This window comes from Hemiscyllium ocellatum, chromosome 22, assembly GCF_020745735.1.
Source record: "Hemiscyllium ocellatum isolate sHemOce1 chromosome 22, sHemOce1.pat.X.cur, whole genome shotgun sequence".
Classification (NCBI taxonomy): Eukaryota; Metazoa; Chordata; class Chondrichthyes; order Orectolobiformes; family Hemiscylliidae; genus Hemiscyllium; species Hemiscyllium ocellatum.
In genome coordinates this window covers 10,892,032-10,964,120 of record NC_083422.1, presented here as the reverse complement: position 1 = coordinate 10,964,120, position 72,089 = coordinate 10,892,032, and positions in this window count along the sequence as shown.

The following is a 72,089-nucleotide window of genomic DNA, read 5'->3' as shown; positions in this document are numbered from 1 at the left end:
CTGCTCTTACAGCTGTCGCTTCCTTGCTTTTGACACATATGACAGTGTATTTATCTATCTGCCTGCCTGTCTGTCTGTCAACCTATCTGTGTGTCTGTCTGTCTATCAGTCTATCTATCTATGTGGCTGTTTATCTATTTCTCTGTCAGTGTCTCTCTCTGCCTGTCTGTCTCATCTGTCTGTCCGTTTATCTGTCTATCTCTCTGGCTATCTGTCCATTCTGTCTGTCTGTCTATCTATCTATCTCTATAGCTGTCTATCAGGGTCTCCTGAATGTGTAAGTCTGCAAGAAACAAAAATAACTGTTTCTCTCTTTGTGTACAAGTATGAATGCTAACACATTAAACAGGGCTTGACCTGGTACCATTATCCCCATGGTAACCAAATCACATGGGCCTGTCATCAGACAGAGGTAATATGAGTCACATGCTACACTCTGCTACTCCAGTTTAAACCTTATCATCTAATAAAACCACACATATGTAACAATACACGAACCAAACATACGTCTGTGCTGTCCCTTGAGAAAAAAAACTCTTTTCTTCCCAAAAACTTCCGACTATACTTTCAAAAACCTAACTGCAATTTGATGTTCTTATTATGACAAAAGCCTTTTTCAGTCTGACCTTCTCTCGCTATAGCTTCTCAAATTATTTTGATGAGGAAAGTGAATATACCACAGCTACGTTTGTGGATGGCACAAAAATAGGTTGAAAGAAAGGCAAGTGGTGTGGATGACAGTGTCTACAGAGCAGTATGCATTTTGGCAGGAGGATTGCCAGCACTGAATATTATTTAAATGGAGAAAGACTGTAGAAAGCTTCAGAGGGTTTTCCACAGAAGGTGGTAGTGAGCTGCCAGTGGAAGTTGTTGAGGCAGGTACATTAACAACATTTAAAAAAAATATAAAGATGGCTGATTTCTTCCCGAAAGGACATTAGAGAACCAAATGGGGATTTTTCAATAATCGTCAACGGTTTTGTGGTCCTAGTGGAATGGTGGCTCAGTGGTTAGTACTGTTTCCTCACAGCGCCAGAGTCCCGGGTTTGATTCCAACCTCGGGTGACTGTCTGTGTGGAGTTTGCACATTCTCCCCGTGTCTGAGTGGGTTTCCTCTGGGTGCTCCGGTTTCCTCCCACAGTCCAAAGATGTGCAGGTTGGGTGAATTGGCCATGCTAAAATTGCTCATAGTGTTCAGGGATGTGTATTAGTCAGGGTTAGGTGCATTAGTCAGGGGTAAACATAGAGTACTAGGGTAGGGAAGGGGTTTGGGTGGGATACTTTTCGGAGGGTTGGTGTGTCTGTAGGGATTCTATGAGAAAAGGCAGTTGGAAAGATATATTGATAGGAAAGAATTGGAGGGATATGAGCCAAGTGCAGGGGGATGGGGTTAGCTTAGATGGACATTTTGGCTGGCATTGACCAGTTCGGGCCAAAGGGTCTATCTCCATGCTGTATGATTCTCTGACTCTATGTACAGAGAGATTTAGGAGTCCTCACACATGAATCACAAAACACTAGAATTCAAGTTCAGCAGGTAATAGAAAATTCAAATGGATTTATTTTAAACTGAACAGAGTATAAAAGTAGAAAGGTTTTGCTAAAACAATACAAAGCCCTAGTCAGATCACAGCTGAACAGTTTTGGGCCCCTTACCAAAGTGAAGATACACTGACATTGGAGAAAGTCCAAGGAAGATTCACTAAGCTTATAGCCAGGTATTGAGGCATTGTCTTAAAAAGAACAAAGAACAAAGAAAATCTACAGCTCAGGAACAGGCCCTTCGGCCCTCCAAGCCTGAGTCGATCCAAATCTACTGTCTAAACCTGTCGCCCAATTCCTAAGCATCTCTCCAGAGGCATCTTAAATGAATCTACTGTGCTTGCTTTAACCCCCTCTGCTGGCAATGCATTCCAAATGCCGACCACCCTCTGTGTAAAGTACTTGCCGCGTATATCCCCCTTAAACGTTTCATCTCTCTCCTTGAAAGCATGACCTCTCATTATTGAATCCTTTACCCTGGGACAAAATTTATCTCTATCTACCCTGTCTGTACCCTTCATGATTTTGTAGTCTTCAATCAGGTCCCCCCCTCAATCTCCTTTTTTCTAATGAAAACAAACCTAACCTACTCAAACACTCTTCATAGCTAGCACCTTCCATACCAGGCAACATCCTCGTAAACCTTCTCTGCACCCTCTCCAAAGCATCCACATCCTTTTGGTAATGTGGCGAACAGAACTGTACACAGAATTCTAAATGCAGCCAAACCAAAGTCTTGTACAATTTTAACATGACCTGCCAGCTCTTATACTCAATACCCCATCCGATGAAGACAAGCATACCATATGCCTTCTTGACCACTGTATCCACCTGTGCAGCAACCTTCAGAGTACAATGGACCTGCACTCCCAGATCTCTCTGCTCATTAACTTTTCCCAAGGCTCTTCCATTCAAAGTATAATTCGCTCTAGAATTAGACTTGTCAAAATGTATCACCTCACATTTGCCTGGATTGAACTCCATCTACCATCTCTGACCAACTCTCCAGTCGATCTATATTCTCCTGTATTCTTTGACAGTCCCTTATGCTTTCTGCGACTCCATGTCTTCTGCAAACTTACTGATCAGACCAACAGTGCCCTCTTCCAGATCATTTATGTATATCACAAACAACAGTGGTCCCAGTACTGATTCCTGTGGAACATCACTGGTCACCTTTCTCCATTTTGAGAAACTTCCTTCAACTACTACTCTCTGTCTCCTATTTTTCAACCAGTTCTTTATCCACCTCGCTAGAACACCCTGTACACCATGTGACTTCACTTTCTCCATTAGTTTACTATGGGGAACTTTATCAAATGTCTTACTAAAGTCCATGTATATGACATCAACAGTCCTTCCTTCATCTATCAACTTGGTCATCTCCTCAAAGAACTCGATTATGTTGGTAAGGCATGATTTCTGAGGCAAAAAGCCATGTTGCCTATCACTGATAAGTACATTCTCTTCCAAATATAAATAGACCCTTTCCCTCAGTACCTTCTCCTGCAACTTTCCCACTACCCTTCTTGGGGACAACATGAGCAACCCTCCAGTCCTCTGGCACCTCACCTGTATTTAAGGATGCCACAAAGATATCTGACAGGGCCCCAGCTGTTTCCTCAGCAACCTGGGATAGATCCCATCCAATCCTGGGGATTTGTCCACCTTAATAACCTCTCACCTACTCAACACATCTTCCCTACTTATGTCAATGTGATCCAGACTAATGAAACTTCTATCTCTAATCTCAACATTCATCATGTTCCTCCCCTCAGTGAACACTGATGCAAAGTGATCATTCAGAATCTCACCCATTTTCTCCGGTTCAACACACAGCCTTCCTTCATTATCCTTTAGTGGACCAATCCTTCCTCTAGTACACTAGGTAAAAACAATGACTGCAGATGCTGGAAACCAGAGTCTAGATGAGAGTTGTGCTGGAAAAACACAGCAGTTCAGGCAGCATCCGAGGAGCAGTAAAATCGACGTTTTGGGCAAAAGCCCTTCATCATGCTTGCTTCTTATATAAGAAAAAAAGGCTTTGGGATTTTACTTAACTCTGCTCACTAAAGCTATTTCATGACCCCTTTTAGCCTGCTTGATTCCTCATTTAAGACTGGTCCTACTCTTCCAATATTCCTCCAGGGCCCATTCTGTTATTAGCTGCATGGACGTTATGTACGCTTCCCTTTTCCTCTTGGCCAGTCATATAATTTCTCCTGTCATCCACGGTTCACGAATCTTGCCTTTCCTATCCCTTGCTTTCAACGGGGCATGCCTATCCTGCACTATCTTTAAACTATCTTAGAAAGTCTCCTACATATTAAACGTGGACTTCCCTTCAAATAGCTGTGTTCAATCCATGTTTCCCAGCTCCTGCCTAATTTTGGGAGAATTGGCCTTTGCCCAGTTTTAGTACTTTTCCCTTAGGACCACTCTCAATTTTGTCTACGAATATCCTAAAACTTGTAGGATTGTGGTCACTATTCCCAAACAAATACCCCACCACAACTTCTACCACCTGGCCTGGCTCATTCCCCAACACCAGGTCTAATATGGCCCTTCCCTCGTCGGACTATTGACGTGCTGCTCTAGAAAACTCTCCTGGATGCTTCTTACAAATTCTACCCCATCCAGATCTCTGACGCTAAGTGTATCCCAGTCAATGTTGGGAAAATTAAAATCTCCCATCACTACTACCCTATTGCCTCCACATCTTTCCATAATCTGTTTACCTATTTGTTCTTCTACCTCACACTCACTATTGGGAGGCCTGTAATACAGCCCCAACAATATAACTGTACCCTTTTTATTTCTCAGCTCCACCCATGAGAAGAGTTTGAGTAGTTTGGGTCTGTACTCAGTGGAACTCAGAAGAATATAAGGTGACCTTTTGAAACATACACAACTCTTAGGGGACTTGACAGGGTAGATCTGGAGAGGTTATTTTTCCTTGTGGGAGAGTCTAGGACCAGAGGGCATCATCTCAGAGTAAAAGTCTCACATTTAAACCGAAGAGAAGTAATTTCTTCACTGAGGGTGAAGAATCTGTGAAATTCTTTACCACAGACTGCTGTCAACATTGGGTCATTTAGTATACACAAGGCTGAGACAGACAGATTTTTAATGAGTAAGAGAATCTAGGATGTAGGGAAAGGCAGGAGAGTCAGGTTGAGGATAAACAGACTGTCGTGATCTTGAATGGTAGAGCAGACACAGCGTACCGAATGGTATAATTCTGCTTCTCCATCCTACAGTCTTACTTTCTATCGCCTGCTCTGGCCACTAAGTTTGAACCAGACTGCTCACAATCTTAAACCCTAGTCAAATCAGAACTGACCTCCCAACACAATGTGGGTCAATCTTAACACGGAAGGCAGAATCAAATGTACAGCCAAATACGTTTTTGTTGTGTTAGCAGTGGTTCAGTGATAGCACTCTCACATCTATGAGGAGGTGTGAATTCAAGCATCATTTCAGAGAGTAAAGCACAATTTAAAACAAGTCTTCTGTGCAGCATCAGTGCACAATCATGGATATTATCTTTCAGTTGAGCCAGCAATCCAAGGCTACACTTGGATGTTAATGAGTCCACATGACTTACCAAAGTAGAGCAGTTATCAGCCAATTTTACAAGCATTACTAAAAAACAAATTCTCCTGCACTTTGATGAACACAAATTAATTGTGTTTCTTATGTTGCAATAGTGACTGCATCAGAACTCAAAAATGTTCATTGTTTGTAAAATGCAGTCAGAGGTCTTAAGGCATTGGGCACAACTTTCTGTTGTTTCTTCAAGATGTAGGCCAAAATGAGTAGGATGCCCTCAGAGCTTCCACCAAGAACTGCCCCCTAATCTTGTACACCTAAATGGACACTGGGTAGGCTCTTTTGCATTTCATTATCCCATTACAGCAATGGCCCTCAAGCCCGAAAGCTGACAAGTTAATCAAGGGCCAGACGCCTCTGGGTGTATCAAGGGCACCTCAGGGTCCAAGGCCATTAGCTACACTGAGGCACAGTCGGTGACGTGTTGGTGCAGGTCAAGAGCAGAAGGAGGTCAAGGGGATCAGAGGCAAAGACATGTAGCTACCACTCCCCTGATCCCTAATCCGTGCCCTGATCACGCCGGTATAGTTGCGGTCAGGATGACTGCCACTTCTCTCACCTGCCAGCAACAGAGTCCGTCATGGTGATGGTATGAAATGATTATTAAATGATCATTAAATGGCCTTAATTGGCAGCAGGTCAGGAACATTGAATGTGGACGATCTTGCTCAGAGCTTAATTTCTGAGGAGACAAAAAGGCAATGGGTATCTCCCCAATGTCAATCCCCTGACTATCTGCCTTTCTTGCACTACTGCTTCTCAAGAGGGAATTATGTTCCTATAAGCCTTTCTTTCATCATTAGAGAGCCCAATATTGCATTACAACCCCTTTTTAAAGTGGATAGCTCATTGGCCGACATCACCCTAAATGATGGACAACTTTGTCAAGCAGTACTTCACTCTGAAACCACAGCAGTAGTTACAAAGCTTGTTCTTCACATTAGCTGTCAGATTTTCCAGCAATCCATGTACGTGATGCCTGTGGTCTGAGCTGTGCCACCTTTAAGCACATTGAGTGCTGTGTGAAAAACATTCATATAGTTTGTGTTAAAGAAGCAATCAGGAAGAGATAAAGCTTTGTCACTTATCAGCTCATGTTCTTGGTCAGAGGTGAAATCCCCTGTCAGTGCAACAGTGTTGACTTGCCTTTAAGAAATCATAGAATCCCTACAGTGTGGAAGCAAGCCATTCAGCCCATCAAGTCCATACCGACCCGTGGAGGAGCATTCCACCCCCTGCATTTCCCATGGCTAATCTGCCTAGCATGCATACATTTGGACTGTGAGAGGAAGCCAGAGCACTTTGAGGAAACCCACTCAGACACAAGGAGAATGTGAAAACTCCACACAGTTGGCCAAGACTAGAAATGATCCTGGGTTCCTGGTGCCATGAGGCAGCAATGCTAACCACTGAGCCACCATGCCACCTCTAATGGACAGTCAGCCAGTATACTGGAATAACCACAGAGGCTGCCTGTAACCTTCCTCCATGGACTCAAAACATTTCTTGTGTTTCATCACTTCCTTCGTACATATAATGATTGTTAAACTCTCTACATCAGTTTACAGTTATGCTTATACTGGACATGGGCTTTGCTGTTTGCTTACATCAAGTTAGATTTGATGCTTTCAGACTGTAAAATATGGAATACTTCCTACAAAGTAACCAATGTGACCATCACAAAGAACATTACAGGGATGGTACTATGGCCACGATATCAACTGGGAGTTAGCTCATGGGGTGGAATTTCACCATTTTGTTTCTAAGTGTGGGGTTGAGAGTGTTATGTAGTGATTAAGATGTCAACCTCACTGGCAAGATAACTCACCAGATCACCCACCAGTCATCTTGACATGTAAGTATCCTGCCCAATCACAGACACTGATGAGCTGGTTCACCAAAAGCTGTGAGCCAACCAGAGGCTAGCAGTTTCTGAGTCTGAAATTCTGCCAGTTGAGACCCGCTCCTTGGGGCATCCAGAAACAAGGAAATGGAATTTCTTTCACTTCTCGACGGTTAGGGGAAATGGAGAGCAGGCGTTCAGAGAGAAGGCAAATGTGGATTTTTGAAAGGTCATGCTCTGTCTCTCCCCCATCTGTGCTGTTTTTGCTTTTCTCAATGTCTTGTTGACAGATCAATTCATCTCATTAACGTTTAGGTTCCTATGTTACCAAACATTTCAAACAAACTGGACTTTGAGAATTTTCAATATGCAAATCTGAGCAGATACCTGGCAACTTCATCTCACCACTCGCTCTGAAGGACCATTATGTTGGACACCAGGCACTACTCGGGGCATGCTCCAGTGGACACCGTCCATATGCACCCTACATTCTAGGAAAAGAGGAAGGCAGGTATTTTTTTTTCTTCTTTTTTGCGACACTCCTATTTTTTTTATTTTTTTTATTTTTTTTCTTCTTTTTTTGTTTTTTTTTCTCTTAACCCCCACACTACCGCCTAACTGCGGTAGTGCTTATTATTTTTATCCCCAGCACCCATGGTGTATGTGTGCAGGTGTGAGACACAGTGAGAGACAAGGTGTACAAATCTTTATTCAATTTCCACCACCAGGAAAAGTAGGAAAACACCCGAGTGGCCTGTGACAAGCAGTGCCCTTCACATCAAAGGGCAATGCTGTGTGAACAAACAGTGAAGGGGAAGGCAGGGACTAAATCAAAATAGAGTTGGAGGGGGAAATGATGCACTCCACTCCCTGCGGCGCCCACCTCTCCCTGAACAACTCCAGGGTGTTGGTGGACACCGCGTGCTCCTTCTCCAAGGACACCCGGGCCCTAACGTAACCGCGGAAGAGGGGCAGGCAGTCGGCCCTAACGACCCCCTCCACGGCCAGCTGCCTGGACCTGTTTATGGCCAGTTTGGCCAGGCCCAGCAGCAGACCCACGAGGAGGTCTTCAGACCTGCCCTCCCTCCTCCACACCGGGTGCCCGAAGATCAGGAGCGTGGGACTGAAGTGCAACCAAAAGCAGAGGAGAAGGTTTTTCAGAAAATCAAAAAGGGAGTGCAAACGCCCACACCCAACATACACATGGTCCACGGACTCCACAGCGCCACAGAACAAGCAGTTGGGCTGGGAGTCCGTGAACCACCGCAATCTGCGGTTGCAGGGGACTGCTGCGTGCAGCACCCTCCACCCCAGATCCCCGAGAGAAAGGGGGAGGACTCCTGCGTAGAGGGCCCTCCACTGGGGATCCCCACCACCCGGTGGCAAATGGGCACGCCAGGGCGTGTCCGGGCGGTGGATAAGGGAGAAGAGGTGGACGGTGTGCAGCAGCAGTCGATACAGGGCCCGCCTTTTAACGTCCTTGAACGGGACAAAATTAAAATTTCGGAGGCGGCTCAGGTTGTGGGGCACAGGCTCCCGCGGGAAGTATGGGACCTTGGGGCCGATGTGAAATTCCGTCCGGGCAGGGGTGAGCGCGGACGGGATCCCACCGCACACCTGAGCGTCCTCCAACTGGTGCACTACGTCGGGTCCGAGCACCGCCATTTTAAGGCATCGGATGCCGGTGGCCACGTACCGGACGTCTACCGCTGCCCTGCTCGCTATGTCTTGCGGCAACGTCCAGCCCAGGCCCCCGGCACCCAGCACGTCCCCGACCCTGGTCACCCTCGCCGCCACGGCCCTCCCCTCCGACAGCCACTCGAACCCGCGAGCACGGAGGTGCGGATTCCTGAGCAACGGCTCCCTGACGACAGCCGCTACTCCTGCCGGAGGGTAGGCGCGACGCGATTCGACCATGTTCCAGATAGTGATCAGGTCCTGGTAAAAGACAGGCAGCACCTTGAGGGCGACCTCCAAACCGTCACGATCGACGAACAGGAGCTGCGTGTCGTAGTTGAGGTTACGCACCTGGCGGAAAAAATACGTCGCCAGGGCGCACCACCTAGGAGGAGGCTCGACGTAAAGGTATCGCTGCAAGGTCTGAAGGCGGAAGGTCGCGACCTGGGTGCGGACGCACACCAGCGACTGACCGCCCTCCTCAATAGGGAGACTCAGAACCTGCGCAGCGACCCAGTGCATCTTTTTGTCCCAGAAGAAGTCGACCAACGTTCTCTGGATGTCAGCGACAAAGCCAGGAGGAGGGACCAAAGTGACCAGCCGGTACCACAGCATGGCGGCCACCAGCTGGTTTATGACCAGCACTCGGCTCCTGTAAGATAGCACTCGGAGCAGTCCTGTCCAGCGGCCTAGGTGAGCCGAGACTTTGGCCTCCAGCTCCTGCCAGTTGGCCGGCCAGGATTCCTCGGTCGGGCTGAGGTAGACCCCCAGGTAGAGGAGATGGGTGGTACTCCAGCTGAACCCCCTAAACTCCTCCGGCAGGGAGTCCACCCGCCACGGACCCACCAGTAGCCCGGAACATTTGGCCCAGTTGATCCTGGCGGAAGACGCCGCCGAGTACACGGCCTGGCACTCGCGCATCCTCCCCAGGTCAGCCGGGTCGGTGAAAGTGAGGAGCACGTCGTTGGCGTAGGCCGAGAGGACCACCCCCGTGCCCGCGCCGCGCAGAACCAGCCCCGACAACCTCCTCCGCAAGAGGCGCAGGAAAGGCTCCACGCACAGGGAATACAGCTGGCCGGACAGGGGGCAGCCTTGACGCACTCCTCTCCCGAAGCGAAGGGGCGCCGTCAGGGACCCGTTAACTTTAACCAGACGCTCTGCGGCGGCGTACAAAAGTCGGATCCGGGCGACGAACTGCGTCCCGAACCCGAATGCCCGCAGAGTCCCGAGCAGGTACTCGTGATCGACCCTGTCGAACGCCTTCTCCTGGTCAAGAGACAGGAAGGCGCTCGGCAGACCAGCCCGTCGACAGAAATGGATCAGGTCCCGGACCAGATGAACGTTGTCTTGTATCCTCCGGCCCGGGACCGTGTAGGACTGGTCCGGGTGAATCATGTGGGCCAGCACGGAAGCCAGGCGAGAAGACAACACCCTGGCAAAGATTTTGTAGTCCGTGCTGAGGAGGGAGACCGGACGCCAGTTCTTCAACGAACGAAGGTCCCCCTTCTTTGGCAGCAGGACGATGACCGCCCTGCGCCAAGAAAGGGGCAGCTCTCCGGCATTTAGACACTCCCCCAGGACCTGTGCGTAGTCGCTCCCCAGGACGTCCCAGAACGCCCTGAAGAACTCCACAGTCAGCCCGTCCAGCCCCGGGGATTTGCCCCTCGAGAGCCGGTCGAGGGCGCCGGTCAGCTCCTCTAAGGTGACGGGAGCGTCGAGCCTTCTGGCGTCCTCCGGGCTGAGCTGCGGCAGGTCCTCCCACAGAACTCTGCGAGCATTCTCGCTGGACGGATCCGGAGAGAACAGGGCTGTGTAATAGGATCGGACGTGGGCCCAGGAAGGCAGGTATTAACGGAGATGAACGTGGGTAGCACAGCTGCTACTGGTTGTGCAGATGGGGAGGTGACCCAAGTGAGGGACTGGGCAGCACAGAAGTTATGCAGGGTTCATGATATTGGGTGTCAGAGTGAGTGAGTGGGGAATGCTACAGGCAATAGTGACAGTGGGAGAGTTTGAGCCTGGGGAGGAAGTGGGTGCAGTAGCAGAGATAGAGTGTGAAGTATCAAAGGAGAGATGGTGGCAAATGCACAAATAAAGTGGTGCAGATCATTAACTTTCTTCCCACAGCGGTGGGCCTTCCTCCAGATGGGTGTTCAAATTCAGGTGGCTAGCTCGGATCCGGCTGGCATTGAATAAGATCTTGGCTTCCAAGCTGGTCCTCAGAACAGAGGAAGTTTCACCTGTATGTCACTCTGCGCAGCAGGACCTCCAGATTGCTGCCCACACAGCAGGGTATGGACCACTTCCTGCCTACCATGTCCCAGGAATATGTCAGGACTATGCAGGCAGCTCTGGACTATTCGTATTTGTCCTGGTGTTTAAGGATGGCACCAGAGCAAGAGAAGCTGGTTAATTCTATGATATCCTAGCAGGGGTGAAGTGGCGAGTGGTGACTGGAGTTAGATGTGAGAATTTCTTTGGGACAGTATAGGTAGTTAATAAGGTGAGAACAGCAAGACATGGCAAGGACATTTGGCCTTGCAGTGAAAAGCCCTCAAAAAACAATGACGCAAATTGCATTTAGCCAATTAAAACATATGGTTCAGCACACAGTGAATTGGTAATCAATTTTCCAGTGGTCAATTTAGTTTTTTTTTTTGATTTTGGCAACTGTGTTCACAATTTTTAATTTCAAACTAGAAGAAACTGACAGTCTCCAAAAAATGTTTGTCACTGTCCTTTCGTGAAGGTCAGAAAGAAGATGGGATGTGAAACATCATGTCAGTTCATGAACCTTACGCAAACAGGCATGATCTGTGTGGACTTCAGTAAGGTGTTCGACTAGGTACCCCATGGGAGACTGATTAGCAAGATTAGATCTTACGGAAAACAGGGAGAACTAGCCATTTGGATACAGAACTGGCTCAAAGGTAGAAGACAAAGGGTGCTGGTGGAGGGTTGTTTTACTGACTGGAGGACTGTGATCAGTGGAGTGCCACAAGGATCGGTGGAGTTGTTTACAGTGAGGAAGGATGTGGCAGGTTACAGCGGGATATAGATAAGCTGCAGAGCTGGGCAGAAAGGTGGCAAATGGAGTTCAATGAAGCTAAGTGTGAAGAGTAACAAGAAGATGCAGTACTGGGCTAATGGTCGGATACTTGGTAGTGTGGATGAGCAGAGGGATCTTGATGTCCATGTACACAGATCTCTGAAAGTTGCCACCCAGGTAAATCGTGCTGTGAAGAAGGCATATGGTGTACTGGCTTTTATTGGTAGAGGAATTGAGTTCTGGAGTCCTGAGGTCATGTTGCAGTTGTATAAGACTCTGGTGCGGCCGCATCTGGAGTATTGTGTGCAGTTTTGGTCGCCATACTATAGGAAGGATGTGGAGGCACTGGAACGGGTGCAAAGGAGGTTTACCAGGATGTTGCCTGATATGGTAGGAAGATCGTATAAGGAAAGGCTGAGGCACTTGGGGCTGTTTTCATTGGAGAAAAGAAGGTTTAGGGGTGACTTGATAGAGGTGTACAAGATGATTAGGGGTTTAGATAAGGTTGACCATGAGAACCTTTTTCCACATATGGAGTCAGATATTGCGAGGGGGCATAGCTTTAAATTAAGGGGTGGTAGGTATAGGACTGATGTTAGGGGTAGATTCTTTACTCAGCGAGTCGTGAGATCATGGAATGCCCTGCCAGTAACAGTGGTGGACTCTCCCTCTTTATGGGCATTTAAACGGGCATTGGATAGGCATATGGAGGATAGTGGGCTAGTGTAGGTTAGGTGGGCTTGGATCGGCGCAACATCGAGGGCCGAAGGGCCTGTACTGCGCTGTATTTTTCTATGTTCTATGGGTACACTACTTTTAGTCATGCTCACATCCAAATTAATTTTAAATATAAGAGTTACAGTTCGTAAGTTTGAAGATGACTCCAAAATTGGAGGTGGAGTGGACAGCGAAGAGGGTTACCTCAGATTACAACAGGATCTTGATTAGATGGGCCAATGGGCTGAGAAGTGGCAGATGGAGTTTAATTTAGATAAATGCAAGGTACTGCATTTTGCAAAAGCAAATCTTAACAGGACTTATACACTTAATGGTAGTGTTGCTGAACAAAGAGACCTTGGAGTGCAGATTCATAGCTCCTTGAAAGTGGAGTCGCAGGCAGATAGGAAAGTGAAGAAGGCATTTGGTATGCTTTCCTTTTATTGGTCAGAGTATTGAGTACAGGAGTTGGGAGGTCATATTGTAGCTATACAGGACATTGTTGGGCCACTTTAGGAATATTGTATGCAATTCTGGTCGCCTTCCTATCGGAAGGACATTATGAAACCTGAAAGGGTTCAGAAATGATTTACAAGGATGTTGCCAGGGTTGGAGGATTTGTGTTATAGGGAGAGGCTGAACAGGCTGGGGCTGTTTTCCCTGGAGCGTCAGATGCTGAGGGATGACCTTTACAGAGGTTTATAAAATCATGAGGGGCATGGATAGGATAAATAGACAAAGTATTTTCCCTGGGGTGGGAGCGTCCAGAACTAGAGAACATAGGTTTAGGGTGAGAGGGGAAAGATATCAAAGAGACCTAAGGGGCAAATTTTTCATGAAGAGGGTGGTACATGTCTGGAATAAACTGCCAGAGAAAGTGGTAGAGGCTGGTACAATTGCAACATTTAAAATGCATCTGGATGGGTATATGAACAGGAAAGATTCGGAGGGATATGGGCCGGGTGTTAATAGGTGGGACTAGATTGAGTTGGGATATTTGGTCGGCGTGGACGAATTTGTCTGAAGGGTCTGTTTCCATGCTGTACATCTCTACGACTTTATGACTCTATGTTCGATCTTCATGCCCATTGTCGATAAAATATTTTGTTGCTGAAGGATTCAGAGTTTTTAGCTTCAGAGTTTTATCATAAAAATCAAACAACCATTCTCTAATATTATGTAAGTAATGTGTTGCTCCTAATGTTACTGTTAGTTAAGGCACTTGACTACATTTAATTACTCATTATCTTGGAGATCACTCAATAGCAGCTCAGTCAAAATGCTTTGCAAGTTTTATTCTCCTCCAGTGACTCAACTTTGAATAATCAAGTGCCTGAGCTGTCAGATCAATCAACACTTACTGCTGATGCTGCACAACAGCATGGTAAGACATACTTCAGCATCAAAGGCAATGAACTTCTCAGTGATATTTTTGGTTCTTAACTATTTAAATAAATGGCAGCACATTCTTCACTCTCACTGACATTCGATATTCTATGTGATCATATACTGAGAGAATCAACACCTTTATTCATGGCAAGTGATAAAGAACAATGGGTTACATTAAACCTTCGTCGCATCATTCTATTTTCTGATCCAATCTCCAAATTCAGGCTCCAATAGTTACACGTCCTCAAAGTATTACAGAGATCTTCTTTTCTCTTCATCTTCAAGGTTTGGTGCTTGGTATTCATTTCCAAATATCAAGCCAGTCGTGGTTGGTGCTATTGTAAATTTTTAAGGATAATACATATTTTATAAAAAGGCTATTTTTTTGAAAAAGGGGAATAAGCAAAAGGCCACTTGTGGTTGAAACATTCCACTGTCTCAAGAGGAAATAAAAGGTTACCTTGCTGACTGATACTAGCTCAGTAATCTTTAAGAGACTAATTTAAAACAGATATTTGGACCACGAAATATCCACTGTGTCACAATACACTGGAGTAGTGCCCTGGAAAACAAGCCCCATTTCTCTCGGAATTGTCACAAATGGGAAAAGGTTTAATCAATCACTCCAAAGCCCCCAGTTCACCCGAGTGATCAACATAGGAAAAAAACTCACCGTGTTTCTGTACTTAACAAGAAAATATGTTAATTCTGAACAACCTGTCTTCAACCAATGTCAGTTAGGAAGCAGAAACTGCCAACTTATAAGTTTACAATTTAAAGTCTGACTCTTGATAAATTCTGGCCTCTCACCTAATGGGAGACATTACACATAGACAGGCAAAGTGTAAATGCCAAGAGTGGATAAAGAAATAAAAATTTCAGGAAAACGCAGTTTAATAGCACTAGTTTGGACACCGATTTTGCTGGGATGTTTCTTTTGGTTGTCTTTAATTTTTTTTTCATTTGCTGTTGATTCATGGTTGCTTACACACTGCTGGTTCTCTTTCATTTGCTGTTTGATGATAATTTGTCCTTTTAGTGTCCTTTGAAGGTGTTTTAATCTCCCTTCAACAGGAGATTTGCAAAGAAAGGGTTGCGCTTCAGCGGGTCGATGTGGACTTGTTGGGCCAAAGGGCCTATTTCCACACTGTAAGTAATCTAATCTAATCTAAAAAGAGCAAAGACAGTTAACTGTTATTGGAGACTTTCTGAGTATATCTATTTAAGTGAGAGAGAGAGAGACACACAGAGTTTTTTGATGCTTTCTCTTTGCACTTTAGATGGTCCTCGGACTCTAAATTGCCATGATTACCTGGTCAGGACCCAATCAGATCACTATTGTAAAGCAGTTTTGCCTTATTTCAGAACTCATTGATTCTCTAGGGGTCTACCTCTGCTGCCGGTGCTCCAGAAAAAATGCAACATTGATTTATGGACAATGTCCTCCCGTAAACACAATTTGGTGGGTATAACACAGGACCCTAGTTCTGAGGAGAGTTCTTGGAGTTGTTCGCCAAGAGAAGATTTGTTGGGGATTATCAAAGTCAAGAAAGGTCTGGCCAATGTAGAAAGGGAGAGAAACTTCCCATTGGTGAAAGGCTGGATAGGGTGGGACTTTTTTCACTGGAGTGTAGGAGGTTGAGATAGAATTTTATAAAATAATGGCAAGTATAGGTAGAGTTGATGGTAGTTGTCTTTCCCCTAAGATGGGGAATTGCAAGACTTTAGGCACATTTTTAAGGGGAGAGGAGAGAGATTTGAAAAAAGACATAACAGACAAATCTTTTACACAGAGGGTGGTTTGAGTTTGGGGTGGACTTCCTGAAGAAGTGGTGGATGTGGGTTTTATTACAACATTTAAAAGATGGATCCGTTTGGATCGATAAATGCATAGAAAAGGTTTGAAGGACTATAGGCCAGTAGCAGGCAGATGGGACCAGTTTAGTTTGGGATTATATTAGGCATGGACTGGTTGGACCAAAGGGTCTGTTTCAATGCTGTATGATTCTATGACTATAGCCACAAATTCTAAGCGATTGGTAGAAGGTGGAAAGGCAAAATTAGGAAAATATTTTGAAGTTAAGAGTTAGGATCAAGACAGCACTGCCTGTTTTAATTATGTATGCCTTTCAACAGGAATTGGACTGGCAGCTGAAAATATAAACAATTTCCATGTCTGCAGGGAGGGGATGGGGAAGTAGGATGAGCTGAATTGCTTTTGCAAAGAGTTGGCCTGGACACTAAGAACTAAGCAGCCTCCTTCCATGTCAATCACAATATATGTTTCTATGCCTTCTGACATATTACTGTCTTGTCATTTTTTTGATGTATTAACATGATGCATTAATACCACTATTCCAATTGTTTCAAAACCAAAGCCTGTTCCTATAAATAACATCTTGCAAAACATCATAAAAAAACATATACAGGGTAAAACCATGATTCCACAGCATCAGGAGTTAAAATCACCCTAATGCCTTACCTGAAGGGCTGTGTTGCATTATTCAACATCAGACATTCACAGAACACCATTCGTGGAACTGTGAGAGGATAAAAATGAATGTGCAAGTTGTCAAGTGCGCTTCTGTCCTCAGAGCTAGAAAGAGTTGCGAACATTTCAAATCTGGCTAGTTTCACAGTAGGTATGCTGAAGAAACATATGCAGATTGACACAGGAATACGTCACACAGACCGGGAACTGAAAGAAGATCTACATATAGATCACCAGTACTTTTCTCATTATATGATCGCCTCTCACTTCTGGTTTTTGCGACTGCATCATGACCAAGGCCATAACCAGACATAACCATAACAAATTAAATGAAGAATTCAGAAGAGATAATGACTTGAGATCTCTCAGGTTAATAGTTTTATTGACTGCCGAGGCATCTTGCTTGGGTTACCTCTGAAAATTATAACACTGACAAGATTTCCAAGTCTCAAAACAATCAATATGATTCTCTAAATAACAACTGGAATTAACATTCTGCAAAGACTCTGATTTCAATTTCTTCTCATTTCCCTTGATACGCATTGAGATGAAGTAGCAAAGAAAAGTAAGACCGTGTGTACATGATAATTATAGGAAGAAAATTACTTTTGGAGGAAACAGACAAGAGCAATAATTAGGATTGACTTGTCTTCAGATTTTAGTTTGCTTTGTCCTTAGATGCCCCAGTTTATCAAACTTAATTCTCATGAAATCATTGGGGTTAATTTTCAAACCTCCCCCATTGCCACAGAGAATGGTAGCGATGGGAGGGTTAATAAAATCATTTCTCATTGATATAACACCTTCAGCGTATTAAAATATTCCAAGATACTAAAATACTGCACATTCAGTTTCTGCTCTGACGTGTTGCCACCCATGTCCAATACCCTCCTAACCAAATTAATTTGGCTATATTTCAGTGGCTTATTTGAATCCTAATGATATCATTGACACGTGCAAGCAATTTCAACTATGAGCTTGAAACCACACAGAACCTCAGTGCTGCCAGCTGACAGCAACAAAGAGCCTGTTCAAGACGGCCCATGTGACCGATTTACAGAAACGTTTTCAAAGAATGCCTTGGGCCTTCTATCGGCAATCACGGGCAATCGTCATTTCCAAGATGTCTTTGAAGTAGGGGAGAATGACTAGGGTTTCTAGAGGCGTTTTGTCAGCTTGTTTGGGTTTGCTGCTGAGAAATTGGCGGACATGTGTTCATCTTTTTTTGACCATGCTGTATAGGTGCTCTTTGTCATTCCTCTGTGCTGCAGTGTGGCTCGTTGAAATAATGTTCTGATGCAGCTTCATTTGTGGATGTTAGGATGATTGTTTCTGTAGTTTAGTATTTGGTCCGAATGGGTTGTATTCCTGTATACACTGGTTTGAATCTCCCCATTGGCTGTTCATTCTACTGCGGCATCTAGGAATGGTAGTATGCTGTCGTTTTTCTCCTCTTTAGTGAATTTTATGCCAGAAAGGGTGCTAATGATGGTTTAAAGGCTTCCTCTAATTTCTTTTGTTTAGTAATGACAAAGATTACATCAGAATTGACTGCCAGACTACTCAGACCTCTTGGCATCGTGGTAACCCACAAACCCAACAACACACTAAAACAGCAGCTAATGAACTTGAAAGATCCTATACAGATAACAAGTAACATGAAAATCATTTACAAAATACCTTGCAAGAACTATAACAAACACTACATTAGTCAAACAGGCAGAAAACTACCCACCAGGATACATGAACATCAACTAGCCACAAAAAGACATGACCCATTCTCACTAGTATCCTTACATACAGATGAGGAAGGACACCAGTTCAGCTGGGACAACACATCCATGCTAGGACAAGCGAAACAGAGACATGCACGAGAATTCCTAGAAGCATGGCATTCTAACCGGAACTCTATCAACTTACACGCCCATGTGGATCCCATTTGATACTCTCGGAGACAAAGAACAGTTAATGATATCACCACAGCAAATGACATCATCACAGGAACTGACGTCATCATAGGAAATGACATCACCAACCTAAGGAAACCTAAACACATAAATAGAAGGCTAGCCACTCACACGAGTGCTTCACCAGAGGCTCACTGATGATGTTAACTAGCATGGTGACATAACGTTTGAAAATGAACCTTCCAGCTCAGTGAGCAAACTTGTATACAGAACTTTAACCTGAGCTACAAATCTTCTCAGAACTCGCTCGTTCTATGCTCAAGTAAATAAAGGGTCACTTGCTGATAGGATACCTGCCTCTGTACAATTATTTCAGCCATAACTGAGGCCCTGGAATTAAAAGCTCTGTGTTCCACTGTCTATACTGCCAGAAGGCTTGCTAGTTTATTTGGATTGCTCCCAGTTGCCATCCCAATTTAATATTGTGGCTAGAGGACAGACTGATGAGGCAGAGACAAGAGAAATTATCATGTGTATTGAAGAAATGGCAGAGATATTGAAAAAATAATTTGTGCCTGTCTTCTCAGTAGAAGACACAAGTTGCATACCAGAAATAGGTGATACCCTTATTAGGGGTTATGGGAATTAAGAAATTAATAGCAGAAAAAAAATCTGAACTGGAGAAGCTAAGAAGTTAAAATCTGACAAACCCGGGAACTGCTGGCTAGACTCTTGCATTTTGAAAGAGATATCTGCAGCCCTAGTGGATGTATACTGCTTGTGATTCAGCCTCCCCAGCAGCTCCTGCACAGGCAGAGAAGATGCTGCAGAAGTGCTGCTTTCCTACACGTGATGATGTCAGGAGACACTGCATCAGCAGCTGGAGCTTCGCTCGTACACTTTGGGTTAGATATCCAACTTCATTATGATAGGCAAACCATAAGACCATACATAGACCATAAGATACTGATACAGAATTAGGCCAATTGGACCATCGAGTCTGCTCTACCATTCAATCATTGCTGATGTGTTTCACAACCTCACTCTCCTGCCTTCTGTCTGTAACCCTTGATCCCCTTACTAATCAAGAATCTATCCATCGCTGACTGAAATACACTGTGTAATTTGGCTTCCACAGCCTGCTGTGTAATAATTACCACAGATTAACCACCCTCTGGCTGATGAAATTCATCCTCATCTCAGTTCTAAAAAGTTGTTCCTTCACTCTGAAACTGTCCCTTCAGGTCCTAGTCTCTCTGACCAGTGGAAAAAACTTTTCTATGTCCACTCTATCCAGACCTGTCAGTATTCTGTAAGCTTCAATGAGATCCCCCTGATCCATCTAAACTCCACTGAGTACAGATCCAGAGTTTTCAAACGCTCCTAATGTGACAAGCCCTTCAACCCTGGGATCATTCTTGTAAACCTCCTCTGGAACCCAATGTGAGCACATCTTTCCTTAGATACAGGACCCAAACTGCTTACATTATTCCAATTACGATCTAACCAGAGCATAAACACTCTTAGCATTTACATCTCTGCTCTTGTACTCTAGCCTTCTTGAATGTGAACAATGCATTTACCTTAAAAACTGCAACTGAAATTTATAAGTTAACCTTAAGCGCGTCCTGAACTTGGATTCTGAAGTTCCTTTATGCTTCAGATTTTCAAAGCTTTTCCCCCTTTCGGAAATAATCTGTGTCTCTATTCTTCCTACCAAAGTGCATAACCTCACACTTTCCCACATTGTATTCCATCTGCTAGTTTATGTCCACGCCCTTATCTTGTCCAAATCCTTCTGTAGCCTCCTTGCTTCCTCAACACTACCTGTCCTTCAAACATAGCAACAATGCCCTCAGTTCCTTCATTCATCGATGTATAATGTGAATAGTTGTGGTCCCAACACGGACCCCAACGGAACTTCACTAGTCACCAACTGCCATCCTGAAAAGATCCCTTTATGTCTATTCTTTACCTTCTCCCAGTCAGTCAATCCTCTATCCACACCAATACCAAGTTCCCCATGTCATGGGTTCTTCCCTTAAAGGCCTTCGGGAAATCTAAATAGATCAAGTGGCACTCCTTGTCAGTCATGGCATCCCCTTGATGAAGCTGTGTTGACTTGGCCCTGCTTTACCATGAACTCTGCCCTATTTCCCCATCATTTTGTCAATGGTGTCTAGAGGTTCTTCAGTGATAGTGTTCTCCCTGGAGTGCAGCTCAAGATTGATTTGCACCCATCACTCCAACTGTTTCTTACAATAGTCTCCCCTGCCTTTGTCTCTAACAGTACCATTACCTTTGACTCTAATAGAACCATTACTTTTGCTGATGGATCTGTTGTCTTTTATATCCTCGGTACCAATAATATCAGATCAAAAATGAGGGAAGGTGCATTGTCATCTGCTTTTATTGCATTTTCAATCGAGTCTAGTTCAGGCTAACAATTTTGTATTGCTGCTTAGTTTATGAGTTATTAAAAAGGGACGAGTACTGAAATGTTGATGCTGGTTAAAAATCATTCCCAAGGAAGCTGTTGGCTTTGACATAATGTTTTTAAGTTATTTAATATAAGAATACTCCAGAGCATAACTGCTACAGTACTACACCTTTGAATACTTCAAATTTTATGGGTTATTGCTGATACAGTTTTTAAACTCAAAAATTAAAACCATAGATCTGCAGGTAGAACTCTAACTTTCAAAGCCAAGTATCCTTGGAGAGATGTCAATTAACCCAGATCCTTATTTATTAATCACAGGTCAGGACCTCAAACTTCGAAATCCCCCTCATTTTTTAAAGAGTTTTTCCATGAGCTTCAGTCATTCAAAGAGCCACCTCAGGCATTTTAACTTAAATACCTCCTTCTGCCCTGTCGCATTCTCTGATTCTATGGTGCCATCATAAAAGGGATTCTTTTAACCCACCCAAATCTGACACTAAGAAGGTGACACTCCACAAAAAAGGATATCGCACCTTAAATGGGGGACTCATACAGCAAGCAGACACCCTCGCTAAATGAAGCGAGTGCTGCAAAACAGTGGTCAAAGCATTTCATGAATGAAGAGCGCTCTCTGAAAATGAAGAGAACACTCCAACTAAAGAGGATGACCCCACACACCCATTCAATTAAACAACCTCTTACTAAGTGAAGATGATGTTTTAATTCAATGAAATTGGTGTTTTCAGACACTGGAATGGGCGCTATTAAAATAAGCTACTATTCAATTAAAATAACTTTCCATAAATGAAGATAATACTCTACACAATGAAGGAGAAAGTCACATGAAGTGATGACAATTATCCATCAATGAAGATGGAAATCCTATAGAGTGGTAAAGAGGTTAATTCTACATAATGAAATAAATGAAGATGGCACTGCAATCAATAAAGATGGCATTCTCATTGAATAAAGATAATATCATAGAGGAAGATGGCACTCTCATATTGTGAACACAGCATTCCATACACTGAAGTTAAAAGCCCATTCATGAAAATGTGTATTCTGCAAATAAAGAGGATGCACCTGTGCAATGAAGAATGCACCCAATAGCAAACTATGAAAGGACATGTTTCTCAGTACAGGGCACTCACACACAATAAAGTACCACTACATTTAAGGAACAAAGCACTCTGTAAACTCTTGTGCCACCTGTAATTACCATGGCAGCGAGGAATCGATGTCAGGTGGAAGACAGCAGCTCCTTTCCCATTATCTGAGGGAGCTGAATCTCAATTTCTGGCTTCACACTTCCATGCTACTGATATTTGGTCCTTCCCTGTGGAGAGGAGTGAGCAGATTGCAGGACCTCCCAGTGGGACTGGTTCTGAGCTTGGCCATCAAGAGGTTCAGGTAGCATGAAGTCAATGGGGATTTATTTGCCTTTCTTCCTTGGCCAAGACCAAGCCCAGGTCTCCTGGAGGGAAAGTACATGCAGCTCACTGTTACACTGCAGAATCTGCTAAGTCTGATGGCACCAGGGAGATGGTCGGCTGGAATGTATCATCCCATCTTGCAAAGCCATTTTAATCTGATTAATTAAGTTTCTTTAAGAGTTTTGATTTTTTTTTTCTTTCTGTAATTCAGTGTTGTTTTCAGAAAGAACTTAATTCCTTTATATTGGAAAACATCTGCTTGGATGCTAAGAGATATAAATGAATGACACTCAGCCAATTAAAGATAGCAATCACTAAAGGAGAAAATGGCATTATTATTCAACGAAGATAAATTATAAAAGGAAAACGCTACAGTGATGAAATTAAGAGGGTACTTTCATAGAATGGTGAAAGCACTGCTTAAATGAAGGTACAATTCCATTTAATGTAGAAGGTACTCCCATCAACAAAGATAGCACTCCCATACTATGAACAGGGATCTCATATAATGAAAATAGCACACCATGAAACAGAAGTGTGCTCCCTCAAATGTATATGAATGTATGAATTAAGAACAGGAGTAGACTATTCAGTCTCTTGAGCTTGAAACACCATTAGCTAAGATTGTGATGACTTTAATTCCTGCCCATTCCTGTTAACCTTTCAGTCCTTGCTTAATGACTATCCATCTGCCTCTGCCTTAAAAATATTCAAGCTATCTGCTTCCAGCATTTTTTCAGGGAGATACTTTCAAAGACTCATGACCTTCTGTGACAAAGTAGTTTGTTTCAATTCTGTTTCAAACAGACAACACCTGATTTTTTTTTTAAATGAAGATAACTATGTGCTGTTTTGGTCTCTGGATTTAAAATAAGGACATAATTGCATTAGTTCAGAGGAGGTTCACCCATCTGATTCCGAGGATTAGGATCAATTAGGATTCCTAGGATTATTTTATGATGAATAATTGGTCAACTTGGGCCTATAATCGTTGGAGTTTAAACATAATCTTATTGAAACATATAAGGTCCTGAGTGGTCTTAATAAAATGAATTCTGAAAAAGATGTTTTGCCTTATGGAAGACGGTAGTACTATAGGATGGGATTTATCAATGAGTTGAGTCCCATTTAAAATGAAGATGAAAGAGATTGTTTCTTTTCTCTCATTGTATCATGTGCTTGTGGAATTCTCTGCTGCAGAGAACAGTGTAGGCAGGGTAATTGAAATTTTAAATGGCTGAGTTAGATAGATTCTTGGTTTACAAAGGAATTAAAGGAAATATGAAGTAGATATATATTTCTATGTAAAGTAAAAAGGAAAGTAAAAGCCACAATCAGGTCAGCCTTGATCATATCAAATGGTACAGGATGCTCAAGAAGCTTAATGGTCTAATTGCTCCCAATTCATATGTTCAAATATACTCACATGAAATCCAGATAACAAAATGAGAATGCACTCTCAGAAATGAAGAGATCTTGTCATTCAATGGAAATGCTATCTATTAATGAAGATGGCACATAATTACTATGAAAAGAGCACTCATATGCAATGGGGATGGCAACTCTACTTGAAGGAATATAATCACGATATGGATTGTCCTGTAAACCACATTTCCATTTAGCAAGATCCATGGTAGAAGAACAGCCTTATAAAATTGTATCTTACCATCTTTCTCAATTCTGAAGCCTTATTAAATTTTAAGTGTATCCTTGTAGCTTTTATCTTCTGGTAGGGCACAGGAGGGATCATCTCTGACTTGCTGTTGCTCAGTAGGAAGCAGGCAGGAGGAGACTGTGTGTGAAGATTCTTTTCCTTTTGACCTTTTCTCTTTTAGAACAATAGCTTAACCTCAGGAGTGAAAAAAGTGCACAGTTTCAAGTCCTAATATTCTGTTAGTGAAGAAAGGTGTAACAAAAATGTTTTGTGACAATCGAAGAAAGATTGTATGATTCCATGGGGTTTTCTTAGAATGTGCTATAGTCCATTATTCATGAAGGTGTTTTAGGATAATGAGCACTAAAATTAAAGAATTTTCATTCAATTGTTCTGATCACCTTTTGATGAATGTAGTAGGCTTTGATTATCACAAAATGTTTCTCCCTCCAAGTATCTACCTATTACACATTGTATATCGTTTTCTTCTGAGCTGTCTTGAAATATTCCTGTCCAATATGAGAGACATTCTTATTTTAACATTGCAGTCAATGGAAATGTATAGAAATTAACTCTATGTTATCAAAATGTGAGCTGTCAATGTTCAAATTCCATAACTGAGACCATCCATGACCTGAAATGATCTTTAAAAAATAAACACCTATCAATAACAGTTGTATTAATCACCAGGCCATAAATTGAAGCAAGTTCACAAAACCAACGTGGAATACACAAAGGCATCTAACCTTTGAATTTTAAGATACGGAAACTGAATCAGATGACTAGGAATTTGAATCCCCATTCCAATTTGCACACGCCTGATAAATGATACATATTGGACATGAAAGATTTCTGGCAGAGTATCCCAACTTGGATAGACAATTTGACCAAACTCAGATTACACAAATAAGCCCTATTTCAGCAGCTCCTTTGAGCAGCAGAAGAAAGAAATATGGACTGGTAATAACAACAAATTCAGGTAACAACTGAGTTCTTTCCCTCTGTCCTTTCACATGAAGAAAATGCTGCTTGAGTCAGAGGCAAAAGGGTTAACTGACACACTGGATGACCAAATATTTAATAAATGAATGATAATAGTGCAGATTATTGAATGGTTAAACAATGTTTCTGCTGCTTGAAGTATTCTGATTCCCTATATTATTTAATAGAGTGATGTTAAAAGTTTTGGTCGTCTGGTACATATTCCTCATCTTTAAGAGGGGCCAACACTTGTTAACCAGGTAAGGATGAGGAAAAAAGGTGGAGAGTAAAGGAATGGAGGAACTGTGTGTGACATATCTGACTACAGCATCAATGAATTCTATGCCAGTGCCCACTCACTGACATCTCATTTTCACTGTGTCAATGACTATCACCATGTTCCCTCAGTCATGACGCTGAAATAAAACTCTGGAAAGCATACATTCCACACCAAGTTTAGATACCAAACTACTCACTACTTCATATAAAATTTAATTCATCATCCTTGTATGCTACATACAAGGCCTGTCTTCTTGTTGTCTTTACCTATGTTTTATGTGGTGCTATCTATTGAATGGGAACATGACTGGCACATGGTTGCTCACTTTCACTGGGGGAGAAAGCAGCTGGCCTTGCAGGATGACCATGACCAACTCTAGCCTGAGAAAGTTGAGTTTTGAACGCCACCTTCTTGGTAGCATGGGGGCAGCAGTCATTGGCTGGCAGTCAGACAACTGAAAAGACACTGGAGAGGTGGCAGTGGTATTCATGTTTGGGTTGATAAGTGGCCAATAAACTTATGTCATGCAAGTGTCAGCCAATGGCCAATTCCAACAAGAATGTCCTGTGATCGATCTTTCACACTCAATGGCATTATCCTTATTGAATCACCAACATGCTAAGGGTTGCCTCATATCTCCTCAAAGCATGTTTAATATCTACAATGTCTACTTGATGGATGAGCAGTGCTTGGAAAGCTGCACTTCTTAATAAATCTGTTGCACTATAACATGGTGTTGTGTGATTTTTAACACCATCTACAATATACAACTCAGGAATGTGTTGGAGAGCTCCCCACTTGTCTTAATGAGTGCATCAAAATGCTCAACACTGTCCAGAACAAAGCAACTCACTTGACTGGCACCACATGAGCACCTTCAACATTCATTCCCTCCATCAGCAATGGTGGCAGTGTGCATCATCTACAAGTTGCATTGCTGCTACAATTCATCAAGGCTCCAAAAACAGTACATTTCAAATTTGTAAACCACTACTACATTGAAGGACAAGGGAGCAAGTACATAGAAACGCCACCACCTTCAAGTTCTCCTCAAAACCACATGCCATCTTGGGTGGGAATTATATAGTCATTCCTTCATTACTGCCATTTTAAAATCCCAGCACCCTCTCCCAAATGAATGCATACCCACAAGACATGGACTGCAATGGTTCAAGAAGACAGCTCAATGCTGCCCTCTCAAGGGCAACGTAGGATGAGCAATGAATTCTGGCTTAGCTAATGATGCCAACATCCTGCAAGTGATTTTTTAAAATATGCAATTTAGATCAGACGTAGCGAAAATAAATGATAATTAGACGGCATGCATTGTGAGTAGACTGTCTTTCAAGGTCCATCAACAAGACTTTTTATTTATGTTGAGTTGTATAACTTTAAGTTTAATTTATCTATCTACCAGGCCTGTTGTCAAGGAAAGGCTGCCAGCATTCTCAAAGATCCATCCCACCCTGGCAATGTTTCTCAACAACTTCTAACTTCGGGGAGAAGGTACAGAAGCCTGAACACACCCACCAGCCAATTTCAAAACCGTTTATACTCTACTGTTGTTAGATACTGAATGGACTCTCAAACTCTTAACATTCGTCTGTGCCTGTGTTTTTGTTTTTGCCGCTGTTTACCTATTAGTTACTTATCAATGCTACTTAACTCTGATCTGCCTGTATTGCTCACAAGACAAAGCTTTTCATTATGCCTTGGTACATGTGACAATCAATTCAATTCAATTCAGTTTGCAGTTGTTGTTTTCAAAAGGGAGAGACATTTTATTTTAGAAGTTTTTGTTTCGTGGGAGCTTGGTGCTGAGAAGTCTGAGTGTCTGTTCGCATGCCTACAATTTAATGAAGTTTTACAACATTTGAAATGAAGAGACAATAGGTTATTATAATAAAAATGATGTGAGAGAAAACAACTATACTTTTGCCTAACAAGAGGGTCCAAGCCAAGATAAAGCACGTCTTTATAGCTCATATGTTAAAATAATTGTCAGTTTACCCTGCACTTTGTTTCCAAACATCTAAGCAAGGGATACCAGCTGAAGAAATAGCAGCTAGTAAATGTGGATAATGGTGAGCTCTCATTCTTCATAGCCCAATGTTAAAAAAAAGACTCAGCCTTTCTTTCGAAGATACCCCTTCATCTCAGAAATGAATGAGGTGAACCTTCTCTGAACTGCTTCGAACACAATTAAATCATTTTTTTCAGATAAGAAGAACAAAATTGTATCTTACCAAAGTCCTGTAAGCTGTAATAAATTTGACCATCCTTAACGTTCCATTCCTCTTGCAATAAAGTCATGATATGGAGATACCAGTGTTGGATTGGAGTGGACAAAGTCAAAAGTCACACAACACAGGGTTATAGCTTGCGGTTTCAAATAAGTCTGTTGGATTTATAACCTGGTGTCATGTGATTTTTGATCTTGCAATAAACACCAATTTGTCCACTTGTCTTCCTAATCACTCACTGTACCTGCAAGCTATCCTTTTGAGATTGATGCACAAGAATACCCAGATTCTCTGTATCTCCACATCTGCATTCTCTCTCCTTTAAATAATATACTGCTTTGCTGTTTTTTAGACGAATGCCCATTTTCTCACATCTGTCTGATTTTTGTCCACCTGATCAATTGGTGTTCCTTTTCCAACTCTCCACCACCTCTTGACTGCTTAATTTTTTTTTTAACCTGTCTTTGTGTCAGTGGCAAATTTAGCTACCATGCATTCAGTCCCCACATCCAGATCATTGATATTTGAGGCCCCATTACTGATCTATTGCTGATTCCCTCGTTAGACTTTGACATCTCCAAAAAACATTTATTCTGCTTTTTGTTAGCCAATCAATCCTCTGTCCATTTTAATATGCTACCCTTGCACCATGAGATTTTATTTTATGTGGTAACGTTTGATGTGGCATTTTATAAAATACTTCTTGGAAATCCAAGTACACACAATTCACAGATTTCTCTTTATTTATCTTGTGTTACTTTCTCAAAATCTCAAATAAATTAGTTAAACATGACCTTCATTTCAAAAAACATTGTTGACTCTATCTAATTACATTATGATTTTCTAAGTATCCTGTTATAACCTATTTAATAATGGATTTCAGAAAATTCCCAATTATAGACATTAGGCTAACTTGTCTTCCTCATTTCTGTCTTCATCCTCTCAGATAGCTCAGAATACAGATGTTACATTGGCTATTTTCCAATCCGCTGACACTGTTCCACAATCTAAGGAATTTTGAACGACTATAGCCAATACCTCTATTGCTGCAGTCATACCTTTTAAAATGTTACATTGCAAACCATTTAGTCCTGGACAGTTGTTACCCTCAAATCAAATAGTTCTTACAGCATTTGCCTTTCGCTTCTTGGGTTTTAAGTCTCTTTATTACGTTTTATCACTTTATACAGCGAAACAAATACCTGTTCATCACCTCTCCCATTTGTTGGTTTCATCACTTAACAATTCCACAGTCTCGTTCTCTTGAGGACCATCAGGAGCTTTACTTGTTTTTTTCCAATTTAAGGACTCAGAAACTCTTACTATTTGTTTTTTATATTATTAGCAAGCATTCTCTCATACTCTATTTATTCCTTCCTTATTTGTTTTTAAATCCTTTGCTTGTTCTTACAATCTGTCCAACAGTCTTACCTCAAACAAGAGAGATCCTTAACACATTCTTCACATCACATTCCCCAGCATTGCCATTGCTGAATCTCCCACTGTCAATATCTTCTATTTTATTATTAACAAGAAATGTAACTGGACAAGCTACGTAGTTACTATGGCTATAAATGTAGGTGAGAGGCTGGGTATTCATGATGAGCGACTAATCTCCTAACTTGGTAAAGCCAATTTCTTAATACCTGCAAGACTCAAGTCAAGAATGTGACAGAATAATCTTATCTGGATGTACGCAGCCCCAACAAGACTCAAGAGGTTCAACAGTACCCAGGACATTTGATTGACAACCTATCACCTTAAACGTTTACTTACTCCATGTCCACACCCAGAGTGTACCAGTTACATGTCTCACTGTAGCAACTCATCAAGCTTCCTTTAACAGCACCTTTCAAATGCACAGTGATAGCAAAGATACTAGACACTTGGGTACATCACCACCTCCAACTCTCCTTCTGAGGCACACTATCCTAATTGGGACTGTATCATCGTTCTTTCACTGTGGCTTGCTCAGAAACTTGGGAGTTTCCTTTCTAACAGAATTGTGGGTGGGTGTACCTTCACTATATGAACTGCAGAAGTACCCAAAAGTAGCTCGTTCTCAAAGTCAACTGGGGATTCACAAAAATGCTGACTCTGTGAGTGATGCTGATATCTCCTAAACAAATAAATGCAGTATGACAAAATAAATGATCTATTACCTTATAAATCACCGCTAGAGAAGGATAAGTAAATAAATATTCCAAGGGCAAAGCTGTGATGAAGATCACTGCAAGATAATCAGTAATCATGTCTACAATGGTGGTGAGCAGGATGTGGGTAGGAGAACGTGCAATTGAGAACTCCTGATCCCATTTATTGTGATGGAAACACAACTGAAGGCTGGGGCTTCAGTGGGAGGTTCCAAAGAATGGAAAACTTTGGAAGGGAGCCTATTACATGGTCAGAGCCTGGATTGGGAATTACAGAGCAGGGATTCAGGGGAAAAATATTGTAGCCTTGGCTGGTGATGGGACAGAAGTTGAGGCATGGGCTGATACATTCAGAGGGATTTGGAGGAGGACAATGGCTCAGTCGGAGGTTGGAACCTAGAGTTTGGAGCCTGGGAGGTGTATTGGAAACCTGGGTGAGTGTAGACTAACGGAGGTGTAAGGCGCAGGGAAGTGGATGTTTGGGGCTATATGGAATCAGAGAGGCCTTGTGGCCTGGAGTCAAGGAGCAGGGATGTTCAAAGGAGTGGAAGGGTGAGGGAAATTGTCAATGGGAAAGTGCTCGGTCATTGATCTCCTCAAACAAGTATTTGATGGTGGATTTATTGACAGTATTACTTTCTTGATCAGTCAAGTCATCAGTTCAGTGAATCCTTGTGATGCTCTGGAATCTTGGCAGGTCAGTGAAAGTTGAAAACTGGAATGACAGTGACATTCAGAGCCACCTGCCATGGTAGGATTTGAACCCATTATCCCAGTGCATTAGACTGGGGCTTCTGGGTCACCAGTCTAATGGTGTAACCGTTGCATCATCACTCCCTTGTATCTACGCAGCCTCCTTAGACCCTCTGGTAAAGCTGTAAATGGGTGGACTGAATGCAGAAAGGAATCAGATTTTTCAGACCTTCATCCAAAACAAAATTTTGGATATAAAACTCTGCTTAATGTATCATGAGGTTTCTTGAATCTGATTGATTCAAGGTTTGTTTTTATTTTGTTGTGCTGTTTCTAGCTGCTGCAGAACTCCTGTACTGAATAAGACATATATGTTGCCTGGCCTGCTGTGACCTCCAGCATTTTCTGTTTTCAAGACTTAGAGCTGAGCAAGTAACTGGCTCGAAACTTCTGAAACGTTTGAGGACAACTGTTTGCGATGTGAAAGGCTGATCTGCACCATTCGACACAAAATCCAGATCTACCCTCATACAACTGACAGCACAACCAAATAAACTGTTTGCAACTTCACGAGTGGTCCTAAAATTTCAATTTACAATTCCCAATGAATTGCTTGTAATCTGACACAAATGGTACTTGTGGGAATGTTGAGTGATCAGAACAAAGGACAGACCTTGGATTTAGTGGCTTATTCAACTATATTCAGTTGGTGGAATTAAGCAAAAACCTATGAACAGTTTTCCTTTCTTCTACGCCCGGACAGTGGTGGGCTGACTCCCGCCCTGATTCCCACAGCCTAGGCTCACAGACGGGACCGCAGCTCCAGCTCCAAAGGTGGCCCAGATGGAGGAGAAAGGCGGTCTCATCCCAGTACATATTTGAGCTTTCCTTAATTGCCTTTCCTGAGTCCAGGAACCCTAACTGAACTGTGATGAACTTCGCCTTAATTTTCTTTTTATCAATCTGAAAAACTTTTCTTATTAATGTGTGCACTGTTATGGGGCAGCTTATGAAACTTTCCACTGCATTTTTCACTTAAAAATGCACGTGACGATTTTTTTTTCTGTTCTATCCAACAGAACTGTCACTGTAATAGTTAGGCAATGATAAATAGTACTGTCCCACTTATTGCTGGTGAATCTCACACTTAAATCTTTGGTGCCACTCAACAGTCTGATTACATTGTACCATAACATCAGGTTTTATAATTGCTTTTGAGAAAACATCAACATGTCAAGTTTTATAATGAATAAGGAGAAAGTGAGGACTGCAGATACTGGAGACCAGAGTCCAGAGTGTGGTGCTGGAAAAGCACAGCCAGTTAGGCAACATCTGAGGAGCACAAGAATCGAGATTTCAGGCATAATCCCTTAATCAGGAATGAGGCTTATGGACCTGGGGGCTGAGAGATAAAGGGGAGGGGGCGGTGGGGTTGGGGGTGGGAAAGTAGCTGAGAATACCATGGGTAGAAGAAGGTGGGAGTGAAAGTGATAGGTCGGAGGCGAGGGTGGTGCAGATAGATGGGAAAGGTGATGGACAGGTCAGGAGGGCGATGCCGGGTCGGAGGCTTGGAACTGGGATAAATGTGGAGAAATGAGGAAACTGGTGAAATCCACATTGATCCTGTGTGGTTGCAGGGTCCCAAAGCGGAATATGAGGAGTTCTTCCTCCAGGCATCGGGTGGTAAGAGTTGGGCAATGGAGGAGGCCTAGGACCTGCAAGTCCATGGCGGAGTGGGAGTTGAAGTGTTCAACCACAGGGTGGTGGGGTTGGTTGATGTCCCAGAGATGTTCTCTGAAACGATCTGCAAGTGGGCATCCTGTCTCCCCAATATTGAGGAGACCACATTGGGTGCAACGAATACAGTAGATGGCATTGTGGAGATACAGGTAAACTTCTGTCGGATGTGGAATGATTCTTTATGGCCTTGGACAAATGTTGGGCGCAAGTTTTGCACTTCCTGTGGTGGCAGGGAAAGGTGCTGGGAGTGGACTGGTGGGGGTGTAGATCTGACAAAGGAGTCGCACAGGGAATAGTCTGTCTGGAACACAGATAGGGGTGGGGAGGGAAAAATATATCTGGTGGAAGTGGCGGAAGATGATGTATGTGGAGGTTGATGGGGTGGAGGGTGAGGACAGAGGGGGTCTGTCCTTGTTGCATTGGGAGGGGTGGGGTTCAGGGACGGATGTGCGGGGAGTCGAGGAGGTATGCTGGAAGGCATCATTGACCACGTGGGAGAAGATCTTGGAAGAAGAAGGACCCTGCAACCAAACGGGCTCAATGTGGATTTCACCAGTTTCGTCATTTCCCCTCCCCCAACATTGTCCCAGTACCAAGCCTCCAACTCAGCACTACCCTCCTGACCTTTCCCACCTATCCGCTCTACCTTCATCTCCGACCTATCACCTTCTTGCTCACCTCCATCTACCTATCGCAATCTCAGCTACATTCCCCCTAACCGCAACCCCCTCCTATTTATCTCTCAGCCGTCCTGCCCACGAGCCTCATTCCTGATGAAGGGCTTATGCCTGAAACACCAACTATCCAGCTCCTCGGGTGCTGCCTGACCAGCTGTGCTTTTCCAGCACCACACTTTCGATTTAATAACTAACAAGCAAATCAGTTCAACAGGAGGTATTGAAGTGGACTTGCTGATCTGCTGTCTCTTTCTGCAACTTGCCTGAATCTCTTATGTATGTAGTTGAAGAATAGGAAATTGATTTTGTATTTGTGCTAGCACTGATCTATTTCCATGACTCCAAATTAGGATTCGTACTGGTCATTTTCTAAGCAATCCCCATGGCCACGAGAAAAAGATGCAATTGACCAATTAGCAGTTGAACCGATTTACTTTAGCAGAACACAAGGGGATTTTTCTTTGTAGAAAACTACACAATAAATATAAAAAGCTTCAAAGTACAGAAAAAGGGCCATTGCAGGGATGTAAAATCCTGAATTATTAAATACATTGTTAAATAATTCACTGAATTGCAAAAATAGAGAACGGTGAAGTTGAATTTCATTGTGGTACAGCTGAGAGCTTGAGGCAAGTTCATCAGTTTCAGTCCTTACATAGAAGAGTGAAACAATTGAAGCAAAGGTGTCTTTCTAAAATGAATATGTTTGTGCTGATGACATTAAACCAAACTCGGAAATAAGCAGAGGGACACATAATAACCCTATCTCAGTCATGGCTGCATAAAAGGCAAGACCAGCGTTTAATGACCTCGGGCACTGTTTCTCAATGTCATGTTTGGATGAACCATTAGAGATGATTATCTAAGACATAGATGTGCTCCCTGTCTAATGTCACAAGGCCGGAAAAGCAACATATGCCCATTTTGATAGTTAGTTTCTCTTGGAGGAGGTCAATAGTCTGTTGCCAGAGGGATGCCACTCCATGGCTGACAAATGACTCTCCCATTGTTGCTACCTGCAATAGTGATATCAGAAGGATTAAAAGGCTGGTAACATTGACATAAGTAGTGAGCAAGTCCCTGACACAGGGTTGGAATAAACTGTCCGTGCGATTTTGGAGATAGTGGATAATTGGTGCAGCATCATAGATATACAGTAATTCCTGATCCCACGCTGCACTCAGCTTTCAGTTTTGATGGGTCGAGGAATGTCAGGGGATTCACTCCTTCTGTGTTGCCAAGGTAACCCAGGTCAGGAGGCCAGAGACACAGTTAGAAAACAGAACAGGAGCTAACACACTCCTTATTTTCAACCCATTGTTGAACTCAAAACTGTCAGAATTGGGGATATCGAAATGAAGTGTGCGTGCATGTCATAGAGTCATAGACTCAGAGATGTACAACATAGAAACAGACCCTTCGGTCCAACTCGTCCATACTGACCAGATATCCCAACCCAATCTAGTCCCACCTGCCAGCACCTGGCCCATATCCCTCCAAACCCTTCCTATTCATATACTCATCCAAATGCCTCTTAAATGTTGCAATTGTAACAGCCTCCACCACTTCCTCTGGCAGCTCATTCCATACACGTACCACCCACTATGTGAAAAAGTTGCCCCTTAGGTCTCTTTTATATCTTTCCCCTCTCACCCTAAACCTATGCCCTCTAGTTCTGGACTCCCCGACCCCAGGGGAAAGATTTTGTCTATTTATCATATCCATGCCCCTCAATAATTTTGTAAATCTGTATAAGGTCACCCCTCAGCCTCTGATGCTCCAGGGAAAACAGCCCCAGCCTGTTCAGCCTCTCCCTAAAGCTCAAATCCTCCAACCTTGGCAACATCCTTGTAAATCTTTTCTGTAGCCTTTCAAGTTTCACAACATCTTTCCGATAGGAACAAGACCAGAATTGCAAGCAATATTTCAACATTGGCCTAACCAATGTCCTGTACAGCCGCAACATGACCTCCCAACTCCTGTACTCAATACTCTGACCAATAAAAAAAACATTCCAAATATCTTCTTCACTATCCTATCCACTTGCAACTCCACTTTCAAGGAGCTATGAACCTGCACTCCAAAGTCTCTTTGTTCAGCAACACTCACTAGGACCTTACCATTAAGTGTATAAGTCCTGCTAAGATTTGCTTTCCCAAAATACAGCAACTCGCATTTATCTGAATTCAACTCCATCTGCCACTTCTCAGCCCATTGGCCCATCTGGTCCAGATCCTGTTGTAATCTGAGGTAACCTTCTTCGCTGTCCACTACACCTCCAATTTTGGTATCATCTGCAAAAATACTAACTGTATCTCTTATGCTCACATCCAAATCATTTATGTAAATGACAAAAAGTGTCAGACTGCAAGGTTTGGGAGGACATGTTATTTTCTCCAGTTTCTGCTGGAGGCCCATCCTGTTCATGGGGTTAAACGTTGAGAGATCCACAGAAGCAAGTGAAACAATGTTTACCATGCTTGGCACTTCTCCTGAAATTCTTGTGGGGAGATGATCCTGATCCTCACCCTCACTCTCACCCTCATCCTCACCTTCACTCTCACCCTCATACTCTCCCTCACCCTCAGCCTCATCCTCATCCTCACCCTAACCTCACACTCAACAATACCCTCACCCACACCCTAACCCAGATCCTCACTCACAGCCTAACCCTCACCCTCATGCTCACCCACACCTTAACCCTCACCTTCACCCACACTCTAACCATACCTCTCAACTTCACCCTCACCCTAATCCAAACCCAAACCCTCACCATAACCCTTACCCAAATCTTTACCCTCACCTTAGTCCTAACCCTAACACTAATTCTCACTCTAATCCTAACCCTTACCTTCACCATCACCACAACCCAAATCTAAATCCTCACTCTCATCCTCTCCCTTCACCCTCAGTCTCACCCCAACATTTGGCATCATCCAAATCCTCACCCTCAAACTCACCCTAACCCTCACATGTATCCTAAGCCTCACCCTCACCCTAACCCTAACCCTAACCATAATCCTTACCCTCACCCTAATTGCCCAGGGGATCCACTTGTTCTGATGCCCGTTAGCACGTCCAGATACGTTGCTGGCTGGGCGATAAAGCCTTGTTAGAATGGCCTTACCAATAGCCTTGAGAATGCTGAGGAATGAGATGCTGCAATCCCCTTTGCTCCTGTACAATGTGAAGGCTGTGGTGCTGTGCACCTCCTTGAGGACAGAGCCTCCTCTCCAGCAGAGGAGGGCGAGGTTGTGGAGATATGGCAGCGGGGCCGGGCTTCCCATACTTGAGCAGCTCAGCTGGTATTCCAGCTCCAAGATTGCAGGCAGCTGCGAATGATCATTAAGCACAGGCTGAGAAACAACCAGTTCACATGGTTATAGCCTGGACTCCCCATCTCCGCACTGGGTCATTGCTTGTTCCTGTCAGTCAGTACTTCCCTATCTGAGGATTTCAAAGCTGTAAGTTTGAATTGCAGGAGTGTTTTTTGCAGGGTGAGTCGTGAACCAATACCTTTGTCCCCGTCTCATCCTTTACTGACTGATGATTGATCATGGAGGCTTGACGCTTCATCGAAATTATCTAGTGAACCCTGGGGAGAAGGGAACTGCCTGAGTTTCTGATATTTACCATCTTCCCTTATACAAGAAATATTGATTCACAGAACCTCATTGTGTTTGTACCCGTGTGTTATCTATGGTTGTATCTTCATAATGCTACTGACAAGTGAGTGATCAGTATCACAGTTTGTTGTTGTAATAGGTGTGAAGAATTCTGGACAGTTTATCCTGTTTGGTATTACCAGTTCAAGCCAGTCCTAGTGGCAGGGCTGGGACTGTTGGTAAATAAGAGCCAAAGAACCAGAGCTTGTGATTTTGAGGGAACCTGATGACCTTGTGTTGGAAGTGGTGATGCAGTGTTTGGGTTGGAGGCTGGGAGTGGAGCTGAGAGTTCATGTCAGAATCAGCACTAGGGCTGGTAATTTCTGTTCCAGACACTGGGCAATGGCCAAATATTGTTCTGGTTTCTAAAATTTTGGTTAAACAAAGTACACAATAGCTCCTATTCACTTACATTCATCTTGCCAACAATGTGACATCAAAGGCAAAGTTGCCATAAGGCTCCATCTGATCAAAATCTTATGTTAGTGTGGGACAGGAACAATAAACGTTTTCCACTTGGAGATAATCAAGAATATCATCAAGAGTGTTGGTGATGTATTGATAGGATTTGCTGAATATGTAGATGAGCCTCTGAGTTAAAATATGATACAATTGTGACCCCAGTTGTCATGAATTTATCTATCTGCTGAATTGGATTTTCCAAGAGCTATTCCAAGGGATGATCCCTGTCATTGACACATCATGAATATACATGGTTTTAAAAAAAGACCATTTGGAGAAGCACTTGGAAGTCTGGACTGTGAAAATCTGAAGAGCAGATGGACCCAAAGAAATTATCATAAAACACGATGGCAGAGGTTGAGACAGTCTGTGAGAATAGAAAGTTTTTCTGAAGGTGACTGGAATGGACATGATGCAACATTGAGCAAGGCAAAAATGCCCTAAGAGGGCTTCAAGGAAACACAAGGAAAGAACATTTCAGCAAACTATGGTTAGGTTGAGGACTTACTGCAATTTCTGTTCAATCACCTGAATAGTCAATAAGTTTGATACTATTTTAATTTTTCTGATTCAGGATCTACCATTATAGTTCTTGGAGGCAATCGAAGTTTCCTCTTAGGTTGGCCGGAAGCAACAACAACCTGGGAACACTAAAGTCATGAAGGAGACTATTTATACCTTCAGGAATCAGACCCAACCTTTTTTGATCTGGGAGGGTTGTGTGCGAGGTGACTTCTGTTCAGGTGATGAGTTTGGCTTCAGTGATATTTGCCCTTCAATTTGTGAAGCGTTCCCTCAACGTTTCCAGAAATAACAACCTGGATCCGAGATGCTTGGACAACATTTTCCAAAGGTCTTCCTCAGCTCATCCCAGCTGCTGAAAAACCCAGACCAAGAAGATTCGAGTACATTCTGCCAAGAACTGAGTGATCAGTTTTTCAAAAAGCCTCATCAGCTTTATAGCCCCATCTCCCCTCATGCCGTCTGAAGTTTAGTGGCCTATTTTTTTGTAGAACTTCCTAATAAGGAGCAATACCAGTTAGGTTTTGCAGGATATAGTCACTAACAGGCCCAGGTTCACCATTTCAAGAAAAAAAATTGTAGCTGTCAAGACTTTAAAAATTTTCTTCCAGTCCATGATGAACATAGCTCTTTAACTTCTCCGACAGAAATGCCAGTTTTAGACCAAAATAGTGGCCTTGAAGAAATGCTACACGTGGTTACAGACAATATAATGGAAGAAAACCCTGGGACAAGGCAATATCAGGGCCTATGGCTCTAAGAAAATAGCTGTGCTTGGTGCAGGTGGACAGCTGCTGTTCTCAGTTAAGAGAATGCCCACTAAGCTTGGTCTGGGGTCCAAGGTAGAGGATGGAGATAGATATGGAGCTAGGGGCATGGGGCATGAGCAGCACTGAGGTCTGTGGTTTCTATCCCTCATACAAGGTGGCCACAATGAACAAGCAATGATCAGTTTGAGCTTAAAGTAATCTGACAGTACTGTATATGCATGCTCACAGGGAGCAGCAACGCTACAGAAGAGGAGTCCTCTACCTCTGCTGAAACATCCAAACATATTGGAGTTTTTCAACAGACATCAGAAGATTCTTTGTCCTTATCAGGTTTTCTGGGTATACTGTCAGAACTGTCATTGATTATCTTTATCTCATCGATAAAGCAAAATGCTGGAAATCTGAAACAAACACAGAATTCTTGAGAAACTCAGCAGGTCTGGAAGCATCCGTGGAAAGAGAAACAGAGCTAATGTTTTGAGTCTGTTACATAGAAATGAAGGTTGATGGAAATATTTTTATATATTTTTGACAGAAGTGCATGATGAACAGATGGAGTTCAGAGAAAAAGACGAAGAGGTTGACAACTCTTTGAAGAAGAAAGAAAAGTGTAAAATGGGTGTAAATTAATATGTGAAAGGGAGAGAATGGCTCTTCTCTACTGAGGGTCTGTTCCTTTGGGCTTGCATTGTGCTTTGTTAGAACATTGCTACAGGTTCAGGACAGAAATGTTAGCAAGATGGCTTATTGAAATCTTTATTTCATGTTGTCTCCTCATCCAGCAATGTTTATAACTGTTACTGAATAGCACTTTCCGTCCCAGTGGGAAGCTTTCCATTGCAAGGCACAGCGTCTGTCCAGCAATTCCTCCACAAGTCACAGTCTTCCAATCTCCTGAAGGAGTGAATCGGGTAAATCAATGCTCTGCAGTCTTCCCATTTGATTCCCTTATCTTTTTGTCCTGAAATTGAGCATGCAGTACAGAAAGCTGAAGATGTTATTATACTGTTTCCAGAGAAGAATGGTGACATTTAGCATCCCTTAGCTGATTGTACAGCTCCTCCAATCAATGATGTTTCAGTGTCTACTGTTTTTTTTTAAAACAAAGAAGACGGGGACATGATAAAAGAAGTTGAAATCCAGTGTCGTACGTATGGTGATGCAACAGTCCAGATGCTACCTATCCTTGCTCTATAATAAAGTATGGAATAGTGGTACTCATCTTGCTATTTGCATTTCAGCTTCTGTCTGCACATTTCCAGGCCTACCTACATGTTATGACTGTTACCTTTCTACAATAAACTGGATTAGGGACAATTGGAAGTCTACCACTGCCGCTGGACCTGTGAACAATTGACTTGGAAGTGGGGAGATGGTGATGTTTGAAACTATTGGATTGGAAATATTCAGAGTTAAATGCTTCATTCAATAATGTTAAGAAAATATTTTCAGGTAATAATGCCGGAAACCAGGAAAATATTTCAGGGAGATATAGTGATAAGGTTTGATGAATATATAGGTTTACGTCTAAGGTCAGCTATGTTGTAACTATAATTTTGGTAGTTAAGTGTTAGTCTATCTGCTATGAGGTTTTCCCAAGAACCAGTGAATGGAAAAAGTTCATTGTGTATATATTCTTAATAAAGGTCATTTAACAAAGTACTTGAAATTCTGACCTGAGAATGTCTGAAGAAAAGATGAACCCACAGAATCAACATAAAACAATAGAAATCATCCTTGTCTTCAGCAAGAGTTGCAGGAAATTGGATATAGAGGGACAGCTTTCAGGGAAAATTGTGCTGACCTTAGCCAACATGTGGCTTTCAGGTAACTGACAAGGTAGGGTGTTTCAAAAAGGCCTATATGACTGCACTTCAGTATCTTTGACTCTCCCGAGCTGGACTCTCAAGACAATGGGTGCTATTTGACCGACAGCAGGAATCTGTTGGCTGCCAGTGCACTTTCACATCATTATAGTATTTCTGGGGTCAAGATTACTTTGAGATCCACCACAGCTAAGTACACTGCTATGTAGTGTTAAGTCATCAGAAGTGGCTGTGTGGAGACAGCACAGGGTCTCTTGATAATGATGTCTGCTTGCAAAAGATGAAATAACTCCATGAAGAGTGGTACCCGATCAGCAAGTACCCCTTTAATACACATGCATAGTACATGACAGTGATCCAGCTAGCTCACAACCAGCCCCCAGAGTGAACAGAACTTCTGACACTCCTGTTTATCTCTGTCAGTCAGGGCTCCCTGATTGGGCCTGTTTGCCTGGTTCAATCAGGGAACTCCCATTCTCTGAGATTCATCTTACTGACCTTGTTACAATCATTACAAGAGACTTATGCACTCAGCTTCCTCTTCTCAATAAACTAACCAGCAGGAGTAGATCACCCACCTGCATTTGACACATAGCAACACACTGTGGTAAAATCACTGGCAAACAGTCTTCATTTGTTGTACTGTCTGATATTCCCTTCCTAAATTCCTGCATCCTTATACTTAACAAGACCATAAGATGTATCATTTGAAGTAGGCCATTCAGCCCATCAAATTTGTTTCACCATTCAATGAAATCATAGCTGATCTGATATTTCTCAGTTTCAGTCTCCTACCTTTTCTTCCCATTATCATACTGAACCATTAACTTACAGTTTTATCATGCTTTTATGACCTATGCAGTTAGAAGGCCAGAGAGTAAAACAAGAAAGAAAGACAAAATCTTGGAAATTAAGGAACAGAGAATTTATGTCTTTGGATATTTCTTCTGAGCCAATACATATTGCCAACATCACAGTAATTACTTCATTTTATAAGTTCTTAATTGACTATGAAGTACATTGGGGCACCTTGAGTTTGTGACAGGTGCTATATGAATGCAAATCATTCTTTTCCCTCCTTAATAATTTTGCAGTCTGCTCACCCAGGTTAGCCCTTGATAACTGGTTACTGGATTCCACATGTTGAATATCTTAATGGTGCATTTTAATACAGAGTAGGTTTCTTTCATTGGGGAGTTACCTCTCTGAACCCAAAAGTCTGCTGGATGCCTAAGCAAATTGAGTTGTTTCTTTTAAATGGTGTCTGGTGTCTTTCAAACACCCCAACTTGCTGTAGTTAGTGGAAATTGGATGTGGAGGGGTAACTAGAAGGAAGATTGTCCTGCTGTTAGCCAACATCTAGCATCGAGGTCAATGACAGAGTAGGGTATTTTCTGAAGACCTTGCAATTAGGGAGAGTTGACCAAATGCCCTGAATTCCTGTTTCTCCCATTCTCACTATTGACTTATTGTCAATGAGATTTATTTATATAAATGGCCCCAAATTTGCATTATATTAAAATGTTTCTAACTTGTTTTCATGTGGGACCTTATAGTAAGAGACCATATAATTTTCATTTTTGGGCTGAAGTTTAGACTGAAGTGAATGTTGGACAACTAGAACTGGAATACAAGGAGAGTATTACTTGATTTTCAAGTTGCAAAAATGTTAAGCTGTACTATACAACAATGTTGCTTTATTATGATGGAGGAGGGAAAATTTAAGACTGAACAGCACCAATAGTCTTTTGAGCTGAGGAAATTCTGCCTGACAACAGCCCTCTGTTTGGTTCAGCTACAGAACATTAAAATGCTGTAAGTACCTGGGAGGCAGCAAAGGAAAAAGATCCAGAACCTGCAACCAGAAATCATCCCTATCCCTCTCTTTCAGAGAAAATTAAAGGAGGAATTCTAAAACAACAAAAGGCCTACTTGATCAACCAGTGAATTGTAGAATGGCCATTGCCTACATACAACAGTGTGCAAAAATCAAAAGGAATGTGAGAAGATAACTTTCCACCTTGAAAGTTTGTTTATCATACATATGTTCTTTATTCAACTTATAGTATATGGGTTAAACCACTTGCCTTTTGTCTATCTTTATCGTGTTTGATTATATCTGTATTTGAGGGGTTTGACAGAGCATAGTTTAAGTTCCACAGTTGTAGATAAAGAATTATTTCATTTCTTTGTTGTTGTTAAATTTGTGTACTACAATTAAGTGTACACATGTTATCTCTGTTGCTGTCAAAACCTGCTATGAACTGCTTCTGCCCTCAGTAGCAATCAGCCTGGCAGATAAATCATTTTGGGGGTCTCACTGGGATTTTATACATTTGAACATTTTGTGATGTTTGTAGACCTACGGGGCATGCTTATCGTTGTATTCTTCCCAGTTAAAACATGACAACTTCCACCTGGAGTTAATGTCAGAGAAAGAGGTGCTAGCTTTTCAAAAACAGCGCCTCCTGTCGGTATCATTCAAGTTAATTGATTGTAGTGAGCATTCTGTATGGGCATGGTGAAAATGAAACAAATTAGCGACAGAAAGGTTATTCATTTCAAAGTATCATTTTTCGCAGCATGGTAAGTTTTCATTACTGCCAAATGACTACTGCCATTAAAAATTAATCCATGCAATGTCTCATTCTCTTGATTTTATTTGCTGTTGGAAACATTTTCTAACAATTAAAATGTTTGATTACTTTTTCTTATTGACTCATGTTTCTTATGCCTAAACCTAACTTTCTTTGTCACTCTTTTTTTCGCTTTCTGTACCTAGATGGAATTCATATTTCAGCAGGCATCACCTCATTCAAACTCTGTCCTGCTCATTTCAGGATATCCATTTGCTTGCTTAAGGAAATATGCTATTGCTTATTCAGAACATGATGGTTCTAGATATCCTAGAGATATTGTTATACTGTTTCAATCTCCCAATTGCGGTCGCATGAAGGGAGCCTGTGAAATTAAACATTCAGGGGCATGTCTAACAGCTAGTGGCATTCATTCTCTAGTTATAGTAAATTCTGGTCCATTATGAACATCAGCAGAAAACCTAACCATCTGTCATTATGTAAGTATTGAATTTCTTTTCAAACACTGTTTTGCAGCAACAGCACAGAGCACAGTAGATTCAGTGTGTGGTTCTGTCCTCAAAGGATGTGTGATAATATTCTAAACTAAATCAATGTTCTGTAAACACTTTATGATGATGACTCACCAAAATAATGCTTTAACAGGAATTAATTCTTTAATTTATTATTCCCCTGTGCTAGTGAGAGCACTTTTTTGAAATAATTTAGCCATCATTATGGTATATTCAGTTACCATTGTGGTGTAAATTGTGTGCATAAGGAATTTGTTGCTGTCAATTGATTTTCAGAATAATTTTACTGACAGGTGCGATGTTATATTAACATTTAAATGATTGGTGCATGACACAACAAATATTGTTCCGTGCATGTCAATCTGTATATCGTTATCCATGACAACCTTATTAACTCACTTAGACTGTGTTTTGATGATAACTACTAATTAAATGTCATTTCTTCTGTTTTCTTTCCTGTGATCTGCAATTATGTATACTGTGCTTAATATGTCCAATGCTGTAAGAATTTCCTGTTATAAAGTTTATAATATGGCAAGCAGTTTGCTAAATGTTACTGAAATGTGATTACAGTATTGATCCCTGTGACATTTGACAAATCTTTAACAAAGCAGGCTTGTACCTTTCTGTGGGTATATCCCCTGAAACCATTTCCAATCTTATTTCTTCCATCTATTTACATCAAATAGATTGCAGTTCTGTTAGCACAACCTAGAATATGGGGACACATGTTTATTATTTTGAAATGCACCAAACATTAGAATTTCACATTGCCAGTATGCTGTAACAATAGCATTCTCTTCCTAGCATCATTGCAGGATGCCATTACAAGATTGTCGCTAAAATTCAAGATGGTTCACCATTACCATCTCAGAATAAAGAGGGTTCAACGGTGCGTGCAGTTTTAAATACATCACTGACATAAAAAAAATTAATGCAACCAAAAAAAATGCAGCATAACAGTTTTCACTCATGATTATTTGGCTATAATGGCCACCAAGCATAGCGATGTGTCATTTTGTGGATATTAGATTAGATTACTTACAGTGTGGAAACAGGCCCTTCGGCCCAACAAGTCCACACCAACCCGCCGAAGCGCAACCCACCTATACCCCTACATTTACCCCTTACCTAACACTACGGGCAATTTAGCATGGCCAATTCACCTGACCCACACATTTTTGGACTGTGGGGGGAAACCGGAGCACCCGGAGGAAACCCATGCAGACACAGGGAGAAAGTGTGTGGAGTTTGCACGCAGTCACCTGAGGTGGGAATTGAACCCGGGTCTCTGGCGCTGTGAGGCAGCAGTGCTAACCACTGTGCCACCGTGCCGCCCACTATTGTCCCTATGATGTGTCTATTCTCTACAAATGAAATTGTGTTTTGAGTTGATTTGAAATTAGAGAGGATCTACTGCAAACAACTACTTTAGTCCAGTAGCAATTTTTTTTAATGCCTGTGTATCACTTGACTAAGACATGGAGGTGCCAATATTAGACTGTGGTGGACAAAGTTAAAAATCACACAACATCCCACTAGCTACATGATAAAGGACCAGTACTCCGAAAGCTTATTGGACTATAAACCTGTTGGACTATAACCTGGTAATGTGTGATTTTTAACTTTGTTCACTCGACTAAGTGAGGAGAGAGGAGCAGGAGCAGAGAAAAGGTGCCGGATGTGTTAGATAGCTTAAAGGGTTTACTGTCCAGAACCTGTGCAATATCATATATGATATTTACAAAACTAAGTACAGCAATCTAACAAGTGGCCACTGTCTCCAAATACTCACGACTGAATCCTACCAGAAATTGGCTAAATATCAACAACCATTCAACTAGTCGTTGGCTAAATATTAGCCAATGACTCGGGCGACCGAATCAACACGGACATTTACTATAAACCGACCGACCCACTATCAAACCGGCAGACAAGTGAAGCGTGGTAGTAGTTTGGTGCACCGACCTTTACACAGTGGAGGCTAAACGCCAGCTCGCGGACACTCCTCCTACTGCCCCCTTGACCATGACCCCACCTCCCACCACCAAACTATCATCTCCCAGACCATCCATAACCTCATCACCTCAGGGATCTCCCACCCACCGCCTCCAACTTCACAGTCCCACACCCCCGCACCGCCCGTTTCTACTTCCTGCCCAAAATCCACAAACCTGACTGCCCCGGCCGACCCATTGTCTCAGCCTGCTCCTGCCCCACCGAACTCATCTCTGCATTCCTTGACACGGTCCTGTCCCCCTTAGTCCAAGAACTCCCCACCTACATTCGGGACACCACCCATGCCCTCCACCTCCTCCATGATTTTCGCTTCCCTGGTCCCCAACACCTTATCTTCACCATGGACATCCAGGCCCTGTACACCTCCATCGCCCATCACAAAGGACTCAAAGCCCTCCGCTTCTTCCTTTCCCACTGTACCAACCAGTATCCTTCCACTGACACCCTTCTTCGACTGACTGAACTGGTCCTCACCCCAAACAATTTCTCTTTCCAATCCTCCCACTTCCTCCAAACCAAAGGAGTAGCCATTGGCACCCGCATGGGCCTCAGCTATGCCCGCCTCTTCGTCGGATATGTGGAACAGTCCATCTTCCGCAACTACACTGGCACCACCCCCCACCTTTTCCTCCACGACATCAGTGACTGTATCAGCGCTGCCTCGTGCTCCCACGAGGAGGTTGAGCAGTTCATCCACTTCACCAACACCTTCCACCCCGACCTCAAATTTACCTGGACCATCTCAGACTCCTCCCTCCCCTTCCTAGACCTTTCCATTTCTATCTTGGGCGACCGAATCAACACGGACATTTACTATAAACCGATCGACTCCCACAGCTACCTAGACTACACCTCCTCCCACCCTGCCCCCTGTAAAAACACCATCCCATATTCCCAATTCCTTCATCTCCGCCACATCTGCTCCCAGGAGGACTAATTCCAATACCGTACAATCCAGATGGCCTCCTTCTTCAAAGACCGCAATTTCCCCCCAGGCGTGATCGACGATGCCCTCCACCGCATCTCCTCCACTTCCCGCTCCTCTGCCCTTGAGCCCCGCCCCTTCAATCGCCACCAGGACAGAACCCCACTGGTCCTCACCTATCACCTCACCAGCCTCCATATATATCGTATCATCCAACGTCATTTCCGCCACCTCCAAACGGACCTGACCACCAGAGATATATTTCCCTCCCCTCCCCTATCAGCGTTCCAAAAAGACCACTCCCTCCGTCACTCCCTCGTCAGGTCCACACCCCCCACCAACCCAACCTCCACTCCCAGCACCTTCCCCTGCAACAGCAAGAAATGCAAAACTTGCCCCACAGCTCCCCCCCTTACTTCCCTCCAAGGCCCCAAGGGAACCTACATTTCCACCACAAATTCACCTAAACCTCCTCACACATCATTTACTGCATCCGCTGCACCCGATGTGGCCTCCTCTATATTGGGGAGACAGGCCGCCTACTTGCGGAAAGTTTCAGAGAACACCTCTGGGACACCCAGACCAACCAACCCAATCACCCCGTGGCTCAACACTTCAACTCCCCCTCCCACTCCACCAAGGACATGCAGGTCCTAGAACTCCTCCATCGCCAGACCATAACAACACGACGGCTGGAGGAAGAGCACCTCATCTTGCGGCTAGGAACCCTCCGACCAAAAGGTATGAACCCAGATTTCTCCAGTTTCCTCATTTTGCCCTCCCCCCACATTGTCTCAGTCAAATCCCTCGAACTCAGCACCACCTTCCTAACCTGCAATCTTCTTCCTGACCTCTCTGCCCCACCCCCATTCTGGCCTATCACCCTCACCTTGACCTCCTTCCACCTATCGCACTTCCAATGCCCCTCCCCTAAGCCCCTCCTCTCTACCTTTTATCTTCGCCTGCTGGACACACTTTACTCATTCCTGAAGAAGGGTTCATGCCCGAAACGTCGATTCTCCTGCTCCTTGGATGCTGCCTGACCTGCTGCGCTTTTCCAGCAATACATTTTCAGCTCTAAATATCAATTTTGCTAAGTTTCCTGGAGAGTTTCTCTCCACAAGCTGTGATGGGTTTTCTTGCACTATCTTCTCCATTTAGTTTCTATTAGATGGGTGGGAGAATGGGAAATTGTATATCAATGTTGTGAGACAATATAATAATGAGGATGTTGATGCATGCTAATGGACCTCTGGCCATTCACCATCAAGAATCTCATCTCACTGTTCGTCATTCAGTTAGAAAGTGGAATTTTTTTTGCTCTCGACAGTGAGAAGCCCCTCACTGCCAATCTCACACAACTCCCCCAACTTTATTTCTAATATTCATGTCTTCAGGGGCTTGGGAGATTCTACTTTTATATTTAGCAAGAAAGCAGTTACCGAACAATGCTATCTGCCTCAAGTAAACCCGAAGACAACGTTGCGCATAGAAACATCAATAATCAGAACTCTGGGATTTCCTTAGCCAGTGAAGAGGACATTAAGCTTCTCAAGCAATTTGCAATCAAAAGATACACAGAAGTGATCAACACTTTACTTCTTTTTCCCACAGACGACTAATAGCAACATGACAAAGCTATTTAATTTAACCAGATTTAGTTGCACCATCATTATTTTGTCCTTATTTCTGTACTAATGTTCTCTTTCATTTATTAGATGGGGGCAGTGCTGGCTGGGCCAGCAGTTTTGTATTTGTCCATCCATAGTTGCTCTTGAGAAGGTGTGGTGAGCTGCCTTCTTCAACTGCTGCAGTCCATTTGGTGAAGATACCACAATGGCATTAGAGAGGAATTACAACTATACTGACCCAGTGACAGTAAAGGAACAGTGATATATTTCCAAGTCAGGATGGTGAGTGGCTTGGAGTGGGACTTGTAGGTGGTGATGTTCCCATGTGTTTGCTGCCCTTGCCCTTTTAGGTGGAAGTGGTCATGAGTTTAGAAGTTGCTGTCTAAGGAGCTTTGGTAAATTCTGCAGCGCATCTTGTGGATGGTTTGCACTGAGCATCAATGGTAGAGGCCATGGTTATTTGTGGATATGGTGCAAGTCAAGTGGACTACTTTGTCCTATATGGTATCAAGATTCGTGAGACTTGTTGTAGCACTCATCCGAGCAAGTGGGAGTATTATATCACACTCCTGACTTGCTCCTTTGAGACAGTGTATAGGCTTTGGAGAGTTACTCATGGCAGGATTCCTAGCCTCTGACATGCTCAGGTAGCCACAGCATTTATCTTTCCTTGTGCCAGGTATGATTCCACCAATGCCCTACATTCTGATCCTTGCATGGTTCTGCATTTGCTCCAAAGCTATTTATCTCTAATATCTTTTGATTCAGATGAAAGGTCATTAATGTTTTTTTTCTACCAAACATTTGGCTTTCTGAAAGTACAGAGGTGTTTGATGGTTTCTATGCTGGCTTCCAGATCATTAGTTGCAATACAGTGTTTAAATATTATGACTTGTTAGAAGCAGTGTCCCGAGAGGACCAGGCGGAATCGATATGCAATGTGATCATCAACAGCTTTTTGAACCCAGCACTATGTTTTCATATGACTTCTAGGTTTTTCAAAATATGAGCACAAGTAGCCATAATGACAACCTGGATGACTCTTTTTCATTGGGATTAATTAAAGGGACACCACAAAGATTAAAGGAATGCCTATGTTGAACGAAAGAGGGCACAGCATTAATGGACATCCAATTCAGCAAGTTTGTGCTTTATTTCATAAATGCATCCCTGGGCGCTACAATATGTCAGGACCCAAATCTTGTTTAAGAAAATCAAGAAGGTCGTTGAGATTACTGAGGAGGTTAGTAGTCAGAGATTAGAGCTGTACTCCCACATACAGCAAAGATGAAGGTCTTTTGCCTGAAACATCGATTTTCCTGCTTCTCGGATGCTGCCTGACCTGCTGTACTTTTCCAGCACCACACCCTTGACTTTAATCTCTCGCATCTGCAGTCCTCACTTTCACTTAGCAAATTAAACAGGTCTTGCCAATGCTCAGGGCATAAAAAGTGAATACAATGGAACAGTCAACTATACCCTAAAGCTGTTATGTTCCCAGACCAGACCACCAAGTATATTTTACAATATGAGCAGGGATAGAGCCATCCAGCTCAGAAACAGACCCTTTGGTCCAACTCGTCCATGCTGTCCAGGTATCGTGAACTGAATTAGTCCCATTTGCTTGTGTTTGACCCATATCCCTTCAAACTTTTCCTATTCATGTACATGTCCAAAAGTCTTTTTTAATGTTGTAATTGTACCAGCCTCCCTAACTTCCTCTGGCACTTCCCTTTGTGTGAAAAAGTTGCCCCTTATGATCTTCTTAAATCTTTCCTCACTCGCCTTAAACTGATACCATCTAGTTTTGGACACCTATATTTTAGAAAAACATGCCTTGGCCATTCACCTTATCTATGCCGCTCATGATTTTATAGACCTCTACAAGTTCACACCTCAGCCTCTGACAGTCCAGTGGAATAACTTCTCAGCCTACATAACCTCTCCTTATAACACAAACCCTCCAGTCCCAGCAACTCCTTTGTGATTTTTTTTTTCTGAGCCCTTTCTAGTATAACAACATTCTTCCTATGGCAAGCCAACCAGAATTGAATGCAGTATTCTAAAAGTGACCTCACTAATGTTCTGCACAGCTACAACATGACATCTCAACTCCTATACTCAATGCTCTGACCAAAGGCCAAACACCTTCTTCACCATTCTGTCAACGTGTGATGCCGTTTTCAAGTAGAGAAGTTGTGAGAACCAGGATAACTGACTAAGAGAATAAAACTGAAGGTTCTAGGTGTTGAACAATGAGACAGTGTATAGGCTTTGGAGAGTTACTCATGGCAGGATCTACAACATAACATCCAGAATTAACACATGGTAAATAAGGGTAACAGACTGTGTTTGAACATCCTGCAATGCACATCATATAACATAATGTGAGTAAGATAGATTACACAGATTTCTCAGTAATTCTTCCCAAATATTTACAACAGAATGTATCATCAAACCTCAGTAAATGTCTCCAGGTATCACAATTTTTCACCTTTGACAACTTGGTCATGAAACTCCCTGTCAATTCTTGATGAAGGGCTTTTGCCCGAAACGTCGATTTCGCTGCTCCTTGGATGCTGCCTGAACTGCTGTGCTCTTCCAGCACCACTAATCCAGAATCTGGTTTCCAGCATCTGCAGTCATTGCTTTTACTTCCCTGTCAATAGCCACTGTTGTCGTGGGCTGGCACAATGACTGCTCCTGTTATCATCGATCACCCTGCTGCCTTGTGTCTAGATATTTTCTAAATAATCTGTTCGGAGATGTGGGGGGTTCTGGAGTAGGTGGGTGTGAATCCAAGTCTCCAAGCCCACATGATTCTTCCTTTGGACTCTGAAATTACACTCCAATGCTTAATCACAGGTACCGACTCTAGTTTTTCCACCAACAGCTGGCTTTACCAACCTAGAAATATCTCTGGGTTTTCTGAGCTCTAATTCTGATCAATTGCATCAAGCAATTACTGCATTTAGCCTTTTTCAACTGTACTGACCTATTAGTTGTACACAGTTTCTTCTGTGGCCAACAGCCCCCTCGAATAGTTAGGAGTCGTGACATCAAAATTAAATTGTGGGCGGCACGGTGGCACAGCGCCAGAGACCTGGGTTCAATTCCAGCCTCAGGCGACTTGACTGTGTGGAGTTTGCACGTTCTCCCTGTGTCTGCGTGGGTTTCCTCCCACAGTCCAAAGATGTGTGGGTCAGGTGAATTGGCCATGCTAAATTGCCCGTAGTGTTAGGTAAGGGGTAAATGCAGGGGTATGGGTGGGATGCGCTTCGGCAGGTCGGTGTGGACTTGTTGGACTTGTTGTCCACACTAAGTAAACTAATTCCAAAAGCATTTTCCTGAGTTTTAACAGTTCAGAGGATATCCAATAGCTCTTGTACCTTCCCACAGAATCCCCTACACAGAACCCATGTAGTTTAGTTTGCTTTCTAGTAGAACTGCTGAAAGAAGCACTACTTAACATGGGGTTTATATCACTTGGACCTCACACATAATCACCTAAGTTCCAAAGTGCTCGAGTTTCTTTTCACTGATGCCAGGCTATCCTCAAGTGATCTATTAAAGATTTTTCAATAAACCATACTCTGGTGCTGGGCATAACTGCATGTAACCATCCAACAGAATTAGGGCCCGAGTATGTCCTAAACATTACAATTCACAAAATGCTGCACGTACCAATAGAATTCAATACAAAAGGAAATTGATTTCATCATGGTTGTGTTATCACCTTTGAAGATAAAAATCACACAGCACCAGGTTATAGAGCAACAGGTTTATTTGGAAGTACAAGTTTTTGTAGCATTGCTCCTTCATCAGGTAGCTAGTGGAGTGGGATCACAGGACACAGAATTGAAAGTAAAAGATTAAAGTGTCATACAACTGATGCAATGTGTTGAACAAACCTCCATTTGCTGTTAAGTCTTTAATCACTTAGAATGGGGGTTCAGGTTTCAATTTAATATTATGTAAATCCCAGAACGTCTTCAAGTCACATTCCTGAGGTATCTTAAGGTTTTATAAAAAAAAGAGACAACTCAGCTCAGGCAATGCATTAAAGGTGTGAGTTAGAGTCTGTCTGTATCCCAATCTTGAGTCAGACTGGTTCTCTTTCCAAAGTAGCAATTTCTAAAATATCAAATGGACTGACTTCTGACAGACTGTGTGCTTTTTGAACCAAATAGAATGTGTCTGCAAATGCGAATCCACAGACATATATGTGCGTGTGTGTGTGTGTGTGTGTACGTGTGAGAGAAAGAGAGAGTGAGGGAGTGAGAAAGTGTGTGTGGGAGAGAAGGATAGAGTGTGCGCATGCATACGTGAACGTGATTGAGTTTTTGCCTGTGATAGGGCGTAAACGTGGAGTGTAAGTGTGGGGATTTGTGTGTTTATGTGTATGAGAGAGGGTCTGCATGAGTGTGAGAGTGTGACCATGTGTAAGAATGTGTGTGTATGTATGCTCATGTCTGAATGTGTGTGTGTGAGAGAGTATATAGTGTAGTGGGGTCACCTGAAGTATGACATAAACCCAAGATCTCAGTTGAGGCCATCCCCACAGGTACCGAACTTGGTTATCATCCTCTACTCAGCCACTCTGTATTGTTGTGTGTCCTGAAGTCCGCCTTGGAGGATGGTCACCCAAAAATCCAAGACTGAATGTCCCTGACCACTGGGAGGGAATGTCCCTGCCTGGCAATTGTTGTGCAGTGTCAATTAATCTATTATCGTAGCATCTGCTTAGTATCACCAATGCAGCATGCCTCTGGGCATCCTTGCAGATGAGATTGACAATGTTGGCCGAGTCACATGAGCACCTGCCACGTACATGGTGGGTGGTGTCCCACGTGTAATGGTAGTATCCATGTCGACACTCTGTCACATCTTGCAGTGGTTGCCATGACAGGGTTGTTTGGGTGTGTGAAGGTCTGGTGAGATGCTCATCCTCATCGCTATTGTGTTGCAGGCTCCAAAGAACATGGCATTGTTTCTTCACTCCTGGGAATTGATGGACAAATTTGCAGTGTCTCACTGGCCTCACTGCTGACGTCTTTGAAGAATTCCCGGAGCCTCAGCCTTCTAATGAATTCCTCCGTGTCTGCCATAAGACCAAAGGGGTCCATTTTGGTGGTGGGGCAGAAATTGAGCCCTAGGCCGAGAACTTCAATCTCTTTCAGTTGAAGGATCTGGTCCAATAAGTTGACAATCAATTTCCCCACGGTACCACTTTTATCTGTGGTGTCAAAGGAGAATTGACTACTGCTGATTCCGATGCCAAGTTTCTCCAGTTTCTTGTCCTTGGTGTGATTGTAGATGGGGCAGTTCCATCACCTCGTCTGTTTGGCTGTGTCTCATAACTGTCATCCGCTTCATCCTCGATCACACAATCTTCACCTTTGACAATTTGTTCTTCATCCAAACACATGGAACAGCCACGAGGACCAAATTTGCACCCCATTAGGCCACCATTTTCATGCACAAGTTTGAACAAGACTTCTTTGTTGCACAGGAGCTTCAACCAACACTATACACCAGATATATTGACAACATTTTCCTCCTCTGAACCCACCAGTGATATCAACACGTTTCATCACACTATCAGACTCACCATGGATTACTCTTTAGTATATGTCTCATTCCTGGGCACACACATCTCCATCAAAGACTGGCATTTCAGTACCTCACTCCATTGCAAGTCCATGGATACCCTTATGATAATGCACTTCTCGAGCTTCCACAACAAACATATTAAAACAGCTGTCCCCTGCAGACCAGCCCTAAGCATATACGGAATCTGTTCAGATGAGGAGGAACATGACGAACACCTGAAGGTGCTGAAGGACGCCCTGTAAGAACAGGATACAATGGTCAACTCAACAATTGCCAGTTCCAACGTGCCACAGTGAGAATCCATAATGACCACCTCAGAAGACAGACATGAGATACGACTGATAGAGTACACTTTGTTGTCCAGTACTTCGTGGGAGCAGACAAACGATGCCATGTTTTTTGCAGCCTGCAACACATTATCGATGAGGATGAACACCTTGCCAAGATCTTCCCTACAGCTCGACATCTCATCTTTAAACAACTGCCAAAGCTTGAACAGAACACTGTTCACAGCAAACTGCCCAGCCTTTAGTACAACATGGACCACAACACCATACAACCCTGTTATGGCAACCACTACAAGATGTGTCAGAGTGTCAACATGGATACCACCACTACACGTGGGAACACAACCCACCATGAACACGGCAGGTACTCGTGTGACTCGGTCAACATTGTCTATTTCAAATGTTGCAGGCAAGGATGCCCAGTGGCATGATACATTAACGAGAATAGACAGATGCCACAGCAACAGATGAATGGACACCATGCAACAATTGCCAGACAAAGGTATTCCCTCCCAGTCGGGGAACACTTCAGCAGTCAGGGACATTCAGTCTCGGATCTTTGGGTGACCATCCTCCAAGGCAGACTTCACAACATGCAACAATGCAGAGTGGCTGAGTAGAAGCTGTTAGCCAATGTCCAGTCACCTCACCTGTGATTATCAATAATACAAATATCTCAGCAAGAGGCCCAGCAATCACTTCCCTCATTTTCCACAGAGTTCTAGGGTACACCTGATCAGGTCCTGGGGATTTATTCACACTTTTATGCGTTTCAAGACATCCAACACCTCTTCCTCTGTAATATGGACATTTTTCAAGATGTTACCAACTGTTTCCCTGCATTTTATATCTTCCACATCCTTGCTGATCTTTGAGGAGCCCTATTCTCTCACTAGTTACCCTTTTGTCCTTAATGTATTTGTAAAAACCCTTTCGATTCTTCTTAACCCTATTTGCCAAAGCTATCTCATGTCCCCTTTTTGCCTGTCTGATTTCCCCTATGAGGTGAATTTGCATTTGCAGATACCTTCTATTTTGTTCAAAAAGCACACAACTATGTGACACTTTATAAATTCCCACTGGAAATAAAACCAACCTGACTCAAGGTTGGAATACAGACAGACTCTAACCTCACACCTTTAATATGCATTGTCTGAGCTGAGATGTCATATTTTTTAATAAAACCTTAAGGTATCTCAGGAATGTGACTTGAAAGAAGTTCTGGAATTTACATATTAATGAATCAAAACCTGCAACCCATTCTAGCATGATTAAAAACTAAACTCAATCTAGGATTTTTTCAATACATTGCATCAGTTGTATGACACTTTGATCTTTTACTTTCAATTCTGTGTCCTATGATCCTGCCCCACTAGCTACCTGATGAAGGAGTAGTGCTACAAACACTGGTACTTCCAAATAAGCCTGTTGGACTATAACCTGGTGTTGTGTGATTTTTAACTTTGTCCACCCCAGTCTAACACCGGCACCTCCACATCATCACCCTTATGTCATGCCCCTTTTAAAAAAATCGTGGTTCTGAGGGATCTTGGCCCCACACAGCCAGGCTGCTCCTATTGTTCCTACTATCACAGGAAAACCTCAAGGCTTCACAAACTGTTTACTTTCTGGGCTTTGAAGCTGACCGATCTATATCTGTAATCTTAACATTTCTTCATAAATAAAACGGCGGCACGGTGGCACAGTGGTTAGCACTGCTGCCTCACAGCGCCTGAGACCCGGGTTCAATTCCCACCTCAGGCGACTGACTGTGTGGAGTTTGCACGTTCTCCCCGTGTCAGCGTGGGTTTCCTCCGGGTGCTCCGGTTTCCTCCCACAGTCCAAAGATGTGCGGGTCAGGTGAATTGGCCATGCTAAATTGCCCGTAGTGTTAGGTAAGGGGTAAATGTAAGGGTATGGGTGGGTTTCGCTTCGGCGGGTCGGTGTGGACTTGTTGGGCCGAAGGGCCTGTTTCCACACTGTAAGTCTAATCTAATCTAATCTAATCTAAAACCAGGACAAAATGCATCTCTTCAAGACACAGTTCTGTCACTATTGCAGAAATATTGAGTGTCCTATTCAGTGTGTTTGGTGCACCTGAGGAAATCATTATTGACAATGGGCCACAGTATAGGGGCAGATCTTTCAGAGTTGTGTGTGTCAAACGGGGCATAATCATGTAACGTCCTGACTACATTTCCCAAGTTCAAATGCTCCTGCTCAGCAAATGGATCACATTGTTCTACCAATTTCCTGAAACATAGGAGAATGAAACAAGATTTTCAGGTCAACATCTCACACTTCAGAGTTACACCTCTGGATATAAGATTAGCATCACCAGCAGAGATCATCTTCAGAAGCTAAATGCAAATTAACTTAATGAGTCATCATTTAACCTCTAAGGAATGTGTAAATTCAGCACGCACATGTAGAATGGCTTCAATTATAATTACAAAAGGTCGGATTCACATACCCTGCAAAGCGAACATGGTTGTCCACAGAGATTTTCAAAGTGCTGAATGAGTGAAAATTTTATGATATCATAAAGTAGAAGAGCAATGCTGAGAAGAACAGAAACTAGTTAAGGGAAGTGTACAATACAACACAACTGAACACGCCCAGAACGCTGACAGTGTGATGGAACATCACGTTAACAATCAACACAATGATGACACATCTACAGAGCAAAGCAACCAAGGGCAGAATCTATAAATCCACAAGATGAGCGTATCAAGATCTGGAATAATTATTAAACTACCAAGACGATATTCAGACTTCTGTGCTGGTAAGTTTTACAATTTTGCACCTCTACCTACTAACATTGCAATTGCCCAACAGTTACATGTTTTTACCTGTAACACATGAGAGCTGTCTTTCGAAAAAGAAGGGAGATTGTGCTATCACCTTTAGAGTTATGATCCTTTAAGAGATCAATATGCAAATGAGCCAAGTACCCCGATGTTGTCACATGAACCATAGATCATAGACTCTGTACTGCAACACTTGGGATGCAGACTATGACTGGAAATTATTTTGTGCTGTATGTAATAGGTTGGATATAAATAACTGCATAGAGTGAGAAATGTCTTTTCAATTCAGCTGAATCCAAACAAAATTCAAGTGAAAGAGACAACGTCCCCATGGATATACCACTAAAAACAGTAGTGGTGTACGGCTGCTTATTCAAGCTGGAGGCAAGTGCATACAGAGGTGTTCCACAGGGATCGGTATGAGGACCATAACCTTTTTAGATATATAATAATAATAATCAAGTGGCACGACGACTCAGCAGTTAGCACTGCTGCCTCACAGCACCAAGGTCCCAGGTTCAATTCCAGCCTCGGGCTACTGTCTGTGTGGAGTCGCACATTCTCCTTGCGTCTGCACGAATTTCCTCCAGGTGCTCTGGTTTCCTCCCATAGTCCAAAAATGCACAGGTTAGGTGAATTGGCCATGCTGAATTGCCCATAGTGTGCAGGGATGTGCATCTAGGTAGATTGGCCATGGGAGATGCAAGGGGTAAGGCTGGGGGCTGGGTCTGGATCAGATGTGCTTCGGTGAATCAGTGTGGACTCGATGGGCCAAATGGCCTGCTTCTGTAGGGATTCTATGATTCAAAGTTGCAACCTTCACTCACTTCATCACTGACACACAGAGTGAATATTGTACACCATCAGCCCTCGATATTGTGCTGACCTGTGAAACCAATCTAAACCATCTAGAAGAAGCACTAGCAGTAACTGACCAAGTCTTCCCTGACAGCACATTCCAAACCTCTGACCTCTACCAAGGAGAAGGACAACAAATACATGAGAACACCAGCACCTGCAAATTCCCTTCCAAGTCACAACCTCCCTGACTTGAAATATATCACTGTTCTTTCACTTTCGCTGGGTTAAAATCCTAGAACTCTCTTTCTGACATTTATCTACATCTCATGGGCCTATAGCGGGTCAAGAAAACAACTTACAACCACATTGTCAGTACAAGTAAGGAATATAAATGTGGGCCCAGTCTGCTGTTCCCATATCCCATGAATACATTTAAAAAGACACAAAACCTGGAACTGAAGCCAACACAATGGTGAATAATAACAGACTTTGTTAAGACATAGATAGACTAGATATTAAGGGTAACAGACATAGCAGATAGAGAGAAATTATTTTCATCTGGGTGCACTGGCTGGGAGAGGAGGGCATTGTCAAAAAAGGAGAGCTAGACCTTTCAGGAGTGAAATTAGGAAACACTGCTGCACACAAAGGCTGATCAAACTTTGGAATTCTCTTCCCTGAAAGGTATTTCACGGTGCATCAATTGTGATTTTAAATCTGAGATTGATAGAGTTTTGTCAACTATAGGTATGAAGGGCATGGGACAATGTAAGGTAGGGAATAGATCAGTAATGATCGAATTAAATGGTATGAGGAGCTAACTGGTCTGCTTGTATTCCTGTGTTGCTGTGGTGAAAAGAGTTTTACACCAAGAATGGCATTAGTAAGCGGCTGTACTGCTATAGTCCGAAACAAGATTGTTTGGATGACACTTCCTTGGAAGTGGATGTTCGCACTTTTACCTGTATTACCATTATGCATCAAGATCTGTCTGATCAACCGTTATAATAACTGCAACTACAAGAATCAAACCATCCATCCCAAGCATCATACCGTGTTTGAGCCTTTTCTGAGGAGGACTGCTCTTTCCCCCAAGTGCAGCAGAACAATTTGTCATTGTTCAGAAGTTAGTATAGCCCACCCTCTTGACTGACTTGAAAAGGCAGCCCTGACTGATGAGTGAGGAGACCCTTGACTCATCGTCTTGCAGTCCCAGTTAATTTACCATTAATCCCCAGTTTGGTTTATGGGACCTGGAGGATTGGCCATGTTTCAATCCTAGGCCTGTAATGTCATTGAAGCCTTGATCCTGACTGCCCCAAGTGTCTGATTGACCATCTCCAAGTCATAGGAATGATGATACCTCAACTTACCTGGCCAGTACTCCCCATCTAGTCACAGTCACCACGACTTGACTGAAGACGATCCCACTTTAATTCTGGCTGTCTGTTTCAAGTCCATGCATGCTGACACATGCTGCAGGTGTGATAGTAACATAGCACAGTCTGTAAAGCAAATGTGTCCACCCCTTGACTGATCATTGCTGGCAAACATGACAAGCTTCCTGCTCTACAAAGTGAGGCAAGCCAGAAGTACAACGACCGTGTAAGTACTAAATGATTCAGGAAAGTGCAAAAAGTCAATGCGAGGCAGGGATGCTGTTCATAATTCAAATAAATACCCAAGTGTGAGAGTGCTAAGGGTGTAATCAGGAGTGTTACGCCTAACTGGGGTAGCACACTAGGAATCAAATGCCACTATTCCTCGAGATGTCACAAAGATTCAAGATTTTATAAATTTTGCAAAGATCCCCAAGTTGACAAAAGCAGAAAGCAGATATTTAACATGAATTAAAGTTGATTACAATTGATTCGACTCTAGGCACAGTGTAAATAGTTTTAAACCTTGGGCATATAATATAATTAATTAAATTCTAATGCCCTTATAAACTACCCCCCACCCCACACACACACATACTCATAGACAGACAAATTGACAGGTAAAATTGGATTTTGGGCAGAGGCAAAAATCAGTCTTTGTTACCATGTAATATTGTTGAGATGATCATGATGAGTCACCTGATGTTTCAGCCATCTCTCTCCAGATGCCTCCACTGGTTGGTGAACACTGAAATCAAAAAAAGGAGAGCTGACACACTTATAAAAACTCTCTGACTTATTGGTTAAACTTGCAATAAATCTCAACTGTTCAAAAGGATGAACGTGTTTTCTTCACATCTACATTGAATTTTGACTGCAGATAACAGAAAGGCTGTTCCTGAGCTGGGAAAGAACTGAATCTTTCTCTCTGTCTGTCTCTTCATTTGGGAGAAAGTGAGGACTGCAGATGCTGGAGATCAGAGCTGAAAAATGTGTTGCTGGAAAAGTGCAGCAGGTCAGGCAGCATCCAAGGAGCAGGAGAATTGACATTTCAGGCTTATGCCCAAAACGTCGATTCTCTTGTCTCTTCATTTGCTCAACTGTTCAGTGGTTAGCACATCTGCTTCACAGCACCAGTGTCTGATCTGAGTGTATGCAATTTCTTACCATTGATCAAAGCAATTGCTCTCTTTACCCCTCTGGAACAGTGTCAAAAGCAGGTCTATCTGCAAAGGAACATGTGTTGGAGCAGAAGTCCTGGGTTCAATTCCCGCCTTGGGCGACTGTCTGTGTGGAGTTTGCACATTCTCCCTGATCTGTGTGGGTTTCCTCCGGGTGCTCCAGTTTCCTTCCGCAATCCTAAGATGTGCGGCTCAGTTGAATTGGCCATGCTAAATTGCCTATAGTGTTAGGTGCATTAGTCAGGAGTAAATACAGGATAGGGGAATGGGTCTGGGTGGGTTACTCTGCGGATGGTCAGTGTGGACTTGTTGGGTCGAAGGGCCTGTTTGCATTTTGTAGGGAATCTAATCTAATCATAACTAGATAACTAACCCATTGACTAATCAATCTTTTGTCATTAACAAAATGTTAATCTGCACACCCCATCAGCTCTAAATCATTTGCATTCAATTTCAATGATTGCTTGTTCCACCAGTTGTTCACATGATGCCTGCAATGGGCAATAGGTTACTTGCTCTTCAAAACTTACAGTCACCATTTAAGCACTGGCTTTAAAACAGCTCTTTCACATTTCAGTCCACAGTTGTTAAGAACACAAAGTAAAATGATAAGATTCGTATAAGAGATGCATCCTTTTCTAATCCAGGCTTCAGAGTATTGAGAAACCCTTTCAGTGTCAATTCATCTCAGATCAGTCAAGAGCTCTGTCCTAGGGTCCCTTATAGCCTTCAGCCTCCCCAACCCCATTCTTCAAACTCACACTCATGCCAGTTCTTCCAGTCATGCATTTCCTCCCCAGATATATCCGAATTGTTATCCCCAACATGCAAAGCTGCCCTATGTTGACTCGGCTGTTGGACAAGGACCTATACTATTCAAACAAATATTTTTTTGTTCAAACAAAACATACCTCTCTGCTCACCATGTTTTTATGTACTCTCTGTTCTATTGCATGAAATTTCATCGATTTTCTGACACCAGCATCTACAGGTGGTGTAAGCAACCTACAGGGTCTGCATAGTCTCATGTAGTAGAGGAAAGCCACTTGGAAGTCATTGAGAAGAGGCTATTCCCATTAAAAAGACATAGTTCATTTAATGATATTAACTATGTACAAGTAACACTGATGTGATAACCATGTCTAGTGAGAATATGAGGAAGGCACAATTGGCAGGTTTTCAGTATACTCAGCTGTTCTCCCTGCAAGCCCATTTGATATCATTTTGGTGGGTGGTGCTTAAAGCACTCTTCAACATTAACCCTTTCAGATCTCTAACACTTACATAAGTACCTCCGTGTTCTGGATCTTTTGGCCTGACCTCAACTGTGCAGCAAATATCAGGGGGAAATATGATTCGATGCTTAAAGTGCATGAAAGCAGGAGAGAATTTGCTGAAGGAAAAAGCATTAGTATTCGGACTTCTGCTCTAACACATGTTCCTTTGCAGATAGAGCTGCTTTTGACACTGTTCCATATGGATGAGCAGAGCAATTGCTTTGATCAATGGTAAGAAATTGCATACACTCAGATTAGACATTGGTTTAAGCGTTAAATATTTAAAAATTAAAAAGCTCTTACATACAATGTGGAAGTGTCAGATACATGAGTATTAAACTTGACCAGAAAAACACCTCAGGGAATGTCTTTAGAGACCAGGTACCAACAGAACAACTCCAAATTCCCTGATTCTAACATGCTAAATTCTGCCAGGAAAATTTAGATGTTGACTTTTAATTGTCAACACATTAGTAATGGCTGCTCCCCAGGAAAGTCTTGTCTGAATACAATAAAACATTTAAAACTCTAAAATTTTTGTTTAATGCACATTGTTGCTTGCTTATTACTTAATTCAAATTAATAAAAAAAATCTTCATATTCCTTCAATTAGATTGTTTAAACTCTGCAATTTGAAGGAAGGTTAATCCAAATGTCCACACAATCATAGAAAATTTATGCCACAGAAGGAGGCCATTTACTCAATCTTGGTAAAGAGCTATCCAGCTAATTCCACCTTCTAGCTGTTGGTCATTGATCTGCTGGCTATAACACTTCAAACGTCTCTCCGGTGTAAGTTTTCAAATGCAATGAGTCTCTCTGGCTGGACTATCTGTTCAGCCAGTAAACTTCAACCCCTTACCACCCTCTGAGTGAAAAGTAATTCTCTTCAACTCCCTTCTTTATCTCCCACCAATTACTTGAAATTTATGCTCCTTCCTACCCACTTTACCCAAACTCCTCAAAATTTTATAAACCTTAATTAAATCTTTTACCAGACTCCTCTATTCCAAAGAAAACAATCCCAATCTACCATTCATTATTCGTTGCCAACAACATCCTCATAAATCCAACCCTGTACCTTTTGGCTGCTTTCATATCCCTTCATGAAATATACAGATCTTTTGGGACTATAAGAGGAGTTTCTGGGGAAGAGGATGCTTGGTTGATTCTGAATGAACTTAGCACATTTTTTCACAATAAGGATAGTGTAGACATTTCAATCAGGGAGGAAGAGTGTGAAATATTAGCTGAAATTAATAATGTTTCAAAGCAGATAATTCCCCAGACCAGGAAAAACTTATTCCTCAGTTGTTAAGGAAAGACAGAGAAGACATAATGAAGGGTTCAACAATCAGTTTCCAATTCTTCCCATCAACAGACATGATGCCAGAGGGCTGGAGAACAACTCACTTTGGATCATTGCTTAATAAGGGCAAAAGATTGAATAGTTACAGACCAATCAAGTTAATCTCAGTTCGGGAAGATATTAGAAAAGATTCTAAAGGACAGATGAGTCTTCATTTAGAAAGATACCATGTAAAAACTGTTAACATGGATTTGTAAAGGTAAGGTCATGCCTAATTAGCATGACTGAGGTCATTGTGGGTAATTCATTTGATGTAGATAGTGTGGATTTAGCAAAGTTTTTTGACAAGCTCCCAGATAGCAGACTGGTCACAAAAATAAAATCTTGTGGGACTGAAGACAAAGCAGCAAGTTGGATTCAAAGTTATCTCAAAGACAAATGATAATGGTTGAAAAGTATTTTTTTGTAACTGGAAGAAGACTGTTTCCAATAATGTTCCATAGGGCTCTGAACTACTGTCAGTTCTTCTATAATGTGATTGTTGTGTTCTTGTGCAACCCCATATTATAGAAAAATTGCACTTTAGAAACACTGTTTTAAGTGTTGGCGCTGTAATTGGGTTACAGCCAACATGTTTTTTAAACGTTCACACTTTCGAAACAGCAGCCCCAATTCGTCAATTGCATTACAGCAAACCTGTGTTGATGAAACACGTTAAGGCAGAGCGACATATGTTCTGTTTGTGAAATGCATCAATGATTGGGTCTTTAAGAATGACATTGAATTAAGATGTTTGGAGAGGATACAGTAGTTGACTGTGTGGCTGATAATGAAGAAGGCAATTGTAAATGGCAGGAATATATCAATAGGTTATAACAGGTTTGTCTAACCTTTACATGTGCCAGATGTTACATTTTAATTTCAGAAAGATACTTTTGACACAACCATAAGTATAATTCTTTTGGAATTTCTAAAACAATGAATTGATCATTTAAATAAATGCATACTGAATTAAATATGACTATTAAAATATATCAAGCAAGCCAAGCAAACTACCTTTTTACATTATTATTTAAAGATAGGCTTGGCAGCAGATGCTGATCACTGGGGAAGAGAGTGGGGATTGGGATCAAGGTTAACTAAAACTGACCTTCCTTTAACTTGGGCTATTCTTCTGGCCTGCTTTGTGGATAGGTTTTTGTAGAAATGCAGAAGGGCTTGGATATATAGCTGGCTCGTTCAATTTCACAGTTCAGTCTTTCTCTCTCTCTCTTTGCCCCTCCTTCTTCCACAAAACAACATCCTCTCTCCCACATACGCAGAATAACTTCTAATAAAATTTTGAAAGAAATGTGGTGTTCCTCCAACCTTACAAAAATATCAACTAACCAGATCATTAAAGTACAAATAACCGTAACCTGTCAGCAGCTGGTGTTGCTTAATCACACGCAAATAAACTTTGAGAAATTGGCTAACGAGATTGCACAGGAAGGTTTTTCAGTAATCATTCCAAGATTCTTGTACGATTACAAATAAACACTGGACTCTTATGTCAACCTCTCAAAGTTTATTTTGAATAGATTGAGAGGTTAAAGTTCCTGTTCTTAACTCTTTAAGAATTCAGTTGATTGACACTGTTATAGGACTATAGGAGTATCAAACTGTTTTCTAAAGAAATGTTTTTTTTGTAAGCAATTTCACATATGTATGGTTATTATAGTTTTTTTATAGTTCTGTATATTATATATATTGAATTACTAGGCCTCAAAGACCATGAATTGGAATGAAGGGTATTGGAAAAGATGACTGGTGGGGAATGGCTTTAGTTAACATTAAGTTGGCCTTTGATCTATGAGGGGCCATGGGGATGAATGGAGAATGTGTAGTGCAGGTGAGAATTGGAGTGGGTGACGTATAGAGTCATAGAGTCATAGAGATGTACAGCACAGAAACGGACCTTTTGGTCTAACTCATCCATGCCGATCAGATATCCCAACCTAATCTAGACCCATTTGCCAGCACTTGTGCCATATCCCTGTAAACCCTTCCTATTCATATAGCCATCCAGATGCCTTTTAAATGCTGTATTTGTGCCAGTCTTGACTACTTCCTCTGGCAGCTCATTCCATGCACACACCACCTTCTGCTTGAAAAAGTTGCCCCTTAGATCCCTTTTATTTCTTTCCCCTCTCACCCTAAACCTATGCCCTCTAGTTCTGGACACCCCCACCCCAGGGAAAAAAGCTTTGTCTATTTATCCTATCCATGCCCCTCAGGATTTTATAAACCTTTATAAGGTCATCCCTAAGCCTCTGACACTCCAGGAAAAACAGCCTCAGCCTGTTCAGCCTCTCCCTATAGCTCGAATCCTCCAACTCTGGCAACATCCTTGTAAAACTTTTCTGAAGCCTTTCAAGTTTCACAACATCCTTCCGATATGAAGGAGACCAGAATTGCATGCAATATTCCAAAAGTGGCCTAACCAACATCCTGTACAGGTGCAACATGACCTCCCAACTCCTATACCCTATGCTCTGACCAATAAAGGAAAGCATACCAGGCACCTTCTCAATAATCCTATCTACCTGCGACTCTACTTTCAAGGAATTATGAACCTGCACTCTAAGGTCTCTTTGTTCAGTAACACTCCCTAGGAACTTACCATTAAGTTTTACTTATCTAAAATGCAGCACCTCACATTTATCTAAGTTAAACTCCATCTGCCACTCTTTCACCCATTAGCCCATTTGATCAAGATCTCGTCTGACATGATAAGTAGCAGGGTGCTGCAGAGTCTGAATCTAACTAAAAAACTGGTACAAAGTCCCAGAAAATCAAAGTGAGTCTTTTAACCAGACCACCTTGACAATCTGCCACGCCCATAGCCACATCTTGAACATAGAACATTGAACTGTCCAGCACAGGAATGAGCCCTTCAGCCCATGATATTGTCACGAAATTAAACAAATCTCTTCTGCCTGTCCTTGGTTCAGATCACTCTATTCCATGTATATTCATGTGCTTAACTAAAGGTTCCTTAAATGTCCTTATCGTATCTGCCACTACCACCACCCCTGGCATCACGTTCCACTCTCCTACCACTCTCTGTGTAAAAACATTTCCCTGTCACAACTCCTTTGAACTTGTGCCCTCTCACCTTAAATGCATGTCCCTTATTATTAAACATTTCAACTCTGGGAAAAACATTCTGTCAACTCTATCCATGCATGTCATAATCTGAAGACCTCTATCAAGTCTCCTCACAGCCTCTGCCACTCCAGAGAAAACAACCTGAGTTTTTTCTAGCCTCTCCTTACAGCTCATACTTTCTAATCCAGGCAGCATCCTGGTAAACTCCTGCACCCTCTACAAAGCCTCCACATCCTTCCTGTCATGTGGCAACTGGAACTGAATGCAATTTTCTAAGTGTGGCCTGACCTGATCTAATGTGTTTCTGGGAGCAACAGTCCTGATTCTCTCTCATCCCAATGAGGGCAGTAGAACTGACCCTCGCCCAGCCCAAAAGTGGAACTTTCCCTTCAAGTTACTTGCCTCAGTAGCAAGGATGCAGCTGATGGTGTCTGCCCATGGTTAAACAGTAGTTTTCAATGTGGCAGTTTGCCCAATAACTCAGCTACCACTGGAGTTAGCCAGGTATAATAATTACAAAGGCAGTCAGTTACATCTGTTTTAAAAACATTATCAGCTTTGTATGTTGCAGAATGAGATGAGAGCCACATACATGATTTCATACCATTATTGGATTAAATTATTCATGCAATTCATCTCCACCGAATAAGTCTTTATGAAAGTTATCTGAACCTAATCATGCCTGAAGAATTTTTGCTTGGAGATGCCGACAAAAAATTGCACTACTCCTGTGGCGTTTTATAGGAGGCATTCAGTTACCATAGCAACCGAGGTCATGAATGTCTTGATCTGATAAACCACATAAATGTGCCAGACAGGCTGCACTAGATTATGAATAGATATGTAATTACAATATTACAATCAGAATATTTGCAAGGATTATAAAGGGCTAGGTTCAGCTGAAAGTAAATCTGTGTGCACCTATCCTATGCTTCTAGCCATGTATAGACATGTTTGCTTTAACCCAGTTGGCAGACAGAGCAGCTGACAACCACATGCAAACAAGAACTAACTGGCAGCTGGTTGGCTATCAACATATGGACAGACTACAGATATCATAGCACTCTGCCATAATTGAGCTTCCTTTATTTTCAACCATCCATTTATTGTTTTGCTTTTGTGTGGTTGAAACAGACTATTTTGCAAGATGCAGTACTGATGCTTAAGACAAAGCTGTTGTTTTACTGTATTGTGAGCTTGACAGAAAAGCCTTCATACATCTGTACACATGCACCTTGCGCTGTGTCTGAAGATAGCATTTTGCTACAAATAAGATGTTAAATATCTCATGTGTCTCAACGCTGTAATCGAAAAATCAATTTCTTTCTGGTTTGGAAGAATAAGGTGACTTTTTTGTCTGAATGAACTGTCTCTCAGTGTGGGAGATGTTGATTCAATATTAATTTTTCAAAAGGTAATTGAATTTATACTTGACAGGAATAAATGCTCGGCTTTGGGAAAGTGACTGGAACTGATTAGATTTCTTTTTCACGAGGAGTTGGCATTAGCTCAATGGGCCGAGTAGTTTCTTTCTATCCTGCGTATTCAGAGTACATTAAACAGATGCAAAGATACAAGCAATAACTCCATTGACTTATGCATGGTCAAACATGGACATTTGTTTGCTGTTTCTTGTTGCTGCTGTCACTGATAAAATGTGATAAAGTTGATTGCCTCTGATGAATAATGTATTTGTCATCTCCCTGATTTTCTTGTCGAGAATAAGCTGACTGACAATACTGTGATAGCCTGTCGGCATTCAGAGGCACAACATTGAGGATAATGGCTGCCTTAACATCCTCAGATTCTGCAGGAAAAGGAGTCTGCAATCCTGAAGGAGAAGTTGCAACTCAAAATCGGCATTCTTTCTAAACCTGACACTCCTGATATTCTGCTTCTCTGTCATCATTCTGCCGATAGCTGTGCCTGTTGCTGCAGTTCTGAAGAGTGGCAGTGTGTCTGGTACAGTTAACATCTCTGGCACATCTAACTTCAGTACATCTTAGTCGCAGTTATCTGCCCTGCTTCCACTAAAGCATGTGCTAATGGAGCACCAGACATGTTAACCATTGTTTCGGGCTTTGTTAACCATTATTAACTAGGTTTTCAGACTACTGAAAATAATTAGCATTTTTTTTTGCAGTTCCCTTCTGATGCGTGATTTGCACAAGCTCTAATGTGCTTTTGATGTGGGCAAGCTAAGTACAGAGGCGAGAGTGTGGTGCTGGAAAAGCACAGCAGGTCAGTCAGCATCCGAGGAGCAGGAGAATCGATGTTTTGGACATAAGCCGTTTACCTGTAGTCCTTACTTTCTCCAAGGTAAGTACATATACAATACATCAGGATGGCAATCGTGTGGACTTCAGGTTTTGCAATATTCTTTGAATTAATAAGATCTGTACCAAAATATTCATGTGCTGCAGCTACCACCAATACAAATGTCCTACAAGAACTTGAGTTCAACAGGTGAGATTCACATGGGGCCTCTGAAGTTGCTACACTTTATTGCATTATTGTTAATTATTTGTGAGTAATGCCAACAGCTCATTTACCTGTTTTCCTCTCTGTCTGGCTGTGTTTAGATTTGGAGAGATCACAGGCAGAAATATGGTTCTCATAAGCTAAGTTCCTAATGTGCTTGAATTCACTATTGATGGATGGACTTAGTGACTGTGAGAAATGGGGAAGGGTGTTGTTTTCACAGATGTAGCAAAAAGGGTAGTGATAATAAGTTTAAGCATAGCGCCTACAAACAAGTATAGAGGGCAGCTGCAGGCAAAGATCAGATTAGCAAACTTCTGGGAAAAGCAAGTTTATGCGGGCAGAAAAACAGAACAACAGAAAACACTAGCACAGCAAGTGTTAATCTAGTTACAAAACGGTTGCAGTTAACGGCCCAAGGAGATAGAAGTAGAATCTAATCAAGGTAAGGAGAAATCACGTAGGGGCAGTCAGGTCACAAGTTAGGCAGAGAACTAGGGTGTTTGGGTAATGGAGGAGTTGGGAGAGGTGACCTCACGCAGCTCAAAGGTATAACTGTATACTTGTCTCAATGCTCATTGCTCGTTTGCTTTAGCATTTGATGCCCTTCTTGCAAGATCATAAAATAAATTGTCTTGTTTCCAGTTTTGATGGTCTTGGCTAATTTTGTTAAGTTTGTTTCTAACATGACCCACATCCGTAAGGAAAAAGCCAATGGTTCACTCCATGAGGTGTCTAACAGTCACAGAGGAGTTCATTGGTAAAAATTTGGAACATCAATCCTCATCTGGGCAATATGTAATGTATCAGAGAACTACCAGCCAATTAAATGGCTAACCCCTCTCTGGCCCCAGGAGCATCCCATTCTGATGAAGACTTTATGCTTGAAACATTGACTCTCCTACTCCTCAGATGCTGCCTGACTGGCTGTGCTTTTTCAGCAGCGCACATGTTGACTAGGGAGCAGTAGTCACATGCAATGACTGCAACAGTTCCCAACATTGAGGAACTGGAAGCAGAGTCGAAGACAAGGGGGGACCAGGAGGGAGCAGAACCAGGCTAGAAGAAGGTAGAGAGAGAGAGAGATAGATGGGGTCCAGTGTAAGTAGGCAAGGGCAGAGGAAGATGAGGGGGGAAACACACTTATGCAAATCTAAAGGGAGTGACTCAATTTGGCCTAAGTGTGCCAATGAGGAGGCACAATATAAACTGACAAATTCTTATAGCAGAAATTGAGGCTACTTACCTCATCATACTTCTGTGTTCTATTGTTCTAATGATTGGTTCTGTGTTCTAATGATTGGTACATGCTTATTTTGGGGGTCAGTTTGCTTAGTTAACTGGATAGCTGTTTTGACCCAACAATATGGGTTCAATTCCCACCCCTTCCCACGAAGATCCCATCTTCTCAACCTCTCCCCTCACCCGAGGCATGGTGGCCGTCAGAGTAAATCACCACCAAGCATTGCTGTCTGATAAGAGAGCAGTCTTATGATGCAGGAGGACTATGGCAACATGACGTTTAGTTGATAATGTATGTCTGTTGACTGGACTTTTTGGCATGATTTGTTAAATAAGCCTGCAAACTTGCTCACATGAATTGAGAAACTGAAAGTAAGTTAGAAACTTATTTAAAAATCTGTTCACATCTCTTGCCATCTGTACGTAATTCTGAATTACAAAACGCAATACTACCATCAATGCCCTATAGAAGAGCTAACTAGTTCATTGCATTCCTACTCTTTCCCCATAGACCTACAGTTTTTATGTTCTTCAAGCCTTTGTCAATCCCTCACTTTAAAGTTACCACCGAACCTTCTTTTGACATAAGATCATAACAACTCATTGTGTGAAACAAAAAAAAATTCACCTGCATAACATGTCAAGCAGAACTCCCTGAAGTTGAAGGGATCTCTTATAAAAATAACCTTCACAAAGATAGAACAGAACATGAAAAACATCTGAGGGGTACATTTTGGATCTGAGGGACATGGAAGAAGCATGCTGCACTGATATAGCAGCATTTCAATAGTTTGCATCATTTTATGAGCTGGGAAAATGAAAAGCATCACCATCAGCTTGTAGTTAAAAGACAGCCACTCTTTTCATGACCTCAGAGCATTCCAAAGGGTTTCCCAATTTGTTAAGTGTTTTTTGGTTTCTGAAAGGCCAAATCAGAGGAAAACATAGCAGCCTATTTGTATATAGTTATCTCCAAGAAACAGGGATGGCCTGCTCATTTTTTTATAAGTTATGTTGGGTGAGGAATAAATCTTGACTCAGACTCGAGGGAAAATACCTCATCAGTTTCCAAAACATCCCTTGAAAATTTTTGCTTAATATCTCAATCAAAAGACAACACCCCCAGACAATAAAGCACTTCCTTCAGGATTGCACTGACAGCATAGCTTATCGACTCAAAATCTCTGGAACAGAACTGTTTTACTTGGCAACAAGCAAGGTACTGCTGAAACATATCTGACAACCTGAAAATAGCACAGGGAAAAGGCATCCAGATTAACATTCAAATGAATAATAATTTCTCAGAGCAGCTGAATTTTCTTTTTTCGTTAGTTAAATGTGTCTTCTCCCTACTTATCCAGTCAGAGAATTAAATGTAGTAACAGTTTATCTTCATTTAAACTAGATTGCTCACATCTTCACACTCTAAGCCTTGAACTGCATAATCTGTGGGTGTTATTTTCAGTATTGGAAAGTTGTATTTTCTATTTTCCTTCCTCTACCTCCCTTCACTCCTCTCCAGAAGGCTATTTGATAAATCCAAGAATGGCTTTGTGTCCTTGGTAAGTGAAAACCAAATATTAAAATTCCTCCCAAACTACATTAAGCAGTGAGACCCACCACAGTTTGAGAGAACTGGCTTTAGTATGCTACAGTCTGGTTCCAGCAGATGGAGAGGGGAAGATTTATTAGCAGCTGTTTGCCTCTCATTCAACCCAGTCCAAACAGGTGATAAACCTGTAATGTCCAAATATTGTCCCCTGACTCATGGTTTTTCTGCTCAGCAATGTTGCAACTATCTTTCAGAATAACATTGGATGTCAGCTGTAGCTCATTCTCTGACTCACAAGTTTAGTTCAAATCTCAATCCAAGGCTTGAGCACCAAAATTCATGCTGCTACCCTGTATTCCAGTCCACAGCTAATAAGATTCTTGCTTGGAGGGTCATTACTGTTACAATTTTTTTAAAAACAGGCATTATTTGTGCTGTAAATTTCTACAAACAGCCAGGTGATAATAAGCAGCTCAGTTCCTTTTAGATGTTGATTGAGGAATAAATGTTAACCTGGGAAAAAACTCTTTCCTTTGTCTTTGAAATGATGTCATGTGACCTATTATGTCCAGACAGGGCAATGATGGTTAGCATTGCTGCCTCACAGCGCCAGGGACCCAAGTTCGATTCCAGCCTCAGGCAACTATCTATGTGGAGTTTGCACATTATCCCTATGTCTGAGTGGGTTTCCTCTGGGTACTCCGGTTTCCTCCCATAGTCCAAAGATATGCAAATTAGGTGGAATGTTAAAATTGGCCAGTGTCCAGGAATGTGCAGGCTAGGTGGGTTAGCCATTGGAAATACAGGGTTACAGGGATAGGCTGTGGAGGGTATGGGTCTGGGCTGGGATGCTCTTCAGAGGATTGGTGCAGGCAAGGGGCTGAATGGCCTGTTTCTGCATTGTAGGGATTCTATGATTCTCTTAAGAAGGCAGTACCTCTGAGCCAGAGGTGGCACAAAAAGGATGAACCATGTACCACCTCCTATAAGTTATTCACCCAGGTCACCATATGTCCAATACTGTACCATGTCAGTAATGTCTGTGTGGACAACAAGGTCTTCCCACGATTAGAATTGATTATTACTGGCCCAGCACACAAACATTGCACACGCGTTTACTAAAGAAGTGCAGGCAAGGTGAGAAAACACTTTCTCACTCGGCAAGTAGCGAGGATATGAAATGGAATGCCTGGGTGCGTGGTGAAGGCAGCTTCAGTTGAGACATTCAAAGCAGCATTGCCTAAATACTGAAATAGATTCAATTTTCAAGGCTTTGGGAGAAAAACCAGAAACTGGCATTAAGGCAAAACGCTCAGAAAGCCAGTACAGACATGATGGAACGAGCGCCCTCATTCTACACCTTAACAATTTGGTGATTACATAAAACTTCTTTTGTGCTTGTAAATTAATTCTCACAATTGACGAACTAGATCACTTGGTTTGGTTTAACTTATGATCCACTGAAAAAACAGTAATGATATTGGATTTTGAAACAAAATTACAAAAACTAGCTGCCAAACCAATAAACAGCCATTGTTATTTCTTCTCTGTATG